Source organism: Triticum urartu, chromosome 1A (assembly GCF_056163025.1).
Source record: "Triticum urartu cultivar PI428250 chromosome 1A, HENAU_Tu73, whole genome shotgun sequence".
Lineage (NCBI taxonomy): Eukaryota > Viridiplantae > Streptophyta > Magnoliopsida > Poales > Poaceae > Triticum > Triticum urartu.
This window is the reverse complement of record NC_141873.1, coordinates 252,193,630-252,265,718: the sequence shown is the minus strand read 5'-3', so window position 1 is coordinate 252,265,718 and position 72,089 is coordinate 252,193,630. Positions and strand designations below refer to the sequence as shown.

The 72,089-nt window shown below is 47.6% G+C and overlaps 1 protein-coding gene across 1 annotated transcript; it reads right to left on the bottom strand.

The window, feature by feature from the left end:
- Positions 1–44,477: 44,477 nt before the first annotated feature.
- LOC147990736 (uncharacterized) lies at positions 44,478–45,149 on the bottom strand. The gene has a single exon (XM_087538374.1). The coding sequence runs from the start codon at positions 45,147–45,149 to the stop codon at positions 44,478–44,480; it is 672 nt and encodes a 223-aa protein (XP_087394500.1).
- Between the last annotated feature and the right edge of the window lie 26,940 nt (positions 45,150–72,089).

Sequence of the window (72,089 nt, the reverse complement as noted above, 5' to 3'; positions counted from 1 at the left end):
GGAGGAAAATACTTAGAGATAAAAGCATATTTGCACTTGTTCCAAGCATCAATACTATTTTTAGGAAAAGACGAAAACCAAACTTTAGCACGATCTCTAAGCGAAAAAGGAAATAGCTTCAATTTAACAATATCATTATCCACATCTTTCTTATTTTGCATATCACACAAATCAACTAAGCTATTTAGATGGGTAGCGACATCTTCACTAGGAAGGCCGGACAATAGATCTTTCATAACAAGATTCAGCAAAGCCGCATTAATTTCACAAGATTCAACATCGGTAAGAGGAGCAATCAGAGTGCTAATAAAATCATTGTTGTTGGTATTGGTAAAGTCACACAATTTAGTGTTATCTTGAGCCATCGTGACAAGCAAGCAATCCAACACACAAGCAAACAAAAAGCAAGGGGACAAAAAGAGGCAAATAGAGAAAGAGAGGGAGGATAGAGAGAGAGAGAGGGAGAATAAAACGGCAAGGGTGAAGTGGGTGAGAGGAAAATGAGAGGCAAATGGCAAATAATGTAATGCGGGAGATAATGGTTGTGATGGGTACTTGGTATGTTAACTTTTGCGTAGACGCCAGAAATGGCTTGTTGTCAGAAGTCAAATCTTGACTTGCGCGAACCTCCCCGGCAATGGCGCCAGAAATTCTTCTTGCTACCTCTTGAGCACTGCGTTGGATTTCCCCGAAGAGGAGAGGATGATGCAGCAAAGTAGCGTAAGTATTTTCCTTAGTTTTTGAGAACCAAGGTATCAATCCAGTAGGAGGTTGCGCGCGCGTCCCTAGTACCTGCACAAAACAAATAACTCCTCGCAACCAACGCGATAAGGGGTTGTCAATCCCTTCACGGTCACTTACGAGAGTGAGATCTGATAGATATGATAAGATAATATTTTGGTATTTTTTGTGATAAAGATGCAAAGTAAAAGCAAAGGAAATAACTAAGTATTGGAAGATTAATATGATGAAGATAGACCCGGGGGCCATAGGTTTCACTAGTGGCTTCTCTCAAGAGCATAAGTATTTTACGGTGGGTGAACGAATTACTGTTGAGCAATTGACAGAATTGAGCATAGTTATGAGAATATCTAGGTATGATCATGTATATATGCATCACGTCCGAGACAAGTAGACTGACTCCTGCCTGCATCTACTACTATTACTCCACTCATCGACCGCTGTCCAGCATGCATCTAGAGTATTAAGTTCACGAAAATAGAGTAACGCCTTAAGCAAGATGACATGATGTAGAGGGATAAATTCATGCAATATGATAAAAACCCCACCTTGTTATCCTCGATGGCAACAATACAATACGTGCCTTGCTGCCCCTACTGTCACTGGGAAAGGACACCGCAAGATTGAACCCAAAGCTAAGCACTTCTCCCATTGCAAGAAAGATCAATCTAGTAGGCCAAACCAAATTGATAATTCGAAGAGACTTGCAAAGATAACCAATGATACATAAAAGAATTCAGAGAAGGTTCAAATATTGTTCATAGATAAACTTGATCATAAACCCACAATTCATCGGTCTCAACAAACACACCGCAAAGAGAAGATTACATCGAATAGATCTGCACAAGAGAGGGGGAGAACATTGTATTGAGATCCAAAAAGAGAGAAGAAGCCATCTAGCTAATAACTATGGACCCGAAGGTCTGAGGTAAACTACTCACACTTCATCGGAGAGGCTATGGTGTTGATGTAGAAGCCCTCCATGATGGATACCTCCTCCAGCGGAGCTCCGGAACAGGCCCCAAGATGGGATCTCATGGATACAAGAAGTTATGTCTGTGGAATTAGGGTTTTGGCTCTGTATCTGATCGTTTGGGGGTACATAGGTATATATAGGAGGAAGGAGTACGTCGGTGGAACAACAGGGGGCCCACGAGGGTGGAGGGCGCGCCTGGGGGGGGGGGGGGGGTAGGCGCGCCCCCTACCTCGTGGCCTCCTCCTTTGTTTCTTGATGTAGGGTCCAAGTCTCCTGGATCATGTTCGGTGAGAAAATCATGTTCCCGAAGGTTTCATTCCGTTTGGACTCCGTTTGATATTCGTTTTCTTCGAAACCTAAAATAGGCAAAAAAATAGCAATTCTGGGTTGGGCCTCCGGTTAATAGGTTAGTCCCAAAAATAATATAAAAGTGGATAATAAAGCCCAATAATGTCCAAAACAGTAGATAGTATAGCATGGAGCAATCAAAAATTATAGATACATTGGAGACGTATCAGGTTCCAATTGGGTTTTTTGGGCCTTCCATTTGCTTTCCATCATGCAATACTTCCGTACTACGTGCGATAAGTTGGAACCTGGCCCAAAAGTGATGGACCATTTCCTGAGGTTGCTACCATACATACATCAGGTTATATATATCTGGAGGGCCTGAATTACTTGGAGAGTATTGATTGTGGTGGGTGGGTGGGCTGAAACTTGAATCCCGACCCAAAATTGTGTCCGGAGCTTGTAAAATCTCCGATGTCACCGGTTCGGGTCCGGGAGGATTCAAGTGCTCCCCGGACCCTAAGTCCGACCCTAAGTTCGGGGGACACGGAGTCTCATCCAAAGGGAGAGTATCCGGTTGAATGGGTTCAGAGATCCGAACATATCTGGTTTTTAACTTAGGGGAAGAAGTGTTTTTGGCACGTTCCTCAATGACCGCCACCAGGTGAGTGATCGGCGGGAGATTGATTTCCCTCTGGTCAGGTTTAAGCCCGATCCGATCATAATCCGTTGAAAGCCCCAGGGCAGCAATGCAATATAGTAGCTCGTTTAAGGACGAGATGTCTGTCGGATCCATCTTTTCTGAGTGTTCAAGACCAATGCGGAGGTGATGTTTGGCGATCGTGGGGGACGTTGTCGGCTCGATGGCCGTGTGGGCACCCACGGTGAAACCGCTGAGCTGGAGGACTTGTCCTGAAGTTAGGCTCCTTCCAGAAGTGATATCGTTATTGATGACATGGCGAGCCATAGATCGTTTTTCGTGACTACACAATGGAGCTCTCAATGAAAGCACCAATGTCGGTGTCAAAACCGGCAGATCTCGGGTAGGGGGTCCCAAGCTGTGAGTCTAAGGATCAATGGTAACAGGGAGCAATAGGGACGCGATGTTTACCCAGGTCCGGGCCCTCTTAAGGGAGGTAAAACCCTACGTCATGCTTGATTGTATTCGATGAGTATAGAGGTCACAAGAGTTGATATACCTTGAGATCATAATGGCTAAATCCTAGCTGTCCAGCCTATGATTATTATGATAGCCTCACGGACTAAACCCTTCAGTTTATATACACACCGGAGGGGCCTAGGGCTGTACAGAGTCGGTTTGCAGAAGAAGGAAATAGTACATCCGGACACCAAACTTGCCATCTACGCATACAGGAGTCCTACCCGGACACAGGGGATAGCCTTATGTTTTATCTCCATGGCCCATCAGTACGGCCCATATCAAATAGACCGGACACTTGAGGACCTCCTAATCCAGGACTCCCTTAAGGGGGAGAAGAAGTGGATGAGGGATAGGTGGTGGTGCGGTATTTATATGCGAGGGGAAACAGCCGCACTGAGTGAATCCAATTGGATGGCCACAGTCGAATGACTATTGCGATTCAACAGACATGATAAGATGGTAGTTGATAGATAGCATGTGGCAACTGTCATAAAAGATCATGGTCCTGACCTGAGCGGGAAACCCCAAATTTTGGACGGCTTTCGCCTAAATGATTAAAGTTCGGACTGAACCTATAACGTGGTCAAGGACACCGGATAAAGATTCGATACCAAATGAAATTGAGCATTCATAAGAGAACAACATAGACTACAAGAGATAGAACATACGGAAAATAGGGCCCTAGGCATTTCACTCAGACAAAAAAACATAAACACTCAAACAAAAAGCTATGAGTGAAATACACTCGGACTAACACAAAATCCTTCAATCAAAAAGAAACTCAAGAAGAGAAAATGTGGTGGCGTGACCCACCATATAATAACTCTATGAGCCTGAGCATCACACAATTATCATGCCACCCGGTTAGTCTAGTTCTTCGTTAATATATTCACTCTTAGAAAGAAAATTTCACTTTGTCAAAATTTACAAACTCTTCGAGTTAGTAAAAAAAACACACTTCCGTGATGATACGTGTTTGCCACAGTAGGTCACGTTTTCTGTCATGCATGTACATTCATGACAATTTTATGACAGAATCAAGATAGTCATACCTGTGCTGTCATAGAAGTGTTCCATGACATTACCAAAATTATCATCACGGAAGGGTCCACTTGCATGACGATAAATCGCGTGTCACAGAAGTGCTTTCGTCAAGGGTGACTGACACGTGGCATCCACCGTAACGGGTCACCACTAAGCTATCGGGTCTGGTTTTGGATATAACCCGTTAACAGCACATGCCAATGGGAAATTTCCATGTGTAAAATTCTGATTGGCCGGAGGAAACACGTGTCAGCTCGTCAGTGGGTCAGATAGGCGCCTATGATATGTCGACACGTGCGACGGCCCACCACTGGCCCATTTAGCTTACAAAGGCCGGCTTGTTTTACTTAGTCAAAAGTGAGCGGGCTAGCCCATGAAAAGCCTGTTAACGGTCTCTTCGCAAATAGCCCATTTTGCGGCCCGGTAACTCAAGGCCCATTAGGTCCTACCCAAAATCGGCCCAACAACGTCATGTGGGCCGTCAAATATAACACCAGCCCGTTTCACTTTTGGCCCATGTATGGCCCACGACGTCTTTCGGCCCATATGAGGCCTTCGTATCTTTAGGCCCTTCAGAGGCCCACTGTGACTCTAGCCCATAATGAACAGTATATTTCTTTGTACCCGTTAACAGCCCATGATTCACATGGGCCGTTTCCAGCCCGTGTTAGCTTTCGGCCTACTGATAGCCCATACGTTCTTGGGCTCCTTTCCGGCCCTCAATTACTTCCGGCCTGTTACTGGCCTGTTCCCCTAACGGGCCAAATTCGGCCTGTGGCAAAAGTCGGCCCGTTTCTGGCCTGTTAACCCATTGCGCCGTTTCCAGCTAATCCTATATTCTGGCCCATTAACGACCCGTTATGCCTGTGACAGAATTAAGCCTTTGCTATCCTCCGGCCTGTTAATGACCCGTTACCGTGCTGGGTCAATACCAATTACGCCCGTTTCCGGCCCATGTTGACCCATTTATTCGACGGCCCAAGGCCCACCAATTCTATGACCCTGTTGGAGGCCCATTTATCGACGGCCCGTAGGAGGCCCATGGATCCTACGGCCCGTAGCAGGGTCAAGGTTACCACGGTCCATATATGGCCCATGGTTGTTGCGGCCACTAGCAAACCAGGGAAAAAGAAGACTGGGAAATAAATAAGCCCGAAACTAACGCTAGGCTATTAAGGCGATTGCACAGTTTACATCCACTAGGCATCAAAGATCGTCACCAGTGCAAAAATAGGGAACACCCTACACTATACAAAAATTGCTTGCTGTTTTCTTCAGTCGGTGGCTGCACATTAAGAACAAATTTTGTATCGCAACAAAACAAATTACAACTATAAAACAAAAGGAAGGTTGGCATAAAAGTTAACAGTCTGGCAGATAAATGCACCACCAGAAGTTCAGAAGCCGTGTTCATTTGACCTGACTGTTACGTTTTCATGTTGTATTATTCGATGGAGCACCATAACCTTCGCCTTCATTTCTCCTAGGATCCTGAACAACATAGCAAATGTCTGATAGTCTGGTTTGAAAACCATGCATATCTTGAGGACATCGAACAATGTCTGTCCTTGTTTCACAAAGGGTCTCCATTAGGGAATGGACTTGTGTCTGGAGCGCAGATATAACATTGTTTTGAGCTTGCATATCTTGATCATGAGGCAGTTTGGACGAGATTTCCTTAACAACCAACCCAATATTACGCAGCAATGTGCTTTTGGCACTGTTAGTGGATAGGTACTGACCCACTGCATCAAGAGCTGACATTGCGGTTATAGTTCCCTCGCCACCTTCGGAAGGTGGCGGTTCCACCATTTTTTCCATAGCTTGCTGAAAAGTTGAGTTTGTACATTAGTAGTACCAGAACTGAAGATATTAAGGAGGCAGCAAAACCAAACAAAATAGCTTTGGTCTACATACAGAACTTATTCTGGTGAACCCATGTAAAATATTAGTTGTATTTTACTGCAAAGTACATAATAAAACCAGGTTCCAAACATATGACCATGTACCATGGCTAATGTATTGTCTATTTCTTCACATTGTATTGACAGCTAAGGATAAAGAGACGAAGTTTATAATACGGTAAGCATAGTATGACATCATTCATATCACAAAACAATTGAGAACAGAAAAACAGGAAATTGTAACATTTTTTGGGCAAGTCTAGCATAGAACTAGATTACAGGTCAAGATCAAAGGAACATCACTCCTCTCTTTTAAACCTTGTAAGGTGCAATGATACTCTAAGACAATTGTGTATAAAATTGAAAAGAGTAATAGACATTGGCTACAAACCATGCAGTTCAAGGCACGAGTCAGAGTAAGTAGTAGTTAAAAGGCATGAGGATTAAGGACTTACAACAGCTGCTTCGACTAGTGTAGTCATGCCCTTCGTCTTGTTGGTGTGACAGTCCTTGAAGTTTTCCACAACATTTGGTTCAGGTACTTTTTGGTCCTTGCAGGCTTTCCTCTGCATTTGGAACAAGTCAATATAGATATGATAATATGGTAGAGCGAAAAGAGTGAAACATCAGCTAATTACAAGAGCCCCGCAGTGTGCAATATAGCTACGAGATCCCATCTTCTGTTGGAATTTCACTTTTGTACGGTTGGCCTTGTTCTTTGAACAGTTCACCTACAAGAAGATAGATTTGTGTGGCACATGCGTAAATAGGACTTCAACATGTGATCTGATCACATATATATAACGTACCTGATACTTTGGATTAGACCAGTGTTTAACGAGGCCTCTCCAGTCTTCATCCGATATATTTTCCACTGGAGATGTTTGGGCAAGTTCACTATTAGCCTTGCCTTCAAAGTGAGTTTTCCTCAAGTTATACCGATACTGTCGCAGAGCAGACTTGAAAACATGGGTGCAATCATGTCTGGTTGCATCATCTTGGCTATCCAACTTGAACCTCATCTGTTGAAAATTATGGGAGTCTCATTATCAGCAACCTAGAAAGTATGGGACAGAGCAAGACGATATTACTAGTTTCCATACATAACCATACTTACAGATAAATGGTCGAGGAAGGTGTTGAACTGGGTTTTGTCTTTGTCATTCCCGTACTGAATCCATGTTGGGAGGATATGTACATGACACCTAACGGCGACCACTGCCTCTGATACTAACTTGGCTAACTCTGTAGCATCACATGGCCTTTTTAAACCTGCCTCAAAATAGATCTCCATTCTTCCTCCTCTAGATTTAGTTAACCTATCGAGCAATATCCCTGATGTTTGTTACCTCTTGCGCCTATGTGCTAGTCCAACAATGAACATAGGAAGTGTTAGTGTACATCAAACTGTGAGACTACATATAAAGAAGCATGCAACTGTAATTTGACTCCAGCAACTACCTTCTTCCTGTTGAAGCTCACAAAGTTTATCTTATCTTTCCAACTCATCTTGTGTCAAGAGTGCTTCGGAAGTAGTTTCAGGTGGCAAGGGAGCTTGGGAACGTGCTGCTAGCTGAATTGACCAACGAGTAAATCGAGCAGCTGGTGGTACGATCGAAGGTGTTGCAACAACTAGGGCTATCTCTGCTTGTTTGGTGGAAGATATTTGTTTCTGTTGGCTTGTTCTACAGCTCGTGTAGCACGGGATACCCTGTTTGTACAATTTTCCGCTGGACTTTGACCTTCTATTGCACCATCAGTACCAGCAGAATCTGCAGGATTCTTCCGCTTCCCGTTCCCTGTCAATCTGTGTTGCTTCCTCTTTCTCTATGCCATGTTACGTTAAGCCGACAAGAAAAATGAATAACAATTTAGTTCTTCAGAACAAATTGATGCGTGATACAGACGAACTGAACTTTGATATTAGACAACCACATGATTGGAGGATGTAATATGTACAAAAAACAGGATGGCATGAGATAACCAGAACTATGATGTTAAACTAAGCAGAAGACATTTCACTAAATTAGAAGCAATGCAATGGAAGGTAGACACCATATGAAAGATGCTACAAATATCGCTCTGCCAAGTTAACAATGTCTCATCATCAATGGCGTTTAAACAAATGTGAAGCAGTACAAGAAATAAATCATATGCAAGATGCAAACAACATCACACTACCAAGTTAAAGGTCTCTCGTCATTAGTGCCATTGCATATTCACAACATTGCATATTCACAACTTATGATGTGTAAACTAAGGAGAAGGCATTTCAATAAATTAGAAGCAATGAAAGCTAGACACCATATGAAAGATGCAATGAATATCACTCTACCAAGTTAAAATTGTCTCATCATAAGTGCCATTTCAACAAATTAGAAGTAGTACAAGCTAGAAAAGAATGCGAGATGTAACCTATATCACACTCCCAAGTCAAATGTATCTTATGATAAGTGATTGTTGCAGGTTACACAACAACAGTACTTTGATGTAAGAACATGGTGTGATAGACAGATATTGTATGTTCCAGAAACATGAACACGTGTCTTATTCACAAGTATAATGTGTAAAGTAAGCAGATGGAATTCAACAAAATTAGAAGCAATACAAGCTAGACATCATACATAACATGCAACCACATACAACAGTGCCAAGTTAGAGGGAGCACCTGTGATGGTGCACTAGGGGAGACGTGCTCATCATCAACACAACTACGTTGAGTGTCTATGCATGTGTTGTCTTGGAAATCATCTGGGGGGGATGGAGGAGTAGAATCTGTAGAGGCCCTCAGTTTGGAAGGAGCACCTTTATCCCCTGCCTTGCTAACTTCCTTCCGCTTTATTGATTTTGAATTGTCAAGTAAAATTGACAAGAAAAAGCAATAAAATTCACTCTTCAGAACTCATTCATGCATGATACTGGCAATCACTATTTTGATGTAAGGCAAACACATGATACCAGGATGGAATATGTATGAAAAACAGGACAGCATGACATATTCACAACTGTTTGTGTAAACTAAGCAGAAACCATTTCAACAAATTAGAAGCAATGCAAGCTAGACACCATATGAAAGATGCAACCAATATGACTCTGCCAAGTTAAAAGCGTCCCATCATAAATGGCATTTCAACAAATTAGAAGCAGTGCATGCTATAAATCATATTAAAGATGCAACTAATATCACACTACATATACTAAAGGTGTCTCGTCATACTGATTGATGCGGGATACAAAAAAACAATAGTTTTATGTAAGGACATGCTTAATAGACAGATGTACTATATACTAAAAATAGGAAGGCATGTCACATTAACATGTATAATGTATAAACTAAGTAGAATAACACATGCAATTTAACCAGATTGGAATAATTACAATCTAGACAACATATGCAACATGCAACCACATATCACACTGCCAAGTTAGAGCAAGCACCTGCGATGCTAGTGTAGGGGAAATGTGGTAATCAACTATGAATCTACGTTCACTATCTTCATCTAGCCTTGCTGTTTCTTTAGAATCATGTCGGGAGGCTGACGCTGCATTCTTTAAATGAGGATCTTTACTCACAGTCGTCCACTGTCCTGACTGCCTCATCATAAGTGATTGATGAGGGATACACAAGAACATTAGTTTGATGTAAGAACATGGTTAATAGACATATGTACTAGTATGTACCAAAAACATGAAGGCATGTCATATTCAAAGGTATAATGTGTAAGCTAAGCAGATGCAATTTAACCAAATTGGAAGCAATACGAGCTAGACATCTGGCTAGAGTGGTGAGCATGATCATCTAGGACCTGAGAGCCTGGTGGGAGGCGGGCTGCTTCGCCACCATCGTGGCTTTTTAGTTGGCTTCCATATAATGCCTGTCTGTGTTGGGCTTGTCACTGGCCCGGCCAGTGCCCTGACTAGCTATTTGTCTTCTGGTGTTCACGGGATGGTGGTTCATGTAAAAAATATCTTTCCTTATCTTAATAAAGATTGACTTCGGCCTTTCGAAAACAAGCTAGACACCATATGCAACATGCAACCACATATGGCACCGTGAAGTTAAAGCAAGCACCTGGGATGGTGGTTCATTGCTAGCGAGGTCATCAACTCCATAGCTACGTTTACCGTCTCCATATGCTGACACTGCACCTATTATAAGGCTGAAACGGGTTTGGCCTATCCGTGTACGACGCTGGAGCTACTTTTGTCTTTTCTTTTTGGCTTCTCTCATAGCAGTAGAGTCTGAAATACCCTTGCATAAAAACACAATAGTGAGAGTATGGGTGAAGTGTGTGCAGAACTAGTGCACTGTAAAAGTAGCACATAGCAGGTGGCTGAAAAATAAATGACAGGAGACATATGATAGCTCTACAACATTGCATGGCAAACAAAATTAGATTCTACTTTGTATGATTTTGTAATATATGAGCACAGGAAAATGCAGGTAGTCCTCCAGCACACCACCACATGTGGTCCTATCAAGATAACAGTCGACTAAAAATAAATAGGTCACTCGATTTTTTTATGAACCGTCCGATCTATAAGGAACTGGCAGATGGCCTTCGTCTACCTCCCACCAGTCACTGTTGATGATCTTTCTCGAACCGCCAGCGACCACTGGCCCAGACCCCTGCCTCCGCCGCCCCACCCTTCCCTCGACCTCACACCACCGCCGTGCTTGGCAGCACCCCCAGGCCATCCCTTTAAGCAAGGCCGACCTCCAGATCAGGCACCAGCAGCTCTAGGCCCCACACGCCCATAAGATAAACACCGAGGCGCTGCTTCCCCGGCGTAATAGGCGGACTAGCGCCTCTTACGTCGGGGAATGCTTCCGTTAATTGGGAATCAACTGACCAGGAATTGAAATCCAGGGGGCGATCGACCTCTAGCTAAGGTGAAATAGTATATGAGGAGAAACCTTGTGCATCGTGAGTTACTAGGAACATCTACTATCAAGAAGAAGCGGTCAACTAGTGTCTTCTGTTGGATGAATACCGTGCAAGCAGACACGTAAGATTTGCACGAATAAGGGAAGAGGAGTACCATTTCCGGTTGCCAGTGTGGTTGCCTCGATATGTCGCGCCGATCTTCTTCTTTTTGCCGGGGAAACCGATGTTTTGGAGGAGGGTGCAGGCTTGGACGAACCCATGGCCAAATTGTTGACTGTGTTGCCGTGGCCGTATGTCGGCGAAGGGGGAGCAGATCCGAGGCGGCAAAGGACGGCGTAGCAGGAACAGCTCTGATGCGGTGGACGGTGGCGAAGTTGGAGCGGTAGCGGTGAGGCGCAGGACGACGTGGTTGAACTGGCTCAGGTACGGATGGCTCGGCCTCGGCTTCAACTACTAGCCTTGGAGGGTGTTGCGGTGGACGACGACATCGGGGTATCGGCTCCAGTGTGATGGAGGAGGGCGGCGGTTGATAGGTGGTATGGGGTGGCGGACGGAGGACGCCGGGGTTTCGCGGCTGGTGGAGAGGTAGTTTTGGCACCCACGGAGTACAAATGGGGAATCAGACAAGGGGGCGGGGGGAGCTAAGGGAGAACCATGTTTCGGTCTGAGATGCGCTTGTTTTTGGCTTTTTTGAACAGATGGGACGCGCCTGTTTGAAATTTGGGGAAAGTACAAACTTTGCCCCCTGTTAAATTTTGGACCAACTGCGGGTCGGGGGTAGGATGGTAATCCCAGGTGTCCCAAATAGTGGGCGGGAGCGATTTCGGCCGCGCGATGTGTGCTTAGGCGGCCATTGCGTATGAATGTTTTTCGGAGGCGGTTGTGTGGCGTCTAGATGAAGCTACAAACCTACCCCGGTTTAGACCTTTGGACATCGGGCCGGTAGGTTTCACGGGCCGTAGTTAGAAAAGTAATTTCCTTCTACTACCAAACATTGGTCTCACGCGATTTCGGGCGAGTAGAGGCTCTTTTGGCGCTTCGTTCGAAATTTTGAAACAGAAGCATTCATGTTTAGAGTACTCTTGAACTTTGAGGATTGACCTAAATAGACAACGTTAAATTTAACCTTGTATGTTCGAAAACCTCATTAAAATATCCGCTTCTTTTTGAAATTTTGACACTTGAAAATCCTATAACTACGATTATTTTGGAATGGAGGAGCTAAATTTGAATCTATTTTGTACATGACTATACATGCTATTATGTACAAAATCAGAGCAAAGATTGGTGCCCCCATAATTTAGGTATGATTTACAAATGCCATGATATCGAATTCAAATATTGAATGGACTTCATGTTGAATTCGATTTTTTTAAACCACCTTAAGTTGAATCAAACGTATGCTAGTTCATAGCTAGCTATTTATAATGTCCATTGTGTAAATTTCGTATGTATAATATGCTTTACACACACAACATGAACTATACTCAAGTTTATATTCGATTGCTAAAGTGATGCATTGTCTGGAGTTCAAAATACTAACTATGTGGATCAATTATGTCGAATAATAACATAGACATGCTCAAATTCGATAGAATCTAGATGTCTGATGGATCAATGGCCGTTCCTTACGCGAATAGCAAATATCATGATCCCATCCTAGTATTTGGATACAATTTATATCTTTAATCAATGTGTACATCAGTCTTTTACGTGTAGTTTCACTCTCCATCGGTGGTCTCTCACACATGCTCACACACTCTCTCCCGAGGTGTCTTTCTCGCAGACATGCTCTCGATATAACCCTCCCTCCCTCTCGTAACCATTTACGACTGTTCTCACTAACCTTTATCATAAGAACTCTTCCTCTCACAAGCATACACATGCACAATCCCCATCGACCCTTTCTATATACATAGACATGCCTATGTGTCTCCTGTATGCACATTATCTTTAGTCCCGCCTCTCATGCATTATCTCACACCTCTCTTCCTAATCGACGAGTATGATTCTAGCAGAGCATTCTGTAGGATGTCCCTTAAAGTTAGGTTGGATGAATAGTAATATCAGAGATAAGGGGTTACCTTAGTCCGAGAACCTAGGGTTACAATTCCTAGCCAGCTTTCTCAGTGGACAGAGAGTCCTTCACAATTCTGTTATCTTTGTCTTGTATGACTAGTCATCCATGGGTCTCCCTAAATGCATCATTGGCCGACCAATGTGGCGCAGGAGGGAACCGAACCTAGGGCCTCACCTCGACCCACCGGACCTCACGCGGTGACACACCCTCTACCCCCAGGTCTCGTTATCTTCTCACACCCACACATACCAACACAGACACCACACAAAAAAAATTCTCCTCGTGCCTCTATCCCCTCCCCCCTTGCATATACACACTCAAGGGAATCTCTCGCTGTGACATCATATTTGTCTCTCTCTCTCTAGACCTCTCTCATTTCTCGTGCTATCTCTCCCACGCCCCCTCCCCCCGCCGGCCCCTCTATCCATGCCTCTCTCGAATACGTAATACACACACATACCTCTCTAGGCCCTGCCAAATACATCAACTACACATTCACACATGTTACATCATGTACCCCATGGATCTAAGAAGCCCTCTCTTCACGTTTATTTCACATACAACATTCCTTTTGAATAAAGTGTGGCCAATTTTTTTTAGAATTTCTAAATATATACAACATTACAAAGTTATATGGAGGAGTATGAATGTTTATTTGCATTGCATGGTTCCCACAATGATATTTATTCCGCACTGTGAATTTTTATATTTTTATACTATATATAAAGTTAGTCATAATAAAGAGAAACGAAGAGCATCTCTCTCTCCATCGCATACACCCCCTCTACGCCCCTTTCACGTACACACACAAACTATCTCCAGGTCCTCTAAAAGTAAGCCCCCAGCACATTCACGCATGTTTCATCTTTCTCTCATGATATATACAGTGATGATCATTGTATTTGAAGCGAAAGCACGATACGTACATTGGACTTCAGAATCCACTCATTACGGTCACCATTTACATTTTGTGGTTATTATACAATCACGGGCTCACCGTACAGCTCTGTATTTGCTCAAGACATGACTAGTTGACCAGTTAAACGTTCCACATGGCACCTCTAGTGTTGCATCACATTATCTCACTACCATTGGGCCCACCTGTCGGCTTGTATCGACTCTACATCTACATCTACACTCTTATAACTACACTCTTATAAAAAACAGAGTTGGTGATGATGGTGTGCCTGCCATCCTGCAATATAGGCCGTCCGATTTATATCTGATGGATAGGAAGGAAACTATGGCAACTTTGCAAAAAGGTACCCACACACCTCTCCACATTTGCAAACAAGGCCTTCCCTTGTTCATCCTTTTCTCTCATAAGATAAACTAGTCATGCAAATGCATCTTGATGTTACATGCAACACACGGGCATCTTGCTAGTAAGAATGAAAACAAACGATAAAAAAATATTGGATGGTGGTTTGAAGTCATGACCACGGGCACATCGGACAAGGTGTCCTTGTATTGGTATGCTGAGCTGTCTGTTTTAACACACAGGAGCTGGTGTGGTGATTATACACACACGCACGCATGCACACGAACTGAATGCATGCAACACTCACACGAACACATGCAGCCACGCACGCACACAACATTCACACGTACACACGCAGCCACACACACATGCAACACTCACACGCACACACGCACACATGCATGCATGCATGCACACATCACATGACCAACACACACTCTCACGCTCAAGTGCTCAACCTACACGTGCGTGCGCACACATCAGGCACTGACAGACACATACACAACCAGGTGATTCCCGCGCACGGGTTGGAGTCTTGTCGCGCCTACGTAAATTTGTGTTTATCTGACCTTTTTTCTATGCAAACTGACAGGTGGGACCCACAAGGAATGTGGCCAATTTAACTAGTCAACATGGTGCCACACAGACTATTTTTCTGGTCAACAGAGTGCAATCCCATGTTGAACGGTAAGCAAGTGACCGTATAATCACCGCAAAACGTATATAGTGACCGTAATGAGCGTATTCTGAAGTTCGGTGACTGTATTACGCTTTGTCTCTATAGGCCCTCCAAAACTACATCTCTACACATTCTCACATGTTACATCTAACAACTATGCAATACATCACTACTACTACACTCTAGCACAATAAATCATATGTGTTTTTAGTTTTACCAGATATCATATTGTTACTTAATTATTCAGTTTGCATACATTAAAATTGCATTTGAAATGTATGGCCAGTATCATCTACCATGCGGGAAAAATCCCGCCCTTTCCTGTTTAATCGGGTTTGTATCGATGGATCGTGCAAAACAGCAAAACTACAGTAGTATACAGTACAGGTGACAATTCATTGGGCCGCCGTGTTGTGTAGTCCTCCGTCGTAAGAGCGGAGCACTCGCTTTCATAAATGTTCTAGTCCCTTTCTCCGACATGTGGGACATCAAGCTACCGGGTCCACGTGCCATACCGAAATACAGTGCAGAGCAGCAGGGGTGAAGCACCCCAGTCATGGCGCCGGCGTAGTAATGAGCAATGAAGCGTCAAATCACAGAGCTGCACCTTTCCCGCAGTTAAGTTGGAGGGACGAAGTAATAATAATGCTAGTAAAAAATTGAAGTTAGAGGGACGAAGCAACCATCATTTCACTCATTGCAGAATCCCGCTTCTCCCTCATCTTCTTCAAGTTAACCATGTGTTGCTTCTGCCGTTGTTCTGCCTCATGTGGGACGCGGACCGGCTTGGTAAAGCACTGACACGTGGGACCGCATGTTAGCAAACCGCCAGGCCAACGTCCTCTAAAAATAAGAAACCTCTCCTGCCATACGCGCGGCAAAATCACCTCCTTTTTACTAATCTTGATTCTATAATTTTTTAGATCAATATAATTGAGATTTGTATAGATAGGACGCAAGAGCAAAACCAAGTGGTACGGTTAAGGGAATCCACAATGTGTAGCCAAATGTGAAAATAGCTTTTGTCATCGATGGGAACCATTGTGGACGGTGCTGCCAAAGCCAAAAAGATGGAGCCGAAGCTCCCTGATTGATTGATTGAAGGAATAAAAAATGCAACATCTCTCCTCTTTCTCCCGTTCTTGGACGCATGTGAGCACAGAGTCTACTCCCCTGTCCCTTCTATCACAAATCACAAAGAAGTGAGGCATCAAATCACAAAGCACGGACGAAGCAACCATCATTTCGCTCTTCGCTGACTCCGCTTCTCCATCGTATTCTTTGAGAAACCACCTCACCGCACTAAGCTGGACGGACGATGCTATTGTGTACTAGTACATTTACATGTCCTTTGGTTCAACAGACTTCCTGGATGCAAATAAGGTGGTTGTCTCGGCTTGCGGGCGATACTTGCGAACGACTTACCGTGGTCTCCCTCAATGGTGTTCTCCGTCGAACGCACTTCGCCAAACCACACGTTCGAGATATCGTCGACGTCACCGCAATGGGGAAGGAAGTAAAATAGTTACTACCTCCATCTTTTTGTACACAAGGCTAGTATATCAAAATTACAATTTGCAAAAGTCCACTAACACTAATCGAGGCAAAATTGATTGGGTTTGCCTCATACTAGCAACCAAGGACATTAATATACCCTTGCATGCATGCGGAAGTGAGAAGGTTTGTTTGCATGGCACTGCATCAATCAAGCGATGAGGAGTGAGATGGTTAGCTCTTTGGGCTTTGGAGAAAAAATACGCATTAATTGACACGTTAAACGAGGATTTGTATCGATTAATCCCGCGATGGAAAACCCGACCTTTCTTTTTTAACACTAGTACTCCTAGTACGTACGTACTTATCCTGTTTGGGTCTAGGCCTTGCATTGCCATACTTTGCCACACATTTTTGCCAAGCTTGCCTAAAGTTTTCAAAATGAAAAGGAGACCCCCTAATCCAGGACTCCCTCAGTAGCCCCTGAACCAGGCTTCAATGACGATGAGTCCGGCACGCAGTGTTGTCTTCGGCATTGCAAGGCGGGTTCCTCCTCCGAATACACCACGGAAGAATTTGAATACAAGGATAGTGTCCGACCCTGCAAAATAAGTTCCACATACCACCATAGAGAGAATAATATTTCCACAAATATAATCTGCTGACACATTTTGGCAACATGACATTATGCCATGGCCCGGTGATTATTCGAACCGTTTCCTTTAACTAGCCCCGCACATAACGCGAGGCAGTTTCTTGACACGTCTTGTCAAAGCAGAGATCGCGTCCCCCTTATTACGGGATTCTCATCAATACGGGCGTGGGTAACCCAACCGCGCCATCGATTACGGCGCTTGGGGGATAAGCGAGTTTTACCAGGCTAGTGGGGGCGCATAGTTTCGGCCGCCCTTATAAAGGGACAAGGTTTAACCTTTTTCTACCCATGCCTTCTTCCTCCTTGCTCATCCATTCTTGCGCACTCAAGCTCCAACGCCCAAGTCCACATCCTTCTCCTCAACCTTCTCCAAACATGTCCGGAGCGGGAGGCAAATGGATGGCTTCCTCCATTACGGAGGGACACATCAAGAAGCTGCGCGGAGCCGGATACTTAGCCGCGAATATCGCGCATCGGCTGCCCGCTGCGGGGAAGATCATCCCTACCCCGGAACCTCATGAGAGGGTAGTTTTCCTCCACCACTTCCTCTGCGGACTGGGGTTTCCCCTCCAACCATTCGTCCACGGTCTCATGTTCTACTACGGGCTGGACATCCATGATCTGGCCCCGAACTTCATCCTCAACATTTTGGCATTCATCGCCGTGTGTGAGGCTTTCCTCCTCATCCGGCCCCACTTCGGCATGTGGCTGAAGACCTTCAATATCAAGCCGAAGGTGGTGGGGGGGTCAACAAGAAGAATCCGACGGAGCCATGGTGGGCAAGATGCCCAATGTTATATGGCTTGAAGGCTCCTTCGTGGAGATCATAAAGGGGTGGCAATCGGCCTGGTTCTACATCACCGAGCCGCGCGACACCAACTGGGTGGCGGCCCCCGAGTTTCGATCCGAAATCCCCACACGGCTCACCTCCTGGAAAGAGAAGGGCCTATCCTGGGGTTCATTGGTGGAGCTGGACGGACTCCAAAAGTGTATCCGAAATATGGCAAGCAAAAAGCTCAAGCTTGTCAACATAGTCCAGGTCATGCTCATCCGCCGGATCCTCCCATGTCAACAACAGGACTTCCATTTGTGGGAGTTCGACCAGGCCCAGCACCAAACTCTGAGCGAGCTCTTCGACATGACGCATAAGGACGTCTGGAGGGTGCTGTTCAAGGGCGCCGAGGTCCCTCCCTCTCTCACCGAGGACCGCGGGCTAAGCGCGAAGCGCCCAGCGGATCCGGTGAGTTCTATACATCTGGTAGGACATTTTTTCCCCTAGCTTAATCATGTGCGGGGTCTGAGCTCCATGCGTTTGACAGGACTGGGTGGAGACGTCGGGGCAGATTAACTGTCCGGCCCCTCTGCCCGAAGACACTGCGGACGCTCTCCTGACGGAGATGCTGACTCCGGCTCCTTACAAGGTGCCGGAGAAGACCAAGAAGGCCAAGGGAAACCGAAAGAGTTCCCGACGCCAGGTGTTATCGGACTCATCGTCCGATAACTCTGCGACGCACTCCTCCCCGAAGATGAGGAGGAAGATGAAGATGATCCCCCTCCAGTCGGGGGAGACAAGAAAAGGAAGGCCGCCCCGACCGGGGGGCCGAAGGGTCCAAGAAGGGAAGGACTCTTCTTTCGGACTACTCCACCACCGCCACCGAAGGTGAAGACGAGTGGCTGCTCAAGGCCAAGCCCCTGGCGAAGTCGTAAGTATTCGGATGCCAGAGTAATTCATAGCATACCTTTGTCGCACTGCTTCTCCTAACGCCGAATTATGATTATGCAGACCGCCACAAGCCCATATCGATGTATCGTCGGATGGCTCCCTGGGCTCGTCGGATATGGATAGCGATCCACTTCCGACCGCCAACTCCCCTTGCCCGACGGACAACGCCAAGGTGTTGTCTCAAGAGGCACCGGGTCGAGGGGAAACGGTCCCGGAGGCGCCTCAAGGCGACCTTCCGGACTCCGGGAGCAGAGGGAGCAAGGCTCCCGAGGGCTCCGAGTTCGTCCCTCAGCCGAACACCACGCCGGAACCTCCAGTGGTTCCAGACTCGGGCAGGCGGCCTCCTTACAAAAGGGGCAAGACGCTTGTGCCGGTGACCTCTGTCCATCCAGAGGCACCGTACAATCTGCTGGGAGCGCTTCGCAGCGCTTCCATCGACGAAGAGCACCGCACTATAATGAGTGCGGTGGTTCAGTCCGCCAAGAGCGGACTGATTGAAGCCTGTGCCAGCCTTCTAACAGGCTTTGAGGTAAGTATTTGAAATATAGGAAAAGTATTACCGCATAGACAGTAGCCCCTGATGCTCTGTTCGGTGTTCACAAAGAAAAGCCGAATAGAGGATCAAACAATATCGCAGGAGTCTAATATAAATATGTCTATATGCGTATGCAGGCTTCGTTGCTGGCCACTGCCGCACTTACTGCGGAGGTCGCCGCACTGAAGCAGGGCCTCGAAGGGTCCAAGGAAGATCTCGGCCTTGCCAAGAGGCAGCTCGAGGAGAACAAAGGTAAGTAGTACCTAGTCTATGGATATATATAAAAAGAATGCAATTGCAAAATGACAGGATCATCGTAAATTTGCCAAGGGCCACGACCGAGGTGGCGACCCTGAAGCAAGCGCTATCCAAGGCCGAAAACAAAGCGGCCAAGGAGCGCACCGAGCGGGAAAGGCATGAGGCACATGTGGGCGAGGTGCAGCAAGAGCTCCATGCTCTCGTGACGAAGCACGAGGCGTTGGAGCTTGACTTGAAGACACGAGAGTCTGAGCTTGCCACGGCCCTTGAGAGTGCAAAGAGTGCCAAGGCCGAAGCCCAAAAGGCCCTCCAGGAGATTGATGCGATGAAGAAGATAGCGGCGGGTAAGGCATTCCATATGCAAAGCAAGCATGTGAAAGTAAATTACTTGTTACTTACCCGAACCCGGAGCTCTCCAGGAGCATTTGTAGATTTGCCCCGCAGCGTGTCGGATGCCGCACAGTTTTACCAGGCCGAGGAGGGAAGCTCAACGGAGAAGCTGTTCTGGTCTCAGTATACTGGGACCGAACACTCGATGCCTCTGAGCGACCAGCTGAAGCAACTGGTCGAGCTCCACAAGGCGGCCGAACAGGCCATGAAGGGCTTTATAGTCCGGATGTGGCCTGGCGACGCCCTTCCCAACAGCTACTTCGGCCTGGTGAGGCGGCTTGTGGATGCCTGCCCACGGCTGGAAGTCATCAAGCGGTCCATCTGCATCGAAGGTGCACGCCGGGCTTTCGCCCGTGTGAAGGTGCAATGGGCCAAGATGGACGCCATGAAGCTGGTGAAGGAAGGGCCGCCGCAGGGCAAGGAGCATCGCCACCCCGAGATGTACTATGAGGGTGTCCTGAAGGGTGCCCGTCTTGTTGCGGACGAGTGTGCGAAAGATGTGATATTTGAATAAACTTGCTCGTGTAATCCTGTATGATGAAAACTTGTTCATATGCGCTATGCAATGCTTGTCTGAATTTAAATATTACCTTCTGTTCGACTGTTTATCAAATCTGAGAGATGGCTAGTCGTCGGCTCCTGCCCCCACGCCACGAGTGCTGGGGTGTTTGGGATAAACCTAAGCACTCTTGTTCCCATTGTTGGGTCCTTTGAGGGAGGTGCTCAGCATAACGAACAAGGCAATCGGACTATAATGCATTATCACTCTCACTTAGCCATAGAATTCTATAATTTTAAATTTCGACGAAGCCCCTAGTATTCGGAAGGCCGAATTCGGGGCGCGATACACGCCTTAAGCCGGACAAGGCTGACTCCTCGCTCTAAGCGGCATAAGTCTTTAGGGACTTGAAACCTCTCGAACAACGACCAGTCTCTCGCCTTATTATGACAGTCAGTTTTAGCTTTCTCTACTGAGGTGCTTAGCCCAGTAGAACCGGGGTACAATCGCAGTAGTTCTCCCAGTGCTACCTTAGCCGATATAGCGGAATGTAAGGTACCAAAACATGGGAGCTGGGCAAACCCAACTATTGACCCAAGACATGATTCGGAGCTGATGCATATAATGCTATAAGTTCGGGGTGCTGCACTGTCAAAAGTGTTCGGACTTCTCACGCCGTATTATGGGGTATGCTTAAGCCCCTATCGTATTGGCCGTACCAGAGTGTACGGGTGCTAGATGTCGTTAATGAACATATATATAAAAAGGAAGAATGCAATAATAGTTCTTAATGCTATGCATTGTTTATTCAGAAAGGTGCGTTAAAGCAGAATGATACAAGTAGTGCGATAAGCAAAAAGTGGGACTGTTTAACATGTCCCTTTCAAGGGCAAGCTGAGGAATAGCATTAAAGCAAATATTTCACTCGTTATCGTAATCCACCTAGGAGTTCCGTGGTGTGACGTAGCTTTCTTCCTCCTTGGTTGCTGCATCATGTGTTCGACAATCATGCTGCCAGACAGGGTTTCCAGAGATTAATGTCCTGAAAGAGAAAAATATCAAAGCGGGAAGCCCCTAGTGTGGTTTAAGCCGCGACTTGGAGCGTGCCGTAGTCGTGCCCCCCTCCCCACCTGTGCCCATGGTATTTTTAATGCGTAATTGTGTACGCGTGGCATGGATTTCGCTGCTTGGCTGGGTCCGGGGTTGGGGCCGAATTGCTATGTGAGCTCGGAATGTGCCAGGCGGTCCAGTTGCCGTTTACTCCGGGCGTGCTTGAAGGTGTGCGGGTTCTTAATCACCGAACTAGTGGATTGCCTTAAGAGGCTGCTTTGTGCTTCTGCTGCGAGGGCCGCAGTGTGCTCCTACGTGCGGAGAGAGCGCTCTGTGTTTCCATTGACTATGATGACCCCCCGAGGTCCTGGCATCTTGAGCTTGAGATATGCATAATGCGGTACCGCATTGAATCTTGCAAATGAGGTTCGCCCGAGCAGTGCATGGTAGCCACTGCGGAATGGGACTATGTCGAAGATTAACTCTTCACTTCAGAAGTTATCCGGAGATCCGAAGACCACTTCCAGTGTTACTGAGCCTGTGCAATGGGCCTCTACACCTGGTATGACGCCTTTAAAGGTCGTTTTTGTGGGTTTGACCCTTGAGGGGTCTATACCCATTTTGCGTACTATGTCCTGATAAAGCAGGTTCAGGCTGCTGCCGCCGTCCATTAGGACTCGAGTGAGGTGAAATCTGTCAATGATTGGGTCTAGGACCAGTGCGGCGAATCCGCCATGGCGGATACTAGTGGGGTGGTCCCTGCGATCGAAGGTGATCGGACAAGAGGACTATGGGTTGAACTTTGGGGCGACTGGCTCCAACTCATATACGTCCCTGAGCGAACGCTTCCGCTCCCTCTTGGGGATGTGGGTTGCGTATATCATGTTCACCATCCGCACTTGTGGGGGGAACCTCTTCTGTCCTCCGGTGTTCGGCTGCCGGGGCTCATCCTCGTCATCGCTATTTGACCCCTTATCTTTGTTTTCGGCATTTAAATTGCCGACCTGCTTGAACACCCAACAATCCCTGTTGGTGTGGTTGGCTGGCTTGTCGGGGGTGCCGTGTATTTGGCACGATCGATCGAGTATACGGTCCAAACTGGACAGGCCCGGAGTGCTTCTTTTGAATGGCTTTTTTCCGCTGACCGGGTTTAGAGCCTTTGAATCCGGCATTGACTGCCGTATCCTCTGTATTGTCACTATTAATGTGGAGCTTATGTTTGTTGCGACGTGACCTGCCATTGCCCTCCTTGGTATCCGAAGTACGATGGTTCTTTGAAATGTTATTGCTGCGAGCCAACCAGTTGTCTTCTCCGGCACAAAAGCGGTTCATGAGTGTCGTGAGGGCTGCCATAGATTCCGGATTTTCCTGGCCAAGGTGCCGGGCGAGCCACTCGTCGCGGATGTTGTGCTTAAAAGCTGCTAGGGCCTCTGCATCCGGACAGTCGACGATTTTATTTTTGTTTGTTAGGAACCGTGTCCAAAATTGCCTGGCCGATTCCTCTGGCTACTGAATTATGTGGTTCAAGTCATCGGCATCTGGGGGTCACACGTAAGTGCCCTGGAAGTTGTCAAGGAATGCGGCTTCCAGATCCTCCCAACAACCAATGGACTCTGCTGGCAAGCTATTGAGCCAATGCTGAGCTGGTCCTTTGAGCTTGAGTGGGAGGTATTTAATGCCGTGTAGATCATCACCGCAAGCCATGTGGATATGCAGGAGGAAATCGTCAATCCATACCGCAGGATCTGTTGTGCCGTCGTATGATTCTATATTTACGGGTGTTTAATCACCGAACTGGTGGATTGCCTGAAGAGGCTGCTTTGTGCTTCTGCTGCGAGGGCCACAGTGTGCTCCTCCGTGTGGAGAGAGCGCTCTGTGTTTCCATTGACTGTGATGACACCCTGAGGTCCTGGCATCTTGAGCTTGAGGTATGCATAATGCGGTACCGCATTGAATCTCGCAAATGCGGTTCGCCCGAGCAGTGCATGATAGCCACTATGGAACGGGACTAAATCAAAGATTAACTCCTCACTTTGGAAGTTATCCGGGGATCCGAAGACCACTTCCAGTGTGACTGAGCCTGTTCAATGGGCCTCTACACCTGGTATGACACCTTTGAAGGTCGTTTTTGTGGGTTTGATCCTTGAGGGGTCTATACCCATTTTGCGCACTTTGTCCTGATAAAGCAGGTTCAGGCTGCTGCCGCCGTCCATAAGGACTCGAGTGAGGTGAAATCCGTCGATGATTGGCTCTATGACTAGTGCGACGAATCCGCCATGATGGATACTAGTGGGGTGGTCCCTGCGATCGAAGGTGATCGGACAGGAGGACCATGGGTTGAACTTTGGGGCGACTGGCTCCAACGCATATACGTCCCTTAGCGCATGCTTCCGCTCCCTCTTGGGGATGTGGGTTGCGTATATCATGTTCACCGTCCGCACTTGTGGGGGGAACCTCTTCTGTCCTCCGGTGTTCGGCGGCCGGGGCTCCTCCTCGTCATCGCTATGTAACCCCTTATCTTTGTTTTCAGCATTTAACTTGCCGGCCTGCTTGAACACCAAACATTCCATGTTGGTGTGGTTGGTTGGCTTGTCGGGGTGTCGTGGATTTGACACGAGCGATCGAGTATACGGTCCAAACTGGACGGGCCCGGAGTGCTTCTTTTGAATGGCTTTTTCCATTGACCGGGTTTAGAGCCTCTGAATCCAGCATTGACTGCCGTATCCTCGGTATTGTCGCTATTGATGCGGTTCTTGTGTTTGTTGCGACGTGACCTGCCATTGCTATCCTTGGTATCTGAAGTACCATGGTTCTTTGATATGTTATTGCTTCGAGCTAGCCAGCTGTCCTCTCCCGCGCAAAAGCGGGTCATGAGTGTCGTGAGGGCTGCCATAGATTTCGGCTTTTCCTGGCCATGGTGCCGGGCGAGCCACTCGTCACGGATGTTGTGCTTAAAAGCTGCTAGGGCCTCTGCATCCGGACAGTCGACGGTTTGATTTTTCTTTGTCAGGAACTGTGTCCAGAATTGCCTGGCCGATTCCTCTGGCTGCTGAATTATGTGGTTCAAGTCATCGGCATCTGGGGGTCACACGTAAGTGCCCTGGAAGTTGTCAAGGAATGCGGCTTCCAGATCCTCCCAACAACCAATGGACTCTGCTGGCAAGCTATTGAGCCAATGCCGAGCTGGTCCTTTGAGCTTGAGTGGGAGGTATTTAATGCCGTGTAGATCATCACCGCAAGCCATGTGGATATGCAGGAGGAAATCGTCAATCCATACCGCAGGATCTGTTGTGCCGTCGTATGATTCTATATTTACGGGTTTGAAACCCTGTGGGATTTGATGATCCATTACTTCGTCTGTGAAGCATAGGGGGTGTGCGGCGCCTCTATACTGGGCTATGTCGCGACACAGCTCGAACGAGTCTTGCCCACTGTGTTCGGCCCAACCGGACTTACTTTTACTGTATCCGGCGTGACGATTATCGTCTCGCATAGTGGCGCGCCCTCGTGATCCGTAGATCGATCTTGCATGTTTTTCTTTGTCCTCCAATACGTCTCGCAGGTCTGGCGTATTTCCCCATGCCTTTTTATTTGAATGGCGTCGGGGTGCGGGCTGAGCTTTTGGCTGGAATGCCTCTCTGTCGGGGCCACGAGCTGGCCGATCAGCCGCGTCATACGCCGGGGATGTAGGTTTCGGTGCTTCCTCCTCCAGTCGGGGTAGCAACCTGCACTTTGGGTAACTCTTGGAGGGGCGTTCGAGTTTATATTCCTCAGCCGCCAGGACTTCAGTCCATCTGTCAGCCAGCAAATCTTGATCAGCTTGAAGCTGCTGGTGCTTTTTCTTGAGGCTATTTGCCATGGCTATAAGCCGACGTTTGAAGCGCTCTTGTTCGATGGGATCCTTTGGCATGATGAATTCGTCATCGTCGAGGCTTGCCTCGTCTTCGGAGGGAGGCATGTAATTATCATCCTCCGCCTCTCCATCTGCCTCTCTCTCAGGAGGGCTGGCTCCTTCATCCTCCTGCTCTAAGTCTTGCTGGAGGGGATTGTTGTTGTCTTCGGCACTGTCCGGAGTGCTATTATCTCCGGTGCCGGTGTCACCACTTTTGCCTTGGTGGGACTTCGAGCGGCACCGCTGACGCTGGCGCTTGGGTTGCTTTTTGGAGGGGTCATCCTCCGTTGTCTCGTCGCCATTGCCTTCTTTGGGTGTATCCACCATGTATATATCATATGATGAGGTGGCTGTCCAGTGCCCTGTGGGCAGTGGTTCCTCTTCGTCTCCCGCATCGTCGTCCATACCGTCGATGTCTTTGGAGTCAAAGTCGAGCATGTCGGTTAAGTCGCCGACAGTGGCTACTAAGTGGGTGGTGGGTGGGCGGCGAATTTCTTCGTCATCCGCATCCCAATCTTGCCGGACGTAGTTCGGCCAGGTCTCTCCTGACAAGGAGAGAGACCTTAATGAGTCCAGTATGTCGCCAAAAGGCGAGTGCTGAAAAATATCCACGGAGGTAAACTCCATGATCGGCGCCCAATCGGATTCGACAGGAACGGGCGCAGGCGGTTCGGAGTTCGTGGCCGGAGAAGGATCCGGCAGTTTGGCAACACAGCTCTCGTAAAGGGTAAGGTCGATATTCGGGTCGATCGCCGCAGAGGATACGGCCTCCGTGGCGGGGTCCATCCACCGTCCATGGATGGCGCAACTGGCTCCGAATTAGGGCTCGGAGCGGCTGCCGGCGCGATCTCCTGAATACGGTCCGATGGTAGAGCTAAATCGTACTCATCGTGACCATGCGGTGCACGAGGTAGGGGCTCGAATCCGTCAAAGATCAAGTCTCCACGGATATCAGCCGTGTAGTTTAAGCTTCCAAACCTGACCTGGTGGCCAGGGGCGTAACTTTCGATCTGCTCCAGATGGCCAAGCGAGTTGGCCCGCAGTGCGAAGCCGCTGAACACAAAGATCTTTCCAGGGAGAAAAGTCTCACCCTGGACTGCATCGCTATCGATGATCGTAGGAGCCACCAAGCCTAACGGCGACGACATAGAGGAACTCTCAATGAAAGCACCAATGTCGGTGTCAAAACCGGCGGATCTCGGGTAGGGGGTCCCTAACTGTGCATCTAAGGCGAATGGTAACAGGAGGCAGGGGGCACGATGTTTTACCCAGGTTCGGGCCCTCTTGATGGAGGTAAAACCCTACGTCCTGCTTGATTTATTCTTGATGATATGAGTATTACAAGAGTTGATCTACCACGAGATCGGAGAGGCTAAACCCTAGAAGCTAGCCTATGGTATGATTGTATGTTGTCCTACGGACTAAAACCCTCCGATTTATATAGACACCGGAGGGGGCTAGGGTTACACAAGGTCGGTTACAAAGGAGGAGATATACATATCCGTATTGCCTAGCTTGCATTCCATGCCAAGTAGAGTCCTATCCGGACACGAGACGAAGTCTTCAAGCTTATATCTTCATAGTCCAACAGTCCGGCCAAAGGATATAGTCCGGCTGTCCGGAGACCCCCTAATCCAGGACTCCCTCAGTGAGGAAGAAGGGTTAGGAGACGTAGGATATTCATCCAACCGCCCGAAATGGTAGACTGGCCCAAATGATGAAAGTCAGGCGACTTGCATAACAATATATGTTTTTACACAGCAAAAGATCCCTAAAAACAACATAAAGAAAAACTATCACTGCTCGTGGAACGAGACGGCCTCGTCATCTTTGGCTGTCGGCGTGAACCAGCCGTAGCTGCCGACGTGTGTCTCCACACCGTGGTTGTCCTCGGCCTCCTGCTACTCGTTCACGCAGAGTGTGCGGGCGCTCTGCACGGATGAGAGCACCACCCGGTTCAAGTCGAGGACGTCCGGTTCCACCTGTAGGAGGGCCTTGATGGCAGCGGCATCCGCGCGCTCTGCATCGAGTTGAGCCTCCGCCGCCCGGTTCAAGTCCAGGACGTCCGGTTCCGCCTGCAGGAGGGCCTCGATGGCAGCGACATCCGCGCGCTCCATGTCGAGTTGAGCCTCCGCCGCCCGGTTCACATCCACGACATCCGGTTCCGCCTACAGGAGAGCCTCGATGGTAGCGGCATGCACGTGCTCCTCGTTGAGTTGAGCCTCTGCCTCCCGCTCCCCCTTTAGTATCGCCAGGTTGAATCGCTGGTCTGCCTGCACCATGGGGGACCCGGACGCTGGCACGAAGTCGACGTCCATAGTCTCATACCCATCGGGGGCCTTCTGCACCGTGACCTCCACCATGAACATTGGATCGGTTTCCTCCTCCACGTAGCTTGGCTCTAGAGAACTCGGGGATTGGCCTGCCGCAAAGCAAGCTTGGGAACGGAGGTCTGTGGCGCTGACCACCGCCGCGATTTCTGCGCGGCGCTCCGGCGTCAGCATCTTGTAGTACGTGATCTTGCGGCGCACCATGGCTTTCCGGTGAACTAGGGGACACTTGATGCTGGCTAGGGGATCGAAAGGTGGGGGAATGGGCTAGAGAGGAGGTGTGGTTTTGGGGCAGTGGCTAGCATAGGCTGAGCAGCAAAGGTTCTGGTGTGAATAGTGGTTCCGGCTGGGCAGCGAAGGTCAATTGGTTTTGACTGTACATCGCTCTTGTCGCGTTCACGTTGCCCCCCGGCACGCTGGACCCTCCACGTCGTTCACCGAATGGAACACGCTTCGTCTTGGGTTTTAGCTCGCTTGTGGGACCGCAGTTGAGAGCAAACCGACGTCCCTCCCCCTCCCCCGCCCGCGTCATTTATACTACCACTCCCTCCGTTTTATGCAGAGTAAATAAAAATAGAGGGAGTATACTATGGATGAGGATCCCCTGACATGGCCGAACCCATTTAGTAACTGACATGCGGGGCCTAGCAAGCATGGGGTCTGCCAGTAAGTGACCAAAAGGGAGGGTAAGGCAGGGATACCTACATCAGAGGATCCACTTCCACTACTTCTCCCTCCTTCCATCTACATGGCCTAATGCGTTTTTCGAGGCTAACTTTGACCAAATGTTAGAGTAATAATATATGACATGCAACTTACACAAAGCATACGGTCAAATTCATATGTGAAAGGAGCTTCCAATGATATAATTTTCACATTATACATCTCATGTACTATTAATCTTGTCAATAGTCAAAGGCGGTTTTGAAAAACGCATTAGAGCATGGTTAATAATATAGCCAGCCGATGGCTATAAGGAACTGCCATGTCATCTATAGCCATCATCTATATGCACTCATACAATAGTGTGGGCTATAAGGTTGGCTATTTCCCGCAAAATAATAATATAAAAGGTTGGCTATGGTATTAGTACTTTTCCCATCTCCTCTCTATCTCTTTCTTCAAATTATTGTATTTACCTAGGAATGCGTATATAGCTAGGCTGTTGCATGAGAGCTCACTCCCCTTACTTTTTCACATCTCTCTCCTTCACATGGGCAAAAGTGCCATGTAAGTTGGCTCTTAGTAGTAGAATGGCTATTAGGTTGGCTCTAAGCATTTAATATTTGCATGAGCAAGGTATATGATTGGAAGAGAGTTGCATGCATACTATTTTTTTTGATCTATGAGCAAGGTATATGATTGGAAGAGCCCGCTTCAGTCTCTCTCCTCTCTTCTCACTCCTCCAAGTAGGATTTTAATGACATGACAAGTCTTATAGCCTGCTGACTAGGCTTTATTAGACTTGCTCTTAGGCCCTATATAAATGGAAGGAGGGAGTACTATGAGCACTGCATACTCTACTATAGATGTTGTCAATACTCCACTAGTACTATTGGACAGGAAGCTTAAAAAGTTACTATTGGACTGGCTATACGTGGCGAAATCCTATTAGGAAGAGCTTGCGCGAGAACAAGCACATTCACGTGGTTGAAAACAAATTGGAAACCATCTATGTTTGAATACAAATCTAGGAGTACGTACCAATCTAACAATATTGATTGGGCGTTGTTGAATGTTGATACTTTTTTCGTTAAGTTTGATCAAAGTAGAGATACTTTGACTACACATAAAACTTATATGTAAACTACTCCCTCTGTTCCTAAATATAAGTCTTTTTAATATTGCAATAAGAGACTACATACAGAGCAAAGTGAGTGAACCTACACTCTAAACTATGTCTATATACATCCGTATGTAGTTCATAGTGAAATCTCTAGAAAGACTTATATTTAGGAATGGAGCGAATAGAAAGGATTGGAGGGAGTATATTGTATGTTCAAAAGCGAAACGAACATTGAATACCCTTTATATATGATTTGCGGATGCTATGATCACCGGTTCAAAATTTGGAATCCGCCTTAGGTATCACACATGAACCCACTCGTTTTCTCTCGATTTCATCTCAGGTTCCAGAGATCGATTGAAAGAGGACTAGGGTGGGTACAATACGTTCGTTTCGCTTATGAACGTACAATATACTCCCTCTGATCCCCACAGACCCCCTCCCCCGCGGGTCATTTCTATCATAGAAATAGACCAAACCTTTATCTCCTTGCACGACACGCAATTAATCTCTCAACATCAATCGATCTTGTCAAGATGTGTCGGGGCATGAACCGAATGGGATGTCAAAACTAAGATGGGAAGTGACACGTAGTTGAGGCAAAGTGAAACTTTAAATGAACCATTTGTTTGTATGCATGTCAGACAAATTACAACATTGGAAATACAAGCATGGTCTAGGCCCACATGCGAATGATACTCGGCGGAATGTTCGAATGACAAATGCGGGAGGATGAACTCGACCAGAGGGCGGCATGATCGATGGAGAAGAGGGTTGGAGAGGAATGAGAAATAAGCAACGGCACATGATTATACTTGAACGGCTAAGTTGTCTCATTTTCCCTTCCGTCTTGGTCACGAAGTAAGATACTCCGTCTGTTTTTATTTACTCTGCATATTAGGTTTGACTAAAGTCAAACTTCATAAAATTTGACTAAGTTTATAGAAAACTAGCAAGATGCCCGTGCCTTGCATGGAACATCAAGATCTTGTGGGAGAAAAGGATGAACGAGGGAAGGCCTTATCTGCAAATGTGGAGAGGAGTGCGAGTAAATTTTCATAGTTTCCTTCCTATCCGTTAGATATAGATCGGACGTCCTATATTGTAGGATGGCAGGCACACCATCATCACCAACTCTGCTTTTTATGTACACTAGCAAGATGCCCGTGCGTTGCACGGAACATCCAGATGCATTTGTATGAGTAGTTTATCTTGTGGGAGAAAAGGATGAATGAGGGAAGGCCTTCTTTGCAAATGTGGAGAGGGGTGTGCATATCTTTTTGCAAAATTGCCATAGTTTCCTTCCTATCCGTCAGATATAAATCGGACAGACTCTTATAAAAAACAAAGTTGGTGATGATGGTGTGCCTGCCATCCTGCAATATAGGCCGTCCGATTTATATCTGACGGATAGGAAGGAAACTATGGCAATTTTGCAAAAAGGTACCCACACACCTCTCCACAATTGGAAATAAGGCGTTCCCTCGTTCATCCTTTTCTCTCACAAGATAAACTAGTCATACAAATGCATATTGATGTTACGTGCAACGCACGGGCATCTTGCTAGTAAGAGTAGAAATATGAACATTTACAATAGCAAATATATATGATGTGAAAGTATATTCAATAATGAATCTAATGGTATTGATTTTTTATTGTATATGTTATTATTTCTGTCTATGAACTTTGTCAAAGTTTATGAAGTTTGACTTTGAGCAAAGCTAAAATGCAGAGTAAATAAAAACAGAGGGAGTATGCAGGGACTAGTATAGTTACTACTGCCGGAACATGGTAAGTTGGACCCCTAAATGCGGGCGCGGACCGGGCACACCTCAATTATTCTTTCAAACAGTCGGACACCTACATTTAGCACACCATCCAGCTACTTAATCAAGTGTTACGCTTCACTACTTGAAAAGGAAAAGGGTGGTACCATACCCAAAACCACCACACTTGGGGCTAGGGTAACAACTTGGTATTGTACCACATTTGAACCAGGGCACAAAAACCACCTGTTCTGTGCCTAATGCGCAACGCGGAGCACTGACGCTCGAATATGGCCGGGAAAACAGGGAAACTGACATGTGGGGCACACCTGTCGGGACGACGTGGCGCAGACTAGTCCAATGGTGGAGCTGGCCCGTGACCTCCTCGCCACCGGCAACTGTTCATGTGGGTCGTGGGGGTCAACAACGTGGCGCAGCTCCAGCACCGCCTCTAGGCAGGGCGATCGCGGTGAGCGACACACTCATCATTGCTGGACACGGTCGGTTTCAGTGTGCTGAGGGTGGCGTTAGCGCTCTGGCATGACCAGCAGATCAACACCCGGCTCATCGAGGATGCAAGGGGCGCCGAAGTGCGCGCACGCCGCGCCGCGTCAGCGGAGTGGTGTAGCGCGGCCAACTGCATCCCCAGGACCTGAGACCATGTCGGGTCGTCTTGCTTTTTCAATGACATGTAGGGCCGCATGTGAGAAAAGGGCATCTCCAACGTTGCCACGACCGCAGCTGACTACCCTGGCACACCAAAAACCCTCGTCCCTCGCGCCGTCGCGTGGTGCGTTCCTAGCCGGCGCCAGCTGCCCGCATTCATCTCATCCGTCCGTATGCCGTCGATAAGAGGCTCGGTGCCCGAGGAACAAACTCCGTGACTTAATGACGTGCCCGGATACTTTGGCCTCATTGGAATGCGCTACTTAAAGCGGCAATGCCCAGCTAACCTCCACACCATAGCGCATCGTCCTACTACCTGACACCACATCCGCCATGACCGCGAGCGTGAATGCTCCGCGGGAGAGCTTTGTCTTTGGGGATGAAGCTCGAGGTCGCCGCCCTCGCTCAAGTCGCCGCTCATGACACAATAGTGGTGTAGTCGGACGCGGACGCGACCGCACAAGCGGTGGCCACGATGGCGCCGATGACGAGAGCACCTTCAGCCACGCGTCCTACTTGCCGCTGTCCAATGTCCGACACCGCCAAGGTCAGGGACTCCTCCGAGGATGAGTAGGGCATGGGAGGCTGTAGGGCATGGTGTGCCAACTGGCCGGTCCGTCTCCCGTGTTCTACTCTTCCTCGCCAGAGACCGCACCTTCGTCTTGAACCCCGCCCTCGTACATGGAGATTGCAGATGGAGGACGTCGGTCACCGCTGTAGAATAGGTTTAGGGTCAGGTTTATTTTATTTTTCTGTCCTATAAAAGTTCGAAATGTAATGAAAATCTGCCATGTTTGCATTAATCTCGGCCGGTGTATATGAACTTTCACAATAATATAGTATATTGTAGGAGTACCGCGGGCACAATAATATAGTATATGAACTTTCACAATAATAATTATGTAACTAGGATTACGTAGGTGTAGCATTACTCTTCAAAAAACCCAACTAAGCCAACCTCCCAGCATATCGCGCGAGAAAATACCCGGCCGCACCGTTTTAGTTGGGATTACCGGATTACTAGTAGTAGTATCAACGGATCGCGCGAAGCACCAAGTTTTTTTTTGAGGGGGCGAAGCACCTAGTTTAAAAGGAAAAAGGGGGTACACTCACAGCACCCCTATCGCGGTCGCATTGCACCCCACACACATTCGGTCTTTCACACGGCTCACGCAAACAGAGCACGCTTCGGCTTGCCTCTTCACTGACACGTGGGACTGCACTTGGAGAAACCGACCATGCGCCAAACTCCCCCCGCCCACCATGCGAAATCCCCCCTCCCAAGAAAATTCCCCCCAAATCCCAAATTCAACCGCCCTTCGGCCAACTAGCCAATAATATTCCCCAAACCCCCTCCCCCGTCCCCCTCCACTCCATTCGCTCCTCCAAAGCCGCCCTCCCCGCCACGCCGATACGTCGGCGCCGCGGTTCATCGAGGGGATGCACGGCGATCCTCTCACTCCCACAGTAAGCTCTCGTAGATTGCCGTCCTCGAGCAGCGCCGCCACCGCTAGCGACGTTCTTGTGGAGGCGCACGGCGGTCAGCACCGCCACCGTTGGCAACGTTCGTGTGGAGACGCACGGCGGTCAGCCTCTCCCACGGTACGCGCATTCTAGACTGAGGCCCCGTGCATGTCGGTGTAGCACTGAATGTTAGCTGATAAACGCTGTTAATCTCACTGTTTGTCAAAGTAGTTTACAGTTAATATGCTATGATTAAGAAGCTTCCTTGCCCTGTTCTGCACTCAATCTGCTTAGCTGAGATGGCATGCTAAGCCTGATTAGCTGCTAAAATATCCTGCCATATATTTATTGTGACGTAGATTGCCATGGTCTAGTAGCTAATCTATTAGGTGAAATAGCTCTACACCATTTTATACTCAATCTTTGTTCGATGGTTGTGTGCTCGGCCTCATTGACTGCTGAAACAGCCTGTCATAATTTAGCACTCAAATCTGTTTGCTGAATTAGCTTTAAACATATTTCGTTACTTAGATCTGCTCGTACAAATATCTTCCCATAGCTTTAGACATCGACCTAGGTATTTTTTTCTGGACTTCATAAAAAAGCATATATGTTTTTCCTGTAATATCTAGTAGAAGAACTAATATGTATGTCTAACAGATGGAAAAGACCTGGATAACTTCTGCTCGAAGATTCTCTGCTGCATATGTTGAGGGGGTTGAAAACTTCATGAACTTTATCAGAGCTGAGTACGGTGTTCCAAAATCAGATGTGCTCTGCCCGTGTAGCAGTTGTATGAATTCAGTTACAAGACCCCAGTCAACTGTGCAAAATCATCTACACATGTATGGGATATCGGTCACATATACTAGGTGGGTTCATCATGGTGAAGCTATGAACGTGAATGTTACTGACTACGTGGAAGCAGCAGATCACCATCTTGATTTTCCTGATGCTCAGGTGGAAGAGGAGGAGGATGTGGTGGTGGCGGAGCCAGTGAGTTTGACCAACATTGAAACAATGCTATTAAATGCTCGTGCATTTCCTGAACTTTCACATGCAGAAGAAAAACGGTGGGCCCGCATGTTGGAACTATGCAACGTGGTTGTCAACCCAGGAAATAAGCTATCATTATTCTCAGCTATGGTCACCTTTCTTCAGGTGAAGACATCTGAGCGGATGACCAGGAAAACATTTGATGCAATGTTGGCTGCTTTTCTCAAAGCTTTCCCAGATGTGTCTGAGCTACCACACACCTACAGCAAAATGAAGAATTTCCTTCGTGCAGTTGGAATTGGAGATGATATGATCCATGTTGTAAGAATAATTGTGTTCTGTTCCGAAAGGATTATGCCAACTTAAGTGAATGCTCGAAATGCAAATCATCAAGATGGAAAGATGGCGATGCTGCGAAGAGGATTTCTCATAATGTTCTGAGACATTTTCCAATTACACCAAGATTGCAGAGGGTGTTTCATGATTGTGAAACAAGAGAGGATGTACTGTGCCATTCTAGGAACCAGGAGTACAGAGATCAGAGTGTAATGAGCCATCCATCACATGGTAGTGAGTGGAAAAGCTTCAATCAAAAACACAAAAAGTTTGCTGCTGACCCGAGAAACATTAGACTTGTCTTAGCTTTAGATGGATTTAAACCATTTGTCCATCAGAGCGCCACATATAGCATGTGGGCAGTGCTTGTTATCCCTTACAACATGCCTCCAAATGTCTGCACCAAAGAATCAAACGACATGATGGCCTTGCTCATCCCAGGTCCAAAAAGTCCTGGAAAGGATTTTGATTTATTCATGGAGCCTCTTGTGGAGGAACTTCAACAGCTATGGAGGGGTGTTCTAACTTGAGACCTATATAGCAGCCCACCAGCTGATTTCTTTCTGTGTGCTGTAATAATTTGGTGCATCCATGATTATCCGGCTTTGGGCACTATGTCAGGGCAAATGACACATGGTTACAATGCATGTGTTCACTGTGACAAGAATCTGATGTCATGCGCAATACTTAGCAAGATCTGTTACATTGGACACCGCCATTTCCTTGCCAAGGACAAGCAGCATCCTACAAAATACCGAAGACATGTGTTCAATGCAAAGCATGAAAACTGCGATGTGCCAAAGAGGCTCACCACCGATGAGTTGAAACTAGAATTAGAGAAGGTCAGGCATATTACACCAAGAAACCATCCTGGTAATGGTAGCGGGAAAAGGAAGCGTGGCAGGGCAGAAGAGAGATTATTGTTTACCCACAGGTCCACTTTGAGGGACATGGTTTATTGGAAAGATTTGGATCTGCGACATAATCTTGATGTGATGCACATCAAGAAAAATATATGTGACAACATTATCGGCACACTTCTTAATATTGAAGGCAAGACGAAAGATACCTTAAAATCTAGGATTTATTTGACACACCTGGGTATCAGAAAGGATTTGCAGGTGGAAGATGAAGGTAAACCACGGGATATGGCACCGGCTGTATACGTCTTGGACAAGGTAAAAAGAAAAGAATTCTGCAAAGTCCTGTCATGTGTGAGATTCCCACATGGATTTGCTTCCAACCCTGAAAGGAGAGTCAGTGCAGATGGAAACAAGGTACAAGGGTTGAAAAATCATGACTACCACGTCCGACTTCAAAGGGTTTTACCTGTTCTCCTTAGAGGATTGGGCTGCCCTGACTTATACAGAGCAGTTGGAGAGTTGGGACAATTCTTCAGGGAACTCTACAGTAGAAATATCAGGGTAGATGCTTTGGAGCATCTTAGAGACAAGATACCAACTATCATATGCGACCTTGAGAAGATATATCCACCAGCCTTCTTTGATGTGATGGTGCATTTGGCTGTTCTTCTACCTGACGAGGCACTACTTAGAGGTCCAGTATAGTATGGCTGGATGTACCCTATTGAAAGGCAGCTAGGAACTTTCAAGGGCTATGTTAGGAACAGATCTAGACCCGAGGGTTCCATTGCAGATTCTGCTCAAAATACATTGAAATAGCTGATCAGCTTAGCAAAGAGGTGGGTGAAGACAATCCCGGCCACAATGTTTTCGATTATTCTGTTCGAGTTACTGGGAAGAGTCGACAAGAGGACAAACCTAAAGATTTGGACAAAATGGTTTGGTATGTGTTGAATAACTGTCCTGAGATACTACCTTATATCAAGTAAGTGCTAAGTACTGCAGCTTATACATCGTAATCTACTAAACTTGCAGCACATTATTATATATTTAGATGTTTGACGCGGTCACTATGTCATGAGCACGGATACGTATGACAGAGAGACAACTGAAATGTATGCTGACATAACAGACATTGTTCAGTTGCAGTATGTCTCCAGTTTCGAGGATCATCAATGTGTAGTTCTGGTGTGCTGTCGTTGGTATAACCTGTTTTCCAGGATCACAAAACCCAGAGCTGATGATTATTTCAAATCCATCAATGTCAAGGCGGCGTACCAGACCAACGAGCCTTTTATTTTGGCAAATCAAGCAACACATATATTTTTCTTGGAAGACACATTTGCACGTAGCGATGACTGGAGAGTATTGCAAAGGTTTGAGCAGAGGCATTCGTTTAATGAGGTTGCACAACAAGATGATGCTTACATTGCTCCTGATGTACATGATTCCACAGATGTTCCTGATATCTTTGAGAACCATCAAGTCAATGATGCTGGCGAAAAGATTGCCTGTCGTGCTGTGGACATACAAGAGTTGATCAAGAAGAATCCAACATTCGAGGACATTGAGGATGAAGAAGAAGATGGCACTCTAGGGTATTACGATTCAGACTGATACACATGGCGAAGATGTTGACGCTGCTGCTGCAGATGATGATTATATTGCTTTTGTCGTATTTGCCTGTTAGAAGACGTTTTTTATCTACTATGTGAAATTGTGTTTGCTATGACAACTGAAACCCGATGAACGTGTTGTTTAGTATTTTGCTGTGAGAACATCACTTGTTATATATGTTCATTTGTGTTTGGTGATTGTATGACGACTAAAACATGATGACATTGTTGTTTAGTTGTACTCATATTTGGCTATGAAACTTGAATTTGATGACATAGTTTGCTGTTGGACTGCAATTTGCTCGACGTCTTCGAATGGGAACAAAGCTGACCCGACAGGGCCTCTGCTAATTTATATATTTACTACCAAAACGGCCTATGCTATTTATTTATACCCCCGATTTCTGTTAATATAAATCATTAGATGTTCACAACACTACGCCCAACCTGCTACACATGTTTCATTCATTACTAGTTTCAGCAAAGTGCGCATGTCATAGCCACTGAATACATCACGAGTGCTACATACACTTCAAATAAAGAGACAATCATCCTACAGAGCACATAGATTTATCCCATTATCTTCACAAGCTCTTTCATCTCCTCATTGCTGTCAAGGCCGTACAGAAGTGTTGCCTGGCCATGATCAGAGGAACTACATCTTTAACCTTCTGCTCTGCATCTTCCTTTCTGTCGTTCCTTTAGTTACTTGTCCAACACCCCAAACTGCTGGTATTGGGATTCCTCAGCTAACCAAATAATCATCGTAGTTGCGTTCCCCACATCAGCAACTTCCCATAAATACAAATCACACAAATCTTCCCTTTTCCGCACGAATCAAATTGGAAGATCATCAACCAAACTATTAAAAAAATCAGCAACTGAAAGCAGTAGAACAACACTTAAACATATTATTACCCCATGATTCGGGCATTTGTAGAAGACTCGACCAGGGTTGAGGATTGTGGTTGAGACGCGACGGATGACTCTATGTGATTTGCAGCAGTGGCACCACACCAAGGGCAGCGGGTTGCGATGAGCAACCGGCTGCGGTGTGTGTGCCGGTGGGGGTGTGATGAGACCCACACGCGATGGTACGGGTGGCGACTTGACGCATATATGGTCATTGCCTGCTGAGGAGCAGGTGGACGAGCAGCCAGCGGTCATGGTTGCTACAGCCAGAGCTTCTGATGCTAGGCAGAGTAAGTAGAGAAGAGGAGAAGCGAACGTTGGATATGTGAGTTTCATTACTTGTAGAGTAGCATAGCACCATATATAGTCATAGTCTAGGTTTGGATTCGAACCAGCTATAGGAGCATGTCTCTCTTTTTCCTAAAACTCAGCAATGTCTCTTTACTAGTACACTAGCTTGTTCTGTATGCCTTCTCAAGTCTTTGATTTTCTTTCTTTTTTTGCGAGGAAGGAAGGAGGACAAAATTGAGAGTTCTTGGGACTCGAACCCAAGACCTCTCAGTTGAAAACCAAGGGTGCTAGTCACTTATGTGGTGAACGTTCCCTGGGAGGAGGACGGCAGACGAACACATTTTCCTTGCAGTTTTAGTTGCGACGCAAGATGGAACGGTCGCAGTTTCGGGAATGTTATCAGGCGAACGAGCCCAGTTTTTCTGTTCTTGCTATATATAAAGATGTATGCTACCTGGTGTCATCTTAGTAAACAAACGATTGTGCCAACCTTGACCGTTGGATTGACATACAACGTCTGTCCTGCTTCTTCAGTCTCTTCTTCCTCCAGCCGCCAAATCCAAACTAGCGCCGGTGGTACCGCCTGCTCCCGCCTCCCACGGCTGGCTGTGCTGCCGCGCATGCATCATGGCCACATCGCACCCTAAAACTCTGCGCATCTTCCCAGGCTCCTGTTCATTCCCATCCGAGGCCTCACCATCGTCCTCCGCCTTGGTTCGCTCGCTGCGGCACCGCCCTCTGGTGTTGCCAACATGGTCAACAACCGAGAGGAATAAGGAGATGACTGTACATGGTGAGGATGACAGTAGGGACCCAGCAGCGCGTGCAGTAATTTTGTTTTTTCGGGACGCAGAAGGGTATCAACTGGGTTGTTCAGGAGCTGTGGCCCGTCTAGCACATGACCGGCCCAGTTTGTTTTTTTCCTTTCTGAAAGTGGCTAGCCCATCTATTTTGTTTTTTAGAGAATAACCAACGTAGGCCTACTTGTTTGTCTATGCCCTGCTGGGCCGGAAATCTTTCAAGACGAGGAGGGCTGCATTTTGCCCAGAAAATGGGCTATAAGTAATAAGAAATGGGCTATAAGTAATATTAGATGGGTTGTAAAATGAAAACATACAGCAAATAGGCAATTAGTTCCAAAATACTTTTTTCTTTTGGATTTTGATATTTTAAATTTCATTGTTTTTGTGCGGGTAAAATTTCATTGGATTTAAATTAAGGTATGTTTAGTTTTTAAATTAATTTGAATCTGGCTAGAAATTTCGGGATGTATGCTGTTTGGGACAGATTTGGAGGCTGACTTGTGGGTCTACTAGGTTGACGTGTACGAAAGGCTTTGTCAACTTAGTCCGCAAACGATTCTAGCAGCAGTGACCGTTGGATGTTAATCCAACAGCCGTGTTCAATACCTGATCTTCTTGCTCCAGCCGCCCAAACCAACGCCGGTGGGACTGCCTGCTCCCGCCTCCCGTGGCCGGCTGTGCTGCCGCATAGGTCATACCGCCCCACCCTACTCCATTGCTGGCCAGGCCATTCCTCTACTCACCCATACCTCCTGTTATTTTCCGGCGATGGCAGCCAGACCAGCAAACCCTCGTACTCCCCACCGCGTGGGCAACCACTGCCGAGTCTTCCGCGGCTCCATGTACTTCCCTTCCTAGGCCTCGCCGTTGTCCACCGCCCTGGTGCTCTTAGCACGCCATGGTCAACGTGGTCAATGAACGACATGCATTGGACGAGGACTGTATGTGGAGAGGCTGGCAGCTGGGTCCACGGCCGCACACAAGGAAATGCCTCCTTATTACGCACAAAATAGTGATTCCTCCATCTGACATCTGGGACCCACCGGAAGGGCCTCTGTATTTCGTGATAAAAATGTTCCTCCCGCTGACAGGTCGGACCCACCAGCTATATCTTCGCACACAAGGAAGTGCCTCCTTATTACGCATAAAAAATGAATACTCCCCGTGCTAGCTGGGACCCAACATAGTGGGAGGCCAACATGTGGGCCTACTAAGTTGACGGGGACGGAGGGCTTTGTCAACTTAGTCAATATGAACGATTCTAGCTCCAGGACCGTACGATGTCCATGCAACGGCCGCAGTGCTTCTTCAACCTTTGGTCTTCTTGGTCCAGCCGCCCAAAGCAGCGTCGATCGTGCCGCCTGCTCCTGCCCCCGTGGCCGGCTATGCTGCCGTGGAGGCCTCACCACCCCTACTACTCCCACCGCTGGCCAGGCCCTGCGGCGACGGCAGCCTCACACCGCAGCCGAACCTGTGAACCCTCATACTCCTCTCCGCGTGGGCATCCACTACCGCATCTTCCCCTACTCCACGTCGTCCCCTTCCTAGGCCTCGCCGTCATCCACCGCTTTGGTGCTCCCGGCGCGGCGTGGTCAATGTGGTCAACGAACGACTTCCATCGGAAGAGTACTGTACATGGAGAGGCTGACAGCTGGGTCCACGGCCACAGCAAGGAAGTGCCTCCTTATTACGCGGAAAATAATGATTCCTCCACTTGACAGCAGGGACCCACTGAACGAGCCACCATATTTTGTGAAAAAAACATTTCCCCCTAACTGCTGGGACCCACCAGCTATATCTTAGCAAGCAAGGAAGTGCGTCCATATTACAGGCAAAAAAATGATTCACCCCTAACTGTTGGGACCCACCAGCTACATCTTCGCACGGAAGGAAGTGCCTGACAGTTGGGACCCACCTGGTTGAAGCGTATGTAGCGTTGTCATTCTGGTCGCGAACGTGTACGTACATACTGGTCGATGTAGAGGCGCGCATGTGTCGTAGTAGAGGCGCGCACGTAGCATGTACACATACGTACAGCGGCCAGGGTGCAAGAAAGAAAATACGACCATGTACGTACATACAGGAAGGGTCTCGAACGCCTACTCGCGCATACGTATGACCATGGCTCATGTACATGGCTGAGTCGGAACGGAGAAGCTACGCTGTCGTTGTGTTCATTGGGAGGCAACCGGCTGGGTCTGAACGAAATGTGTCGTTGTGTTCATCGGGAGCCAACCGGCTTGGACAGAACATCTGATGGAAACGAGGCCTGGCGTACCGCAGAACGGAGGAAACGGCCTTGTGTTCGACCGACCACGGTCGAAACGGGATCCTTTTCATCGGGAGGGGTCTGGCGTACCGCAAAACGGAGGAAACGAACCTCATATGGTGGAAACGGGGTCTTGTTGATTGGGAGGGGTGTGGCATACCGCAAAACGGAGGAAACAGACTTGTGTTGGAGCGCTACGGTCCAAACGGGGGTCCTGTTCATCGGGAGGGGTGTGGCGTACCGCAAAACAGGACTCCACGGGATACTGTTCATCTCCACCGTCGACCTCCTCCAGCCTCCACGGGCTACTGTTCATCCACTGTCGACCTCCTGAAGCCTCCACCTGTGATTGTACATCCACGGGCTCCTGTTCATCCAGCCTCCACCGTGAACTCCTCCACCGGCTACTGTTCAACCAGCCCTCTCCACGGGGTCCTGTTCAACCACCCCTCCACGGGTTACTGTTCATCTAGCCCTCCACCGGCTACTTTTCAATCAGCCCTCCACGGGGTTGTCCTGTTCATCCAGCCCTCCACGGGGTCCTGTTCATCCACCGGCTCGATCGATCGGGGTAATGTTCATCCAGCGGAAATGGCCTTTACTACCACGGGGTCCTGTTCATCCAACCCCCCACCAGGAATTGTTCATCCAAACCCCCCAACAACGCTCACTGTTCATCCAGAGGCAGCATCAATCGGCTTTAGTTAGCAGCAATAGCGAAGGAATCACTCAGGTTCAGTTAACAGCAAGGGATCGATCGATCGCTCGGGTTCAGTAACAGTAGCCTGCAGTGCAATCGCTCGGGTTCAGTTAGAGCCCAACGCCTCGCACACACGCGCGTACGTATGAGAGAAACGCGCATCGCTCGGCCCCCGACCACCCACTGTAACTGGGAACTCCCCGATATTTTCCTCGCCCTCGCTTCTACCACGGTTTTCTCCGTCATGGACGGCCCAAAGAATGTCATGCAGCTGCGTCTCCGGCTTGCCCAGGACGAAAAGCCCATTTTCTGTCATGATTTTTTGTCATAGAAGTAGGACCCCACCACATCTATGATGATACCGGGTTTTGTCGCAATTATCGTCATGGAAGTGTCATAAGTATGACATAAATTTTTTTCGTTCGGCCCAAAATGTCATGGATGTGTCTTTTTTGTAGTGAGTGTTGTGCTCCCATTCCTTTTAAGATGTGGAAGTGTTGGCACAGGTGCCGATTCCAGCTCACTGCAGGTTTGCAGAATGTAGGATATTTAGCTCACACTATAACGTACAGAATCTTTTCTCATCTTGAGGCTTGGTGAAGATATCAGCGAGATTGCCTTCGGTGCTGATGTGTTCAATAACAATATCTCCTCGAGCATCATGATCGTGAATTAAATGATGTCTGATGGCAATATGCTTGGTGTGAGAATGCTGTATTGGATTATGTGCAATTTTGAACACACTCTCATTGTCATAGTATAGATGAATCTTCTTGACTTTCATGCCATAATCCTTCAGAGTCTGCTTCATCCACAATAACTGAGTGCAACAAGCGCCAACAACAATATATTCAGCTTCAGCCGTAGAGAGAGATACACAATTATGCTTCCTTGACGACCAACTGACCAAAGATCTACTGAGGAAATTGCATGTCCTTGAAGTAGATTTCCTATCAACCAAGTCACCTACGTAATCTGAGTCTGAATAGCCAACAAGAGCAAACTGTCCTCCTTTAGGATACCATAAACCTAAGGTGCGGGTGTGAGCCAAATATCTCAGAATACGATTGACTGCTTGGTGATGCGATTCTTTCGGTGCAGCTTGATAGAGGGCACACATACACACACTCCACATGATATCAAGTCCGGATGCACATAGGTAGAGCAAAGAACCAACCATCGAATGATAATCCTTCTAATCATAATCCTTACCATACACATCTGTGTCCAACTTACCATTCATGGGCATTGGAGTTTTGTAGCCCTTTAGTTGGCAATCTTGCATTTTGAACTTCTTCAGATAGTCTCTCAAGTATTCCTCCTGAGATATGAAAATACCATTGTCCTGCTGATGAATTTGCAGTCCGAGAAAGAACGTAAGTTCACCCATCATAGACATTTGATATTTCTCGAACATCATTTTCCCGAACTCCAAGCTACAAGCATTGTTAATACAATTGAAGATAATATCATCGACATAAATTTGACACACGAATAGATCGCCATTAATAGCATGAGTGAAAAGAGTGGAATCAGTGGACCCTGGTTTGAACCCCTTTTCAAGTAGAAACTTCTTCAGGGTGTCATACCAAGCTCGAGGGGCTTGCTTCAGCCCATATAGAGTCTTCTTTAACCTAAAAACTTTGTTAGGAAACTGAGGGTGTTCAAAGCCAGGTGGCTTCTTAACATATACTTCCTCATCAAGTTCACCATTAAGGAAAGCACTTTTCACATCCATTTGATAAAGCAGGATATCATTGTAATTGGCATAAGCAACAAGAATATGAATTGCCTCAAGACAAGCAATAGGAGCATATGTTTCACCAAAATCAATACCTTCTACGTGTGTATACCCTTGAGAGACAGGACATGCTTTGTTTCTTAATAGAATGCCATTTTCATCTTGCTTGTTCTGGAATATCAATTTGGTGCTGATGATATTGTGCTTCTTAGGATTCGGTTTGTCAACCAACTCCCACACACCATTCAGTTCGAATTGCACCAACTCTTCTTGCATTTCATTCATTCAATCGGGATCATTCGTGGCTTCTTCATACTTGGTAAGTTCTGCTAATGAGACAAAGGAGAAACTGCCACAGTAGTTAGCCAAACGAGTGCGAGAACGAGTTGTGGGTCAATAACCTGGATTCTCGAGATCTTCAAGAATTTGTAGGGTTAACTCGATTTGCCACTCGAGGATGCCGATTTTCATCTTGATGATCATCTGCAATTTCTTCAATGTCAGCATCGGGATTGGCAATTGTATCACCATTTTCATAGGGATTTCCATTTGGATTGGCATTCGCATTCTGGTTGCCATTTGTGTTTGGAGCTGCATTTTCTTCGACGATGGCTTGACGAGTTCTGCTTCGAGTCATAGGGGCATCATCATCGGAAGAGTTAGGTACATTTCCTTCAATAGGCTTGATGCTCCCAATGGCCATTTGCCGAATAGCATCAGAAATCGGTGGTTCATCTATCACATCATGCAGGTGCTCTTTTTGGGAGCCGTTAGATTCATCAAACCACACATTTACCATTTCCATAACTTTCCCGTGGTGAGAGTTATAGAACCGATAAGTATGTGAGTTCAAGCCATAACCAAGAAGAAAGCCTTCATGTGCCTTAGGTGCAAACTTGGAATTATGATTCATGTCACGAATGTAAGGTGCACCGAAAACACGTAGATAAGAAACATTTGGTTTGTTGCCAGTGACAAGCTCATTTGGTTTGTGAAGATAAACACGATTGATAACATGACAAGCAGTGTTAATAGCATCAGCCCAGAAGCGGATAGGAGTTTTATACTCACTCAACATTGTTCTTGCCATTTCAATGAGAGTTCCATTCTTTCATTCAACAACTCCATGCAGTTGGGGAGTGCATATGGCAGAGAAGTCATGAGTAATACCATTTTCATCGAGAAAATCTTTGATATGACTATTTTTGAACTCAGTACCATTGTCGCTTCTGACATGCTTAATTCACACATCATATTAATTCTGGGCCTTCTTGGCGAATATTTTGAAGATGTATTGGGTGCAGGTTTTGTGTTCGAGAAAGAATACCAAAGTATACCGAGAGAAATCATCCACAATAACCAGATCATAATGACTGCCACCAAAGCTTGCATAGTTTTGAGGACCGAATAAATCCATATGAAGAATTTCTAGAGGTCTTTTCGTGGTCATAACTATTTTGAAGAGTGATGCTTCTTGGCTAATTTACCAGCCTCACAAGCAGCACATGGATGATCCTTGTCGAATTTCACATCAGGAATGCCACGGAGATGATTTTTCTTCACAAGAGTTTGCAAATTTCTCATACCTGCATGACCAAGTCTTCGGTGCCACAGCCAACCTTCGGTTGCTTTTGCAAGAAAACAAGTTTAGACTGAGGGACCATTAGAGAAATCCACAATACATAAATCACCCTTTCTATTTCCCTTGAACATGAAGAAATTTTAGAGGCCATAAAGACAATGCATTTGGATATAGAGAATAGAACTAGCATGCATAGATCACAAAGCCTACCAACTCACATGAGATTGAATCCAAGAGACTGAACAATTAGAACATCATCAATGGTTTTGTCTCTGGCTATAGCAATTTTATCTAACCCAATTTGATAAGGACATGCTCTTACCTTGGATACGACCAAAAATATTGCATACATGTATATTTGTGAGGTGATTTCTAATGCAAACTATGCAATAATTTATTTATGTCATCCAGGACAAATATACTTCACAAACTTTTGTGTTATGTTTAATTGCAGGTGTATGGGACATTTGTACAATCCACATATGAAGATAAGGGAAAAAGAGAAGTTTTGGTGCTGAAAGATCGGGACATCCTCGCCTCTATCAAGTGATATCAGTTTTCAGGTTGCTTGGTGTGAATTTCAAGTTTTTCTTATATTAGATTTATTTCCTTACCTATTGTCCAAGAGAAAGCCACAAAAAAGTTAGATCTATTCACCCTTTGTCCAAGCCAATCTGAGCCTTTGCAATTTTCTTTTCATTGCTTGCACAGTTGAATTATCAGTTGCATCATCGTGTCGAGTTGCTGGTCTTAGTGTCTAGTTCATTTAGAGTTTCGAGTTCTGTTCACATTAGTCACGCCGCCACTGCATCGTTATCCCTTCCGTTGTCCACCACATATCCATCAATTTCCACCACGTGCTACCCACTGTTCATTGTCATAATCATAGTTGAGATCGTTCACATCTTTGCTTGATCCAATCTGCATCTTATCTAGTTTGTTTTGGAAAGAGGGAGAGAGAGAAAAAAGACAGAGAAAAAAAATAAAAAAATGTCAGAGAAAAAAAAGAGAAAGAAAAAAAGTGTGAGAAAAAAGAGAGAAGAAAAAAAACAAAATTTGGATCTATCTAGACTCAATGTCGTAGTTGAATTTGGATGTGTACTGTTCGGTAAAACATGCATAACTTCCTCATACGAAGTCTGTTTTGGCTTCGCGAGTACTCAAATGAAAGCTAACGACGAGGAGCATCTATATAGTTGTAGAAGCTTATTAAATATTTGGCACAACTAAATTGGCTTTTAAATAGGTCTTTTTGCCCTCTGAAGTTCATGAACACAGCTTATTCCAGTTTTTTAGGCCAGTTTTAGAATTTTTTGACTCTTCATATCAACTCGGAATTGAGTGATTCTTTTGCATTTGAAAGCTTGAGTCAGTGCCATTCTTGAGAAAAATTATTAGAAAATTGGTTCAAACTTTTCAAGAGGAAAGTTGGAGAGAGAGTTGTTGTATATCCTGCTTGGTAGTTGTTTTTCATCATTATCTTTACTGCCGTTGTGATCTTCACTTATAACTTGCTGTCTAGAGCAACCTCATATCCTTTATTAATGCTAGTTGTGCTATGCCGTGACCTCATTAGTGTTCTAGGCTCGCGTCTCTAGTCCGGTCTAGCCTAGGACCAACACTATACCATCATTGAGCGTTTATTCAACATTGCATCTCTGAATTGATTATTGCTAATTTTTTTCTACCAAATATTTAAGCCTTCCAAGCTCCACATATTTCTACACCTTGTATACGTATGTTCCCCTGGCAATCACTTTACTCAATCTTCGGAGTTATTTGACACCATTGGTTGCTTGTCACCACTTGCTGCATGGTAAGAACTTGTAAGATATTGATATTTGCTATACTGTGAGCGTTTTGCCACCACATCCAAGTAGTTCATTGGAACATTATTCTCGAATTTTGTTTCTTGTTTTATACTAACTATGGCAGGTTCCAGAGTTGTTATTTCTTGGACTTCATCGATCGTGGGAGATTTGCCATCACCTAAGAAAATACAACAACCGTCACAAGGGGAGCAACAACATCAAAATGCACATAATAAGGTTAATGTTTCCATGCCACCATTTACTGGTCGTTTAGGCCTGATTTATACATTGAATGGGAGTATGAAATAAATGCTATATTTGCTTCCCATAATTTTGATGAGCGTGGAAAATTTCAAGCTGCGGTTAGTACTTTCAGTAGCTTTGCTTTAGTTTGGTGGAGTGAATATTGTCGGTTAAACCCTGATTTTATACCTACTACTTGGGATGATTTAAAACTTGTCATGAGAGATAGATTCGTCGATGTTTATTATACTCGTGGCATGATTAAAAAACTAGAACATTTAAAACAAGGCACTGACATGGTAACAAAATATTATGATGATTTACAAACTACATTATTGCACTCATTTTTAGAATAAAGTGAAGAATATTTATGGATAGATTTTGGGGAGGATTAAACCGTGATATCAAGATATACTAATTCATGAAGAGCATTATCCTATGGACCATTTGTTCCATCTTGCTTGCAAAGCTGAACAGGAAATAAAATGAGACGTGTTGCTCACAAGGAGAACAAGCGCACGGTGCACATTCCAAGTGTTGATACAGATGTTTGTTCAACTACTAGGCGTACTATGATAACCACATCCATTGTTGCGAGGACTACATCATCTCCACCATGTGACACATCACCACCGAGAGTGCCTACATCATCTGAGTTGATCATAAGAGGTAATGATAAAGGCACATATTTTTCACATTCACATGAGAATGATGCATGCCTAGTTAACTTGAATACATCACGTGTTGAGTTACCTATTGATTTTGGCACACCATCTATTTTAGAGAACCATGTTACTGTCATGAATGCGTCATGTGATCAAACAACTGAAATACCAACAATTTTGAGTGCACCCATTGAATTAACTGTTGGGGAACGCAATTTTTCAAAATTTTACCTACGATCACACAAGATATTTCTAGGAGATGCATAGCAATGAGAGGGGAGAGTGTGTCTACGTACCCTCGTAGACTGAAAGCAGAAGCGTTTAGTAACATGGTTGATGTAGTCGAACGTCTTCACGATCCAACCAATCCAAGTACCAAACATACGGAACCTCCGCGATCAGCACACGTCCAGCTGGGTGACATCCCTCGAACTCTTGATCCAGTTGAGGCCGAGGGAGAGTTCCGTCAGCACAACGGTGTGGTGATGGTGATGATGAAGTTTACCGGCGCAGGGCTTCGACTAAGCACTACGACGATATGACCAAGGTGTGTAACTGCGGAGGGGGGCACCGCACACGGCTAAGAGAAACTTTGGTGTGCCCTTAGGGTGCCTGTCGGTGTCAAAACCGGCAAATCTTGGGTAGGGGGTCCCGAACTGTGCGTCTAAGGTTGATGGTAATAGGAGACAGGGGACACGATGTTTACCCAGGTTCAGGCCCTCTCTATGGAGGTAATACCCTACTTCCTGCTTGATTGATCTTGATGAATATGAGTATTACAAGAGTTGATCTACCTCAAGATCGTAATGGCTAAAACCCTAAAAAGTCTAGCCTATGTGATTATGATCGTCCCTATAGACTAAACCCCCCGGTTTATATAGACACCGGAGGGGACTAGGGTTATGCAAGGTCGGTTACAGAGAAAGGAATCTTCATATCCGAACGCCAAGCTTGCCATCCACGCCAAGGAGAGTCCCATCCGGACACGGGTGAGAGTCTTCGGTCTTGTATCTTCATAGCCCATCAGTCCGGCCCATGTCCAACAGGCCGGACACCCGAGGACCCCTTAGTCCAGGACTCCCTTAGTAGCCCCTGAACCAGGCTTCAATGACGAGGTGTCCGGCGCGCAGATTGTCTTCGGCATTGCAAGGCGGGTTCCTCCTCCGAATACTCCAAAATAGTCTTCAAACACAAAGAACGTGTCCGGATCTGCAAAACAAGTACCACACACCACCACAGAGAATATAATATTTCACGAGTCCAATCTGCTGACAACCTTTTTGTAACGTGACACCACGTCCCTGTCCGGTTATTATTTCAAACCGTTTTTAGTCTGTTGCTCCATGTTTTGAGACGCGGTTTTATTGGCACGTCTTGTCGAAGCAGAGATCGTATCCCCTTATCATGGGATTCTCATCAATACGGGCGTGGGTATCCCAACCATTATGTTGGCATGATTCCTTAGGAATAGGCAGGTTTTAAGGCCAAGGAGGAGACGTTCGATATTCACCGTCTTTATAAAGGGGCTACGACCCGGCTTTCTTCTTTACGCCAATCCTTTCCTCAACCTCTCCAACCTCCAGTTTCAGCACCCAAGGTTCAATCCAATTGCCTGGAGCTTCCCAGTCATGTCCGGTCGTAGCCCTCAAGGCCGGTGGGTGGCTTCCTCTATCACAGAGGAGGATATTGCGAAGCTCCGGGTGGCAAGGTACCTGACCGCGGAAATCCCCCATAGGCTTCCTACTCAAGGGCAGGTTATTCCTACTCCCAGATCCGGCGAGAGGGTTGTATTCATCTCCCACTTCCTCCGAGGGCTAGGGTTCGCTCTTCACCCCTTTATTCGAGGGCTCATGTTCTATTATGGGCTAGATTTCCAGGATCTAGCCCCAGACCCTTTTCTTCTCACCTCGGCGTTCATCGTCATGTGCGAGGCCTTCCTCCGTATTCCCCCACACTTCGGCTTATGGCTCAAGACCTTTAATGTGAAGCCGAAGGTGATCGAGGGGAAGCAAGTGGAGTGTGGTAGCGCCATGGTGAGCAAGCTCACCAACGCTCTTTGGCTAAAGGGATCCTTCACAGAATCTTCCAACTTATGGCAGCGGGAGTCATTTTACATCACTGAATACCGTGGTACCAAGTGGGCAGCTACACATGCGTTCCGATCCGGCCCTCTAATTTAGCTCGCATCATGGATCAACAAGGGGCTGGACTGGGGATCAATCGACGAAGTGCAGACTCTACAGAGCCACATTCGGAGTCTCCTTGAGAGGGACACCGGTCTCATCGACGTGATTCAAGTAATGTTAGTCCGCCGGGTCCTCCCGTGCCAGCGATGGCCCCTCCATATGTGGGAATTTAATCTAGAAGGACCACAAACCCTTCATCACTTCTTCGACATGATGCACAGAGGAATGTGGAAGTTATTTTTCGGGACACGAAAACAGTGGCCGGACACTATCGAGGACATCGGCCTTGACTGCAACCATCTGGACACCTCGGTAAGCACTTGACTCCCGAACACAACTTAATAAAATATCCCGTGATATGATACCGAGAAAACCATCTTTTTCCAGGGCTGGACGAAGAAGGCGGGGCGAATTAGGTGTCCGGCCCCTCTTCCCGAAGACTTAGCTAGTCCTGTGCTAACAAGGATGCTAGTCCTGGCACCATTCCAGGTGCCGGTGAAAGAGGACAATGAGGAGAGCAGGAAGGCCAAAGGTGGCCTCGATTCTGAAGGTTCACCAAACACTGTGTCCGGGGAGATTAAGGTTCCCTCTTTAGAAGATAAAAGAGATGGAGAAGTTGACATCCTATCTCCCCATGGTAAGAAAAGGGCCGCCTCCGAAGGTTGGGAGGTAAAGACTCCTAAGTGAGGTAAGACATTCCTGTCAGGTGATTCGGGCTCGAAAGACGATGTTGTCGCACAGTCCCTCCGTAAGGACGGGCCTTTAGCCGAATCGTAAGTGAACAAGGGTGTTTTAAACATATCCCGTTCCTTTTCCTATGACAAGGGTAATATTTAGAATACATGTTTTGCAGTCCTGTACATAGTCTTCCTCAACAATCCTCTTCGGGGGATCTTCTTCCAGAGATGATGGAAAGCGAAACGCCTCCACATGATTCCTCACCCAATAGGGCAGATGACTTCGAGGTGTCGTCTCGGAGGATGTCTCTCGATCAACAAGTGGTGCAGAGGATAATGAAGACAACGCCCCCAAGTGAAACATCGGTCGCCCAGGGTCCGGGGTGTGTGGAGACGAACAATAAGGGCCCAGACTATCCGGCTTACAGCCGGAGACGACTCTAGGGTCAGACAAACACATCCCTTCGAAGGGAGTCCAGGATCCCACAACTGCTTCCCGGGATCCGGAGGCGCCGGATACACTGATGGACATGTTGCGGTATTCGTCCGTCTCGGAGGAACATCATACCTTGATGCGTACGGTGGTTGAGAGAATTATGTCCGTGAAGAGTGGATTGAATGAAACTTTCAAGGGCCTGCTAAGAGGCTTTGAGGTACGTAATGTAATATTTTTTGATTGTGCTCTATATGCAAAATGTACCTGTGTATAGATAGTAGCCCCTAAGACTCTAGTTGGCGTCCAAAAGGAGGCAATCAGAGGATCGAAAAAGATATGCCCAGGAAATAATCTGATTAGATGGAACACAGGCAGTTACATCCATGACGACTGCGTACGCTACGAAGGTTGCAGGTCTGGAGCAAAAACTTGATGCGGCGAATGACGACGTCGTGCTTATTAACAGGCGGCTCGACGAAGCGCAATGTATGTTTTGAGGTGGTCAGTGTATGTATGTATAATAACATGAGCACGAAGCTAAGTATTATATACTGAGACACGCATAACTGCAGATAGTGCTGCCGTGGTGGAGGCCCTTCAGGCTGAACTTGCCCAAGCCAAGGAGCAAGCCCGGATGAGTAATGTGGCTGCCCAAAAGGCAGCTGATGAGTTAAAAGCTGAATAGGCTGCTTGGCGCCAGTGCGAGGAGAGAATGTCTACCATGGCGCGCAAGCTAAAGGAAGCCACTGTCCGGTGCGAGTTCCTGGAGAGGGATAACAAAGCCAAAATGGCCGATCTCGACAATGCCTTACGAGAGGCGAGGGAAGCACGATCCGAGTCTAGAGCAGCTCGGGAGGAGATCCGGCAAGCTAGGGAGATAGCGGCCAGTAAGCCTTTCTTATTACAGACTAAATTCGGCGATCCGAAATATGCCCCGCTTAATCAAATGTGGAGCTCTCCAGACGCATTCTTGGACTTGCCGAAGAGCGCCTCCGATGCAGCGCAACTTTACCAAGCGCAAGAGGGGTATGCAACGGAGAAGCTTTTCTAGACACAATTCGGCACGCCAAAGTGCACCCTGTTGCTGAACGAATAGATGGCCCAGTGGGCCGAGCTCCACAATATCTGGTTCTGCCATGAAGGACATCGTGGTCCGGCTGTGGCCGACTGAACCCATTCTGAATAGCTATTTTGGTTTGGTGCAGCGGCTTATGGGTGTGGGGCTGCGTATCGATGTCATGAAGCGATCGACGTGCATTGAAGGTGCATGGATGGCCTTTGCTCGTGTCAAGACGTATTGGGCAAAGATGAAGGCCAATGATATTGCAGCGAAGAGTCCGCCCGGGTGCAAGGACAAACACACGCCGGAGCATTATTTTAAAGATGTCCTAGAGGGCGCCCGCTTAATAGAGGTTCAGTGCTCAAAGGATATAGTCTTCGAGTGAATGTGCCGAGATTGTAAGAACAATATGATGATATTTTTAAGGCTATGCCTAGAAGTTTTGGCTCCTCCTATGCGGCCGTTTTTGTATAATCTGAAAGTTTTCCAGTCGTCGGCTTCAGCCCCCTCGCATAAAATACGGGGGTGTTCGGAAAAGCACTTGATCACTCTTGACCCAATGTCTTGGTCTGTGAAGGAGGTGTCAATGCGGCAAACTAGGAAATCGGACTATAGGGCTTTAATACTTTCACTTAGCCATAGGAGTTTGATGGTGGGTCTACGATATAGCCCCTGGTATGTACGCGGTTATCCGAATATGGTGCGTTACATAGTTGACCGGAAGGGCGGTCCTTCGTGTAATACGGAAGGAATCACGAAAGATTCTGATAAGTCATCGAGTGGTTGACCAGCTCTCGCCGCATCATGACAGTCAGTTTTCGGCTTTCTATACTGAGGTGCTCATCCGGATAAACCAGGACACAGTCGCAGTAGTTCTCCCTTTACTACCCTAGCCAATAGAGCGGAATGTAAGGTAGTAAGCACAGGAGCCGGGCAACCCAACTATTGACCAAAGACATGATTCAGAGCTGATGCATATAAGGTCGAACTCGTGACGCCGAAGTGTGCTAAAAAGCAATTCGGACTTGCCGGCAATTTATTTGTTCCCATATTGAGCCCCTGGCAATTTATGCCGAGGTGCGTGTGTGAAACAATCAAAGAAGTAAGATTTAGTTCTTTTTAGAAAAAGTGAGTACTGAATACAGATTATGTTCGCTGGGACGTGATTGATACGTCAATTGGCATTTTATAGATAATAACGCCACGACCCAGGCTATTTGACATGCCGGTGGTCGAAGGCTGAGGGAGAAAGCACCTTACAAGCTCTAAATAGAGAGTGCGGTCTACTAAGAATTACTTGGACCTCCTGTCGCACGTCTGCGCCGCCTTGCCTCGGTGAAAGGACTCCTTTAGCAGGAGTAGCCTTTGGGTAGGTAAACGGAGCCGAACTCCGAAAGAGTCCGTGAGATGACCCATCTTTGTGTCACCTGTTGTAGAAGATAAAAAATAGTTAGAAAAGAAAAGAAAAGGAGGCCATTGGAGAGCTCGTAGGCCTGTCCGTATTGTGCCTTTGCTGAAGGTATTCTAAGTACATCAGTATGTACGCGCGATACAAACTTCGTGGGTGTATGAGGCGAATGACGGAGGCCGAACTGCTACTCCCGCTCTTAGATTGATCGGCCCCAATTAATAGAGGCCGACGGCTTAATGGCTGATGAGATATGCAGCTTGATGAGGCCGCTTGGTACTTCGACTGTGGTAGCCGTAGTATGACTCTCTGTATGGAGGGAGTGTTCCGTATTTCCATTTATTGTTATGACGCCGCATGAACAGGGCATCTTAAGTTTTGTGCGGGCATAGAGCGGGACCGCATTAAAATGAGTAAAAGTGGTATGTCCCAGAAGTGCATGGTAGCTACTGCGGAACGGGACAATATCAAAGGTCAAGCCTTCGCTTCGGAAGTTGTTCGGCGAACCGAAAATGACTTCCACTGTGACGGAGCCCCTAGAGTGAGCTTCTACGCCGAATACTGTTTCCTTGAGGATGGCTATGCTGGGCTTGATTTTTGAAGGATCGATGCCAAGTTTGCAGATAGTGTCTTGGTAGAGTAGATTAAGGCTACTGTCGCCATCCATAAGGACTTCCGTGAGATGGAACCCATCGATAATTGGATCGATGATCAAAGCCGCTGAACCTTTGGGACGGATATGGCGAAATTTTGGGGAAAACGGCTCTATGGCGTATGCTTCCCGTAGTGTGCGCCTGCGCTCCCCTGTAGGGGTGTGCGTTAGGTATACCATGTTTATGGTTTTTACTTCGGGGGGAAATTGTTTCTGACCCTCGATATTCGGCTGGCGAGTCTCTTCGTCATCGTTTTCACTAGGCGGCCCATTCCCCTTGTGTTCGGCATTAAGCTTGCCGGCTTGTTTGAAGACCCAACAACTTCTGTTGGTGTGAGTAGCTGGTTTATCGGGGGTGCCATGAATCTGGCAGGGCCGATCCAGTATTTTGTCTAGATTGGATGATCTGTCCCTATGTTCCTTGAATGGCTTTTTCCATTGACCGGGTTTGGAGCCGCTGAATCCGACGTTGACTGCCATGTCTTGCGTTCTTTCGTTATGATTGCGACGTTTGTGTTTATTGCGTCGTGGCTTGCCATTGCATTCTCGAACTTTGGAAGTGCCTGGATCGCTGGCACTGTTGCTTCTACGAGCGAGCCAGCTATCTTCTCCTGTGCAAAAGTGGGTCATTAGAGCGGTAAGGGCTGCCATGGACTTTGGTTTTTCTTGACCGAGGTGGCGGGCGAGCCACTCATCCTGGACGCTGTGTTTGAAGGCCGCGAGGGCTTCGGTGTCCAGACAATCGACAATTTGGTTCTTTTTAATTAGGAATCTAGTCCAAAGCTTCCTGGCTGACTCTCCGGGCTGCTGGATGATGTGACTTAACTCATTGGCATCTGGTTGCCGGACATATGTACCTTGGAAGTTATCACGAAAGGCGTCTTCCAGGTCTTTCCAGTTGCCAACGGAGTTCTCTGGAAGGCTGTTGAGCCAGTGCCGCGCTGGTCCCTTTAGTTTTAATGGGAGGTATTTGATGGCGTGGAGTTCATCACCGCGGGCCATGTGGATATGGAGAAGAAAATCTTCAATCCATACCGCGGGATCTGTTGTTCCATCATATGATTCGATATTCATGGGTTTAAACCCCTCTAGGAATTCGTGTGCCATTACTTCATCGGTGAAGCAAAGAGGGTGTGCGGCGCCTCTATATCGGGCCACATCATGACGTAGCTCAGATGGAGTTTGTCTACGGCATTTGACCCGCGCGTGATTAAGCTTGTCACGTCCGAATAGATAGCCATCGTCGCGTGTCGGGGCACACCCCCACGATCCGTAGATCGATCTGGTATGTCCCACTCTACTGTCCAGGTTCTGCCGAAGGTCATATGTATATGCCCGAACTGTTTTATCCCCGCCTTTATAGCGAGGTAGTACGGGCTGGTGTTCGGTTTGGGTTTCCGCTTTGTCCCGACCAAGTGGTGGTCGGTTAGCCGCATTGTGTGCTGATGGCACGGGCTCCAACGCCTCGTCGTTGAATTGAGGTACTAATTTGCGCTTCAGGTAACTTTTGGGTGGTGGCTCGCGGCCGTATTCCTCGGCTGCCAGGATGTTAGTCCATCTATTACGAGCAAATCTTGATCAGCTTGAAGCTGTTGCTGCTTCTTTTTCAGGCTCCTTGCAGTGGCTATTAGCCGGCGCTTAAAGCGCTCCTGCTCGAGAGGTTCCTCAGGCATGATAAAATCTTCGTCGCCGAGGCTCACCTCATCCTCGGAGAGTGGAGGATAATTACTGTCCTCCGAGTCTTCGCGCATGGCCTATTCAATGGGGCTGACCCGCCCATCTTCCCGTTCGTGTTGTTCAGAAGTTGGCTCATTGGGGTCTTCATTGTCTTCGGCATCGCCTAGAGTATTATTTTCTCCTATGTCGGTATTGTTGTCTTTCTCACAGCGTGACTTAGAACGGCGCTGCTATCGTCGGCGCTTTGGCTGTATCTCAGGAGGTTTGTCTTCCACTGGGTCTTCTTTGTCGTCACCGTTGATTTCTTTGGGTGTGTCCACCATGTACATGTCATAGGAGGAGGTGGCCGTCCAGCACCCGGTAAATGGCGGGTATTGGGCTTGCTCCTCTTCGGCATCGTCGTCCATACCGTCAATGTTTGCGGAGTCATACTCGAGCAAGTCGATTAGATCTTCGATAGTGGCTATTAAGTGGGAGGTGGGTGGGAAGCAAAATTCTCCGTCATCAGCCCCCAGTTCAAACCGGATATAATTTGGCTGTGAGTCCCCTTCCAAAGAGAGGGCTTTTAATGAGTTTAGCACATCGCCTAAAGGAGAGTGCCGGAAGATATCCGCGGAACTGAATTCGACGATCGGCGCCTAAGGCTCGTTGGACGTGGATGCATGAAGTTTGGAACCAGTGACCGGAGATAAGTCCGGGGGTCCGGTAAACGTAGACCTCGCTGGAAGTTGGGTCTGTGTGCGGCTCCAATGCCATTGAGTCTGTGGCTTCCGTGGCGGGGTTAAGCTTAGTGTCTTCGGATGGCGCAAGCTACTCCGAATCCAGGGCCGGAGCGCTTACATGCGCAATCTCCTGTGCATGGTTCGCTGACAGATTTAGGTCATGTACATTGTGGTGGCAGGGAGTAGCTGCCATGGGCTCAAATCCATCGAAGAACAAGTCTCTGTAGATATCAACGATGTAGTTCAAGCTTCCAAACCTGACCTGACGGCCAGGGGCGTAGCTATCGATCTGCTCTAGATGGCCAAGCGAGTTGGCCCACAGTGCGCCGCCGCCGAATACGAAGATCTGGCCAAGGAGAAAGACATCCCCCTGTCAGTGTTGTAGTAGATGATGGATGGGGCCATCGAACTTTCTGACGACGACACAGCGGAACTCTCAATGAAAGCACCAATGTCGGTGTCCAAACCATCAGATCTCGGGTAGGGGGTCCCGAACTGTGCGTCTAAGGTTGATAGTAACAGGAGACAGGGGACACGATGTTTACCCAGGTTCGGGCCCTCTCTATGGAGGTAATACCCTACTTCCTGCTTGATTGATCTTGATGAATATGAGTATTACAAGAGTTGATCTACCTCGAGATCGTAATGGCTAAAACCCTAAAAAGTCTAGCCTATGTGATTATGATCGTCCCTATAGACTAAACCCCCCGGTTTATATAGACACCGGAGGGGACTAAGGTTATACAAGGTCGCTTATAGAGAAAGGAGTCTTAATATCCGAATGCCAAGCTTGCCATCCACGCCAAGGAGAGTCCCACCCGGACACGGGTGAGAGTCTTCGATCTTGTATCTTCGTAGCCCATCAGTCCGACCCATGTCCAACAGGCCGGACGCTCGAGGACCCCTTAGGCCAGGACTCCCTCAGTGCCTCCCTCCCATGTATATAAAAGGTGGGAGGAGAGGTGGCCGGCCATAGAGGGGTGCTCGCCATGGGGGAGTCCTACTTGGACTCCCGGTCCAAGTAGGATTCACCCCCCTTTCCTAGTCCAAGTAGGAGAAGAAGGGAAGGAAGAAAGGAAGAGAAGGAAGGAGGGGGCACCGCCCCCTCCCCTTGTCCAATTCGGACTGGGCAAGGGGGCGCCACCTCTGGCCGGCCTTCTCTCTTCTCCACTAAGGCCCATGATGGTCCATTAACTTCCCGGGGGGGGGGGTTCCGGTAACCCCTGCTACTCCGAAACTTATCCGAAATGACCCGAATCATTCCGGTGTCTGAATGTAGCCTTCCAATATATGAATCTTTATGTCTCAACCATTTAGAGACTCCTCTCCATGTCCGTCATCTTATTCGGGACTCCGAACAAACTTCAATTCATCAAAACATGAAACTCATACTACAAATCGTCATCGAACGTTAAGCGTGCGGACCCTACGGGTTCGAGAACTATGTAGACATGACCGAGACATATCTCCGGTCAATAACCAATAAGGGAACCTGGATGCTCATATTGGCTCGTACATATTCTACGAAGATCTTTATCAGTCAAACCGCATAAGAACATACGTTGTTCCCTTTTTCATCGGTATGTTACTTGCCCAAGATTCGATCGTCGGTATCATCATACCTAGTTCAATCTCATCACCCACAAGTATCTTTACTCATTCCGTAATGCATCATCCCATGGCTAACTCATTAGACACATTGCTTTCAAGGCTCATAGTGATGTGCATTACCAAGAGGGCCTAGAGATACCTCTCTGATACACGGAGTGACAAATCCTAATCTCGCTCTATGCCAACTCAACAAACACCATCAGAGACACCTATAGAGCATCTTTATAATCACCCATTTATGTTGTGACATTTGATAGCACACAAGGTGTTCCTCCAGTATTCGGGAGTTGCATAATCTCATAGTCTAAGGAACATGTATAAGTCATGAAGAAAGCAATAGCAGAAAAACTAAACGATCATTATGCTAAGCTAACGGATGGGTCTTGTCCATCACATCATTCTCTAATGATGTGATCCCATTCATCAAATTAAAACACATGTCTATGGCTATTAAACTTAACCATCTTTGATTAACGAGCTAGTCAAGTAGAGGCATACTAGGGACACTCTGTTTGTCTATGTATTCACACATGTACTAAGTTTCCGGTTAATACAATTCAAGCATGAATAATAAACATTTATCATGATATAAGGAAATATAAATAACAACTTTATTATTGCCTCTAGGGAATATTTCGTTCAGTCTCTCACTTTCACTAGAGTCAATAATCTAGATTACATAGTAATGATTCTAACACCCATGGAGTCTTGGTGCTGATCAGGTTCTGCTTGTGAGAGAGGCTTAGTCAATGGGTCGGTAACATTCAGATCTGTATGTATCTTGCAAATCTCTATGTCTCTCTCCTTGACTTGATTGCGGATGGAATTGAAGCGTCTCTTGATGTGCTTGGTTCTCTTGTGAAATCTGGATTCCTTTGCCAAGGCAATTGCACCAGTATTGTCACAAAAGATTTTCCTTGGACCCGATGCACTAGGTATTACACCTAGATCGGATATGAACTCCTTCATCCAGACTCCTTCATTTGCTACTTACGAAGCAACTATGTATTCCGCTTCACACGTAGATCCTGCCACGACACTCTGCTTAGAACTGCACCAACTCACAGCTCCGCCATTCAATAAAAATACGTATCCGGTTTGTGACTTAGAGTCATCCAGATCAGTGTCAAAGCTTGCATCGACGTAACCTTTTACGACGAGCTCTTTGTCACCTCCATAAACGAGAAACATATCCTTAGTCCTTTTCAGGTATTTCAGGATGTTCTTGACCACTATCCAGTGATCCACTCCTGGATTACTTTGGTACCTCCCTGCTAAACTAATAGCAAGGCACACATCCGGTCTGGTACACAATGTTGCATATATGATAGAACCTATGGCTGAGGCATAGGGAACGACTTTCATTTTCTCTCTATCTTCTGCAGTGGTCGGCCATTGAGTCTAACTCAACTTCACACCTTGCAACACAGGCAAGAACCCTTTGTTTGACTGATCCATTTTGAACTTATTCAAAACTTCATCAAGGTATATGCTTTGTGAAAGTCCAATTAAGCGTCTTGATATATCTTATAGATCTTTATGCCCAATATATAAGCAGCTTCACCGAGGTCTTTCATTGAAAAATTCTTATTCAAGTATCCTTTAATGCTATTTAGACATCCAATATCATTTCTGATCAACAATATGTCATCCACATATAATATCAGAAATGCTACAGAGCTCCCACTCACTTTCTTGTAAATACATGCTTCTCCAAAAGTCTGTATAAAACCATATGCTTTGAACACACTATCAAAGGTGTATATTCCAACTCCGAGAGGCTTGCACTAGTCCATAAATGGTTCGCTGGAGCTTGCAGACTTTCTTAGCACCTTTTGGATTGACAAAACCTTCTGGTTGCGTCATATACAACTCTTCTTTGAGATATCCATTAAGGAATGCAGTTTTGACATCCATTTGCCAAATTTCATACATAGTACGGGTGAGAAGGTCTCTGTCGGTGTCAAAACCGGCAGATCTTGGGTAGGGGGTCCCGAACTGTGCGTCTAAGGATCGATGATAACATGAAACAAGGGACATGATGTTTTACCCAGGTTCGGGCCCTCTTGATGGAGGTAATACCCTATGTCCTGCTTGATTGACTTTGGTGAGTATAAGGGTTCAAGAGTTGATCTACCACGAGATCGTAATGGCTAAACCCTAATTGTCTAGCCTATTTGATTATGATTGCCTCTACGGACTAAACCCTCCAGTTTATATAGATACCGGAGGGGGCTAGGGTTGTTGTCGGTGTCAAAACCGGCGGATCTCGGGTAGGGGGTCGCGAACTGTGCGTCTAAGGTCGATGCTAACAGGAGACTAGGGACATGATGTTTACCCAGGTTCGGGCCCTCTCTATGGAGGTAATACCCTACGTCCTGCTTGATCGATATTGATGAATATGAGTATCACAAGAGTTGATCTACCTCGAGATCGTAATGGCTAAACCCTAGATATCTAGCTTGTATGGCTATGATAATGAATATCCCCTATCCGGACTAAGTCCTCCATTTTATATAAACACCATGAGGATCTAGGGTTACATAAGGTCGGTTACAAAGAAAGGAATCTACATATTGGACGCCAAGCTTGCCTTCCACTCCAAGGAGAGTCCCATCCGGACACGGGTGCAGTCTTCGGTCTTCATATCTTCATAGCCCATCAGTCCGGCCTATGGCCAACAGGCCGGACGCCCGAGGACCCCTTAGTCCAGGACTCCCTCAGTAGCCCCTGAACCCGGCTTCAATGACAAGGTATCCGGCGCGTAGTGCTGTCTTCGGCATTGCAAGGCGGGTTCCTCCTTCCGAACTCCAAAGTTGTCTTCGGACGAATGATCGTGTCCGGACCTGTAACACACAGCCATAGAGAGTATAGTATTCCATGAATCCAACTTGTTGACAACTTTGGTAATGTGACGTCACGTTGCTCGGTCATTATTTCGAACCATTTCCTGTCCCGCCGTTCCATGTTTCGGGGCGTGGCTTTCATTGACACGTCTTGTCGAAGCAGAGATCGTGTCCCCTAATTGCGGGATTTTCATCAATACGAGCGTGGGTAACCCAACCGTCCTGCAGCAAAGATTCCTTAGGAATAGGCATGTTCTTAGGCTTAGGAGGAGGCGTTCAATACCCGCTGCCTTTATAAAGGAACCAAGGGTCGTCCTTTTATGCCAAACCACTCCTCAACCTTCCCAACCTCAAGTTCTAGGACCCAAGGTTCAACTTCATTGTTTCAAGCCTCCCCATCATGTCCAGACCCAGCTCTCAAGGCCGATGGGTGGCTTCCTCCGTTACAGAGGAGGATATGGCAAAGCTTCGGGCGGCCATATATTTGACTGCGGAAGTCCACCATAGGCTTCCTGCTCAAGGACAGGTTATTCCGACCCCAGATCTGACGAGAGGGTCGTATTCATCTCCCACTTCCTCCGGGGGCTAGGGTTCGCTCTTCACCCCTTCGTCCGGGGGATAATGTTTTATTACGAACTAGATTTTCATGATCTAGCCCCGGACTCTATTTTCCATGTTTCAGCGTTTATCATTACATGCAAGGCCTTCCTCCGAATCCCCCCACACTTTGGCTTATGGCTCAAGACCTTCAGTGTGAAGCCGAAGGTAGTTGATAGGTAACAGGTGGAGTGCGGCGGTGCTATGGTCAGCCAACTCACCAACACTCCTTGGCCAAAAGGTTCTATTACCGAAACTTCCAATCACTGGCTACGGGAGTGGTTTTACGTTACGGAGCCCCGCAACACCAAGTAGGTAGCGGCACCCACATTTCGTCCTGTCCCACCATTACAGCTTGCATCATGGGTCAACAAGGGGTTGGACTAGGGATCAGTTGATGAAGTGCAGACTTTACAGAGCCGCATCCGAACCCTCCTCAAGAGAGACATTGATCTTGTCAACGTGATTCAAGTGATATTAGTTCGCCGAATCCTGCCATGCCAGCGCAGGTTTCGCCGCATGTGGGAGCTTGATCCAGAAGGACCACGAACCCTCCAACACTTCTTTGGCACCACACACGAAGGAATGTGGAAGTTATTTTTGGGAAGCGGAAACATTGGTCGGACACTACCGAGGACGCTGGCCTTAACTGCAACCGTCTGGATACCTCAGTAAGCACTTGGCTCTCGAACACTTTGTAATTATGAATACCGTAATATGGCACTAAGTAAGCTATCCTCTTCCAGGGCTGGATAAAGAAGGAGAAACTAATTATGTGTTCGGCCCCTCTGCCCAAGGGCCCAGCGAATCCTATTCTAACAAGGATGCTGACCCTGGCACCATACCAGATGCCAGTGAAGGAGGGCGAGGCGGAGAGCGAGAGGACCAAAGATGGCCCCTATTCCAAGGGTACATCGAACTTTGTGTCTGGAGGAATCAAAATTCCCTCATCCGAAGATAAGAGTGAAGGGGGGGGGGCACCGTCTCCTCCCCTCATGGGAAGAAAAGGGCCGCCTCCGAAGGTTTGGAGGAACAGGCTCCTAAGCGAGGCAAGATGCCTCTGTCAGGCGGCTCGGGCTTGGAGGATGCCGAAGCGCAGTCTCGTGATGAGGACAAGCCTCAAGCCAAATCGTAAGTGAACAAGGATGTTTTTAAACACGTCCCGTTCTTTTCTTATGATGCCTGGCATATATTTTTTTTGTAGTTCGGCACACAGTCTTCTTCAACAATCCTCTTCCTCGGGGGACCTTCTTCCCGAAATGATGGAAAGCGAGACGCCTCCACCGGCTTCTTCGCCCAATAGGATGGACGACTTCGAGGTGTCGTCGCGGAGGGTCTCCCCCGACCAACAAGTGGCCCAGGGTCCGGGGACCAACAATGAAGGCCCTAAACAGTCTAGTCTGCAGTTGGATACGAATGAACGGATCCCTTCAAAGGGAGGCCATACTCCTACAGCAGCCTCCAGAGACCCAGAGGCGCCGGATACATTGACGAACATGCTACGACAGGCATCTGTCTCAGAGGAACATCATACCTTGATGGGAAAGGTGGTCGAAAAGATCCTGTCCGCAAAAAACGGATTGAATGAGGCCTTTTCAAGCCTACTAAGAGGCTTAAAGGTTTGTGATGTAATGTTTTCAACTATATTTTATTTGCAAGGATGCACCTGTGTATAGGTAGTAGCCCCTAAGACTCAGGTTGGCTTCCCATGGGAGGCGAAAGGAGGATCAAGAAGAAATATTCAAGGACTAATCTGATTAACTTTAACACAGGCTACCTCCCCCTGGCTACTTCCCAGACTACGGATATTACCGAGCTGTAGTGGAAGCTTGACGTGGCCGGGGATGACATTGCGTTAATCAATATGCGTCTTGACGAATCACAAGGTATGTATTCGGGGCAGTCCCTTCACATATATTTTTGTGATATAAGCATGACGCTGAAAGTTATATACTATAATATGCATGGCTGCAGATGGTGCTGCCGCCATTGAAAGTCTTCGGGCAGAGCTGGCTCGGGCCAAGGAGCAGGCCCGATGTAGTAATGCGGCTGCCGAAAAGGCATCGACTGAGTTAAAAGCCGAACGAGCTGCCCGGCGTCAAGGCAAGGAGAAGATATCCATGATGGCGCTCGAGCTAAAAAATGCTGCTAGCCGCTGTGAACTCCTTGAGAAGGAGAATGAAGCCAAAACGGATGAAATTGACAAGGCCTTACGAGAGGCGCAAGAAGCACGGTCTGAATCCAGAGCTGCCCATGAGGAGATCCGGCAGGCTGGGGAGATTGCGGCTGGTAAGCCATTTTTGCTACAGACTAAGTTCGGCGATCCAAACTATGCTCAGCTTAACAAATTGTGGAGTTCTCCGGACAAGTTTTTAGACTTGACGAAGAGTTCTTCTGATGCGACGCAATTTTACCAGACGCGAGAGGGGTATGCAACGGAGAAGCTTTTTTGGTCACAATTCGGCGCATCGAAGCGCCCCCAGTTGCTGAATGAGAAGATGTCCTAGTGGGCCGAGCTTCATAGGATATCCGGTGCTGCCATGAAGAACGTCATAATCCGGTTATGGCCAACTGAGCCTGTTCCGAATAGTTATTTCGGCTTGGTGCAATAGCTTGTTGACGCGGTGCCACGTATCGACGCTGTGAAGCGGTTGGTGTGTATCGAGGGTGCATGGATGGCCTTTGCCCGAGCCAAGACATTTTGGGGGAAGATGAAGGCCATCGATGTTGCCATGAAGAGTCCACCCAAGGGCAAGGACCGCCACGAACTGGAGCATTATTTTGAGGACATCCTAGTGGCCGCCCGCTTGATAGAGGGTCAATGCTCAAAAGACATAATGTTCGAGTGAGGTGTATGAGAATTGTACGAGACAATTTTATAGTTAATCTGTTTTTATATATTGCTCAAAAGTTTGTGTTCCTCCTGTGCAGCCATTTTAATATAATCTGAAAGTTTTCCAGTCGTCGGCTTCAGCCCCCTCTTAGGAAGTACGTGGGTGTTCGGAAAACCATTTGATCACTCTTGACCCAACGTCTTGGTCCGTGAAGGAGGTGTCAATGCGGCGAACCAGGCAACCAGACTATAGGGCGTTAACACTTTCACTTAGCCATAGGAGTTTTATGGTGGGTCTACGACATAGCCCCTGGTATGTATGTAGCTTATTCATACGACATAGCCCCTGGTATTTATATAAGGGCCACGACCCTAGCTATTTGATATGCCCTGGGTCAAAGGCAGAGGAAAAAGGCATGTTAAAGGCTCGAAAAAGAGTGCGGTCTACAAAAAGTTATTTTGGACCCCCCCTCGCATGGCTGCCGCCTGTCCTCGGCGAGTAGAATCCTCGTAGGAAGTAGCCCCGTAGGTTAGTGTACGGATCCGAACTCCGATGGAGTCGGTCTTAGATATTTCTCCTTTGAGCCACCTGTCTTTAAGAGATAATGAAGAAAGAAAAAGGAAGTAGATTAAAATTTTACCGGAGTGCTTGCAGACTTGTTCGTATTATGCTTCCACCAATGCCCATGGTGTCTTAAGTGCGTAGTTATGTATGCGGGGTATAGTTTTAATGGGTATATGAGATGGGCAACAGAAGCCGATCTGCTATTTCTACTCTGGAGTTGATCGATCTTCGGGGGAAAATTGCTTCTACCCCCTGACATTTGGCTAGTGAACCACTCCACCGTCCCTATAGCCTGGCGCGCCCCCTTCCCTTGTGTTCGGCGTTGAGCTTGCCGGCCTGCTTGAGGACCCAACAGTTTCTGTTGGTATGATTAGCTGGTTTATTAGGGTGGCCATGAATCTAGCAGGGTCGGTCCAGTGTCCTGTCTAGGTTGGATGGCCCGTCTCTGTTCGCGTTGAATGGCTTTTTCCATTGCTCGGGCTTGGGATTACTAAATCCGACGTTGACCGCTGTGTCGCGTGATCTTTCATTATCATTGCGATTGTTGTGTTTGCTTCGTCGTGGCTTGCCATTGCCGTCTCGGATTTCGGAAGTGCCCGAGTCGTTGGGCGCTATTGCTTCTATGAGCGAGCCAGCTGTCTTCTCCCACGCAAAAGTGGGTCATTAGAGTGGTAAGGGCTATCATGGATCTAGGTCCTTCTTGATCGAGGTGGCGTGCAAGCCATTCATCCCGGACGCTGTGTTTAAAGGCCGCAAGGGCTTCTGCGTCCGGACAGTTGACGATTTGGTTCTTTTTAACTATGAACCTAGTCCAGAGCTTCCTAGCTGACTCTCCGGGCTGCTGGACAATGTGAATTAAGTCATCGGCGTCCAGTGGCCGGACATATGTTCCTTGGAAGTTGTCACGAAAGGTGTCCTCCAAATCTTCCCAGCTGCCAATAGAATTTTCCGGCAGGCTGTTTAACCAGTACCAAGATGGTCCTTTGAGTTTTAGTGGTAGGTATTTGATGGCATGAAGGTTGTCCCCACGGGTCATGTGGATACGGAGGAGGAAGTCCTCGATCCATATCGTGGGATCTGTTGTTCCATCGTATGATTCGATATTCATAGGTTTGAACCTGTCTGGGAATTCATGCTCCATTACTTCGTCTGTGAAGCAAAGAGGGTGTGCGGAGCCTTTATGTTGGGCCACACTACGACGTACCTCCGATGGAGTCCGTTTGTGGTTTTCGGCCTATGCGTGGCTAGGTTTGTCATGTCCGAATAGGTGGCCGTCGTCGCGTGTCGAGGTATGTCCTTGCGATCCGTAGGTCGCTCTTGAGTGTCCTGCTCTACTACCCAAGTCCTGTTGATGGTCGTATGCACAACCCCGAGCTGTTTTGTTCTTGCTTTTACAACGAGGTGGGGCAGTCTGGTGTTCGGCTTGAGTTGCCGCTTTACCCGGACCAAGTTGTGGTCGACCGGGCGCCTTGTGCGATAATGGCACGGGCTTGAGTGCCTTGTCGTCGCCCTAGGGTAGCAATCTACTCTTCGGGTAGCTTTTGGCTGGGCCACTAAGGCCGTATTCTTCGGCAGCTAGGTCTTTGGTCCATCTATCATTGATCAGATCTTGGTCAGCTTGAAGCTGCTGCTACTTCTTTTTTAGGCTCCTTGCAATGGCTATTAGTTGGCGCTTGAAGCGCTCCTGCTCAAGAGGTTCCTTAGGCACGATGAAATCCTCGGTGCCAAGGCTCACCTCATCCTCAGAGAGCGGAAGGTAATTGTCGTCCTCCGAATCTTCGTGTGTGGCCTGTTTACCAGGGCTAACCTGCCCATCTTCCCGTTCATCTTGTTCATTAGCTGTATCAACGGGGTCTTCGTTGTCTTCGGCATCGTCGTCCATATCGTCAATGTTCTTGGAGTCGTAATAAACTGAATCGGTCGAATCCTCGACCGTGGCTATGAAGTGGGTGGTGGGTGGGAAGCAAAAATTCTCCACCGTCAGCCCCTGGTTCAAGCCAGATATAGTTCGTTGTGAGTCCTCCGCCAAGGACAGGTTCTTTAATGAGTTTAGCACATCGCCCAAAGGCGAGTGCTGGAAGATGTCTACGGCGCTAAATTCGAAGATCGACAAACGATCAAGCTCGGCGTCCGCGGGCTCGAGTGGTTCGGAACTTACGACCGGAGACGAGTCCGGAGTTCCACTGACAAAAACATCATGAGAGGTTAAGTCTATGTGCGGCTCCAAGGCCGTGGAATATGTGGCCTCCGTAGTGGGGTTGATCCTCCCGTCCTTGGATTGTGCAGCTTGCTCGGGATCTAGGGCTAGAGCGGTTACAGGAGCAATCTCCTGGATGTGGCCAGATGACAGATTTAGGTCATGATCATTGGGGTGACCGGGAGCGGCTATCGCGGTCTCGAATCCGGCGAAGATCAAGTCTCCACGGATGTCTGCAACGTAGTTCAAGCTCCCAAATCTGACCTGATGGCCAGGGGCGTAGCTTTCGATCTGCTCCAGATGGCCAAACAAGTTGGCCCATAGTGCGAAGCCGCCGAACGTGAAGATCTGTCCGGGGAGGAATGTTTCTCCTTGGACAACATCATTATTGATGATCAAAGGGGCCATCAAACCTTTTGGCGACAGCACAATGTAACTCTCAATGAAAGCACCAATGTCGGTGTCAAAACTGGCGGATCTTGGGTAGGGGGTCCCGAACTGTGCGTCTAAGGTCGATGGTAATAGGAGACAAGGGACACGATGTTTACCCAGGTTCGGCCCTCTCTATGGAGGTAATACCCTACGTCCTGCTTGATTGATATTGATGAATATGAGTATTACAAGAGTTGATCTACCTCGAGATCGTAATGGCTAAACCATAGAGATCTAGCTTGTATGGCTGTGATAATGAATATCCCCTATCTCGACTAATTCCTCCGGTTTATATGGACACCAGGAGGATCTAGGGTTACATAAGGTCAGTTACAAAGAAAGGAATTTACATATTCGACACCAAGCTTGCCTTCCACGCCAAGGAGAGTCCCATCCGGACACAGTTGCAGTATTCGGTCTTCGTATCTTCACAGCCCATCAGTACGGCCCATGGCCAATAGGCTGGACGCCCGAGGACCCCTTAGTCCAGGACTCCCTCAGTTGTAAAGAGTCGGTTTACAGAGAAAGGAATATTCATATCCGCACGCTAAGCTTGCCTTCCACGCCAAGGAGAGTCCCATCCAGACACGGGAGGAAGTCTTATGTCTTGTATCTTCATGGCCCATTAGTCCAGCCCACGTCACATAGCCCGGACGCCCGAGGACCCCTTAATCTAGGACTCCCTCAGTAGCCCCTGAACCAGGCTTCAATGACAACGTGTGTGGCGTGCAGATTGTCTTCGACATTGCAAGGCGGGTTCCTCCTCCGAATATTTCAAAGTAGTCTTGGAATACCGAAAACGTGTCCGGCTCTGCAAGATAGGCACCACACATAGCCGCAAAGAGTATAATATTTCACTAGTCCCATCTACTGACAATTTTTTGTAGCGAGACGTTACGTCCCGGCCCAGTCATTATTTCGAACCATTTTTTAGCCTCCCGCTCCATATTTCGAGGTGCGGTTTTCATTGACAAGTCTTATCAAAACAGAGATTGTGTCCCCTTATCGCGGGATTCTCATCAATACGGGCGTGGGTAATCCAGCCGCGCCGTCCGCACGACCCTTGGGGAATAGGCGAATTTTAAGGCGAGTGGGGAGGCGCTTGATATTCACTGCCTTTATAAGAGGATAAGGATCCACTCTTTCACCCACGCCTTCTTCCTCTCCACCCATCCATTCTTGAGCTCCAGCGCCCAAGCTTCCATCCTTTCCGCCTCCAAAAAGCACTCCAACCATGTCCGGATCTGGAATGCAGGGTAAGTGGATGGCCTCCTCTGTCACAGAGGGGAACATCGCGGAGCTGCATGAAGCGGGGTACTTGGCCTAAGGAATCGCCCACTGGCTTCCATCCAAGGGGCAGATCGTCCCCACCCCAGAGCCCAACGAGAGGGTGATATTCATCCCCCACTTCATCCGCGGGTTAGGATTTCCCCTCCACCCCTTCGTCCATGGACTCATGTCCTATTATGGGCTAGATTTCCACGATCTAGCCCTGAATTCTTTCCTCAACATCTCAGCATTCATTATCGTGTGCGAGGCCTTCCTCCGCATCCCACCCCACTTCGGATTATGGCTGAAGATCTTCAATGTGAAGCCGAAAGTGGTGGATGGTCAACATGCGGATTGCAGAGGTGCCATGGTGAGCAAACTATCCAATGTCACATGGCTCACAGGCACCTTTGTGGAAACCGTCAAGGGGTGGAAGTAGCCGTGGTTCTATGTCACTGAGCCCCGCAACACCATCTGGCCCACGGCTCCTGAATTCAAGTCCGGGCCCCCAATGCGGCTTACCTCCTGGCTAAAAAAAGGCTTGGACTGGTCGTTGTTAGATGAGATATCGGCGCCGCAGGCGCGCGTCAAGAGCAGGGTGGACAAGAACATCAAGCTCGTCAATGTGATACTGGTGATGCTTTTTAGCCGGATCCTTCCCTGCCAGAGCCGGACTTGCCATTTGTGGGAGTTCGATCCGGCCAAGCACCAGACCTTGCGACTGTTCTTCGGCTCCACGCACGAAGGTATTTGGAAGGTGCTTTTCAAGGCCAATCAGACGTGGCCGCAGACATCCAAGGACCGCAAATCTGACCTAACCATCTAGCCAATCCGGTAAGTTCTTCATACTTCAAGGTGTATCTCTTCCTGTGCATTCAAGGAAGATGTCAAAGTTTCTCCATTTGTCTTTTCAGAGCTGGATAAAGAAGGCGGAGCGGATCCAATGTCTGGCTCTGGTGCCCGAAAACCCGGCTATCCTGCTCCTGATGAAGATGCTGGTTCCGGCGCCCTACCAGGCGCCGGAGAAGAAAGCCATATAGAAGGGCCAGGAGACAAGGAGCGGCCTCCGCCGTATAGGCACTTCGGACACAACATCTGAAGACGTCGAAACCCAATCCTCCCCTACCAAGAACGAGGAGGAGGAAAGAAATTCTCCACTCGAGGGGGAAGGAAGAAAAGCGCGGCCTCCACGGATCTGGAGGCAAAGGCGGAGGCATCCAAGAAAGGGAGAGTCTCCCTTGAGGATGATTCCGAATCAGACACCGACAGCAGCCCTGAGTGGCGTACCAGGAAGAAGCCCCTGGCTGTATTGTAATGTAACGCCCCGAGACCGATGTGCCAGGTGTCCTCCAGTTATTCGCTGTGTTGCCTTGTCTTTTGCTTGCATGTCATGCATCTCATATCATGTCATCATGTGCATTTCATTTGCATACATGTTCATCTCATGCATCCGAGCATTTTCCCCGTTGTCCGTTTTGCAATCCAGCGCTCCTATGTCCTCCGGTGTCCCTTTCTACCTCTTTTCGTGTGCGGGTGTTAAATGTTTTCGGATTGTACCGAGACTTGTCATGCGGCCTTGGTTTATTACCGGTAGACCGCCTGTCAAGTTTCGTACCATTTGGTCTTCGTTTGATACTCCAACGGTTAACCGAGGGACTGAAAAGGCCTCGTGTGTGTTGCAGCCCAACACCCCTCCAAAGTGGCCCCAAACCCACCTAAACCTCCTCCATCACCTAGTCCGTTCGATCACGATCGCGTGGCCGAAAACCGTGCTCAATTTGGACAGTCCTAGCTCCCTCTACCTCTATTTATAGACCCTCCCCGAAAATTTCGGATCTCTCCCTCCTAAAAACCCTAGGAATCCGCTCTCCGCGCGCCGGACGTGTCCACCGGTGCCGGACGCTTCGCCGCCACCACTCCCGCGCCGCCAAGTGTCGCACCGCCGCCGTTCCCACCGCGCGCCGCCGCGGGCCCGCGCGGCCCAGATCCGGCCCGCGGGGCCCGAACCGCCCGCGCCTCCGCCCTCGAGGCCACGCCGCCCGCGCCTCCGCCCTCGAGGCCGCGTCGCCCGCGCCTGGGAGCTCTGCCGCCCTCCGCCTCCATTGCCGACCACGGTCGCCGCCATACGCGCCTGCCACCGCGCCGAACCCCGCCGCCATCTGCGCCGACCTCTCCGCTTCACTCCATCGCGGCGAGCCCCCCTCGACGACCGCGCCGCGCCAAGTCCTCTTCGGCGAGCCCCGGCGACAGATCCGGCCGCCCCCTCGCGCCGGCGAGCTTCTCCAGCTCCGGCCACCGCACTGCCCTTCTCCGGCGTCTCTGGCGAACCTCGTGACCCTCGCCGGATCCAGATCTGAAATCCCCCTCGGTTGACTTTTTCTCCCCGAAACCCTAAATTTTTGCAATCTTTGACATGCCATAACTTCCGCATCGTAGCTCTGATTCGTGCGTGTAGCATATCAAAATGTTCGTCTCGACGAGTACATCATTTCATCTCATTGCATAATTTTCATTTGAGCTCATCTTGATGCCCGAAATGTTGTTGGAAGGGGGCTATGTGA

Excerpts from the sequence above, each read along its gene's own strand:
- LOC147990736 (XM_087538374.1), bottom strand. The coding sequence starts at position 45,149 with ATGGCAAGAACAATGTTGAGTGAGTATAAAACTCCTATCCGCTTCTGG.